Source organism: Schistocerca americana, chromosome 5, assembly GCF_021461395.2.
Source record: "Schistocerca americana isolate TAMUIC-IGC-003095 chromosome 5, iqSchAmer2.1, whole genome shotgun sequence".
NCBI lineage: Eukaryota > Metazoa > Arthropoda > Insecta > Orthoptera > Acrididae > Schistocerca > Schistocerca americana.
Window position 1 is genome coordinate 31,509,149 of NC_060123.1, and position 72,089 is coordinate 31,581,237.

Consider the following 72,089-nt stretch of genomic DNA (forward strand, 5'->3'; position numbering starts at 1 on the left):
GTGTGTGGCGGATGGCACTTTACGTGCCACTGTCATTACCTCCCTTTCCTGTTCCAGTCGCGTACGGTTCGTGGGAAAAACGACTGCCGGAAAGCCTCCGTGCGCGCTCGAATTTTTCTAATTTTACATTCGTGATCTCCTCGGGAGGTATAAGTAGGGGGAAGCAATATATTCGATACCTCATCGAGAAAAGCACCCTCTCGAAACCTGGACAGCAAGCTACACCGCACATGTTTAGTGGAGGCAAGACTGTAACTCCCCTGACGCCATGAAGTCACCAGGTTCTTTTAGCGAGAGGTAAAATCATATATTTCATGGACACCACTGTCTGGGAAGCTTAACAACCTTCTTCCAGAAATTGGAAATTGTCCGCCTGGTAAGATTAGATATCTCCGTAAATGAGGAACTGTGGTCCCATCCAGGTAGACGTTTTTTGCCGAAACATGCCCGTGCTTACTGTGAGAACGACGTCTCCCTAGTCTTTTCCAGAAAACAGAGATTTTGAGTTGGTTATTGGCTCCTCTCAGTGTATGCACAGCATAGGCTTGCTGTCCCAGCGTTGGAACCCTATTGCTGTGTCTGTATTGGCACCCAGAACGGTCAAGAGGGGAGATTCAATGAGTAGAGGATAGTTCAATTGGTTTGTACAACGTGGAGACGGTTTTGTTTTCGCTGATTCGGCTCCTGTGCCGTGCGTTGTTGGAAAGTGGTTTTATTCTTTGCCTTCTACACCTTCTGGCCCTCCCCTGGTGGAGACGTTCAGGTGTTTTCCCCAGTGGGTGAGACTTGCGGTCTATAACTTGTGGTGGACTAAGAGCCAGTGGCGGTTTCCAACTGTACTCGCAGTGGAACTGCATATAATCTCGGACATATAGTGTGCCATGAGGGTGAACTTCTTCGTTCTGAGTCGGCCGTCTGACGTTTGACAATTCCAGCACTCACTGAGCCGCCTATGAGTCAAATTGGTTTGGCCAGACCAGTGAACGGGTGCACCTCACACTGTAATCTGTGAGCGTTTGAGGCTCTGATAGGGACGTTTCCCGCGCTCTACTACTGAGAACGCCAGTCCGCATACTTTACAAATTTTTGTGGTCCTGTCAGAAAATTACAGCAGCCGCAGCACGCCTCTCTTCGTCCACATCGCGCTGTTTTCTGCTGCCGCCTGAATCAAGGCGAAAGGATAAAGCATTGCTGCACCGGTGTAGGGTTGTTAAATAATATTCACAGCTGCCAGTTCTCCGGTGAACTATAGCTTGTGGTGCACCTGGTCGTAGTTATTTCTATTTGAATGGAATTGTGCCTCACCGTGGATTCATGTAAACAATGTCAGATTGCGTTGTTGTTGTTGTTGTTGTTGTGGTCTTCAGTCCAGAGACTGGTTTGATGCAACTGTCCATGCTAATCTATCCTGTTCAAGGTTCTTCATCTCCCAGTACCTACTGCAACCTACATCATTCTGAATCTGTTTAGTGTATTCATCTCTTGGTCTCCCTCTACGATTTTTACCCTCCACGCTGCCCTCCAATACTAAGTTGGTAGTCCCTTGATGTCTCAGAACTTGTCCTACCAACCGATCCCTTCTTCTAGTCAAGTTGTGCCACAAACGTCTCTTCTCCCCAATCCTATTCAATACCTCCTCATTAGTTACGTGATCTACCCATCTAATCTACAGATTTTTCTGTAGCACCACATTTCGAAAGCTTCTATTCTCTTCTTGTCTAAACTATTTATCGTCCACATTTCACTTCCATACATGGCTACACTCCATACAAATACTTTCACAAACGACTTCCTGACACTTAAATCTATACTCGATGTTAACAAATTTCTCTTCTTCAGACACGCTTTCCTTGCCATTGCCAGTCTACATTTGGTATCCTCTCTACTTCGACCATCATCAGTTATTTTGCTCCCCAAACAGCAAAACTCCTTTACTACTTTAAGTGTCTCATTTCCTAACCTAATACCTTCAGCATCACCCGATTTAATTCGACTACATCCCATTATCCTCGTTTTGCTTTTGTTGATGTTCATCTTATATCCTCCTTTCAAGACACTGTCCATTCCGTTCAACTGCTCTTCCACGTCCTTTACTGTCTCTGACAGAATTACAATGTCATCGGCGAACCTCAAAGGTTTTACTTCTTCTCCATGGATTTTAATTCCTACTCCGAATTTTTCTTTTGTTTCCTTTACTGCTTGCTCAGTATACAGACTGAATAACATCGGGGATAGGCTACAACCCTGTCTCATTCCCTTCCCAACCACTGCTTCCCTTTCATACCCCTCTACTCTTATAACTGCCGTCTGCTTTCTGTACAAATTGTAAATAGACTTTCGCTCCCTGTATTTTACCCCTGCCACCTTCACATTTTGAAAGAGAGTATTCCAGTCAACACTGTCAAAAGCTTTCTCTAAATCAACAAATGCTAGAAATGTAGGTTTGCCTTTCCTTAATCTATTTTCTAAGATAAGTCGTAGGGTCAGTATTGCCTCGCGTTCCTAGATTTCTACGGAATCCAAACTGATCTTCCCCGAGGTCGGCTTCTACCAGTTTTTTCATTCGTCTGTGAAGAATTCGCATGAGTATTTTGCAGCCGTGGCTCATTAAACTGATAGTTCGGTAATTTTCACATCTGTCAGCACCTGTTTTATTTGGAACTGGAATTATTATTTTCTTCTTGAAGTCTGAGGGTATTTCGCCTGCCTCATACATCTTCGTCACCAGATGGTAGAGTTTTGTCAGGACTGGCTGTCCCAAGGCTATCAGCAGTTCTAATGGGATGTTGTCTACTGCCGGAGCCTTGTTTTGACTTAGGTCTTTCTGTGCTCTGTCAAACTCTTCACGCAGTAACATATCTCCCATTTCATCTTCATTTACATCCTCTTCCATTTCCATAATATTGTCCTCAAGAACATCGCCCTTGTATAACCCTCTATATACTCCTTCCACCTTTCTGCTTTCCCTTCTTTGCTTAGAACTGGATTTAAATCTGAGCTCTTGATATTCATACAAGTGGTTCTCTTTTCTCCAAAGGTCTCTTTAATTTTCCTGCAGGCAGTATCTATCTTACCCCTAGTGATATACGTCTCTACATCCTTACATTTGTCCTCTTAGCCATCCCTGCTTAGCCATTTTGCACTTCCTGTCGATCTCAATTTTGAGACCTTTGTATTCCTTTTTGCCTGCTTCATTTACTGCATTTTTATATTTTCTCCTTTCATCAGTTAAATTCAGTATCTCTTCTGTTACCCAAGAATTTCTTTTAGCCCTCGTCTTTTTACCTACTTGATCCTCCGCTACCTTCACTACTTCATCTCTCAAAGCTACCCATTCTTCTTCTACTGCATTTCTTTCCCCCATTCTTGTTTGTCGTTCCCTAATGCTCTCCCTGAAACTCTCTACAACCTATGGTTCTGTCAGTTTATCCAGATCCCATCTCCTTAAATTCCCACCTTTTTGCAGTTATTGCTGTTTTAATGTGCAGTTCTTACCCAATAGATTGTGGGCACAGTCCACATCTGCCCCTGGAAATATCTTACAACTTAAAACCTGGTTCCTATATCTCTGTCTTACCATTATGTAATCTATCTGAAACCTGCCAGTATCTCCAGGCTCCTTCCATGTATACAGCCTTCTTTCATGATTCTTGAACCAAGTGATTATGTTATGTGCAAAATTCTACCAGGCAGCTTCCTCTTTCATTCGTTAGCCCCATTCCATATTCACCTACTACGTTTTCTTCTCTTTCTTTTCCTACTACAGTATTCCAGTCACCCATGACTATTAAATTTTCGTCTCCCTTACTATCTGGATAATTTCTTCATTTGAACCATTTTTGAATATTTCAACAGTGAGTCCAACTAGCCGCAGACTGCACACAGCACAATCAGTGATTTCCACACATAGCGCTATGTGGCGTTACCAACATCAAAAAACCTGAACAGCCTTCTTACAATGTTACACATAATTATTATATAGTTTATTTTATGAATATGAAAATCCAACTAAATGAAGTTGACATTTGACTCAAGCAATTTTTTTTTCTTTTACCAATTGTAGGTATCAAGATCAACTCTAGAACCATTTAAATTTTAAATGCCGGAACTAACCGCAGGAAAACATTTGGTAATTTTTTTTCCTGCTGAACACACCCACTATGGCATAAATCTTTATCTGTTTACTGTCAGCACCCTGAAAGCGTGCTCTCCACTCGCTCTATGGCGGCTTCCGCGCGAAACATAAAGACGTAATCGATCTGATGATTTGTTTCGTAAGAGGAACAACATTCCTATTAAAGAGTAGCAACGGCGGCAATCAATTTGAATCTTATTGTCGTGAAATTACGTTAAACATTTAACATTTTAGGAGACCAATGAAAAGAGTGGTCGCTGCAGGACTCCCCGTCGACTTCCATTTGAAACTTTGGGTGAATACCCATCGTAACGCATGCGCTCTAGAATGCCTTGAGTTTCGTGTTCATTTCGTTTCATTCTTCGAAAAAGTCAATTAGAACTACTACGTTTTTAATGCAATTTCTCTTTGATTTTTATAGTGGTGCGTTAAGTCAGTTTAAACAGTGGCTCCAGTATCATGTATCTAACAAGAGACCAAAAAGTAAGTACCTACATTTCTAATTAAGGTATTATTATCTGTAAATCCGCCAGTACACATTACCAGAAGCAGAAACGCATGTACACTTAAAAAGTAAACAATACTATCCACGTCCCATAAGTTTGTAAACATAATTGCAAACCCATAGTACGTGGGTGGTATTCTTGCTGGTGAGAATCGACATGGGCACTATGGAAAAAGAATGTGAACTAACTGTGAGACGGGAAGTTTGGCGCGCTAATAATAAATAGATTCTTTCTCTGTTAATATATTATGATATCTATACTTCTATAGATGATTTTAATGTGCTGTAAAGAAAATACACACCCTTAAGTGAGCTTTGGTCACTGATTACCTAGTACACAATACGTCAACTAAGCCTGGCACGCCAGTACTAAATGTAATTGCACATAGCTATCGATAAGTTTACAATGTTTGGAAGTAAGTGCATCTTTCACAGCATCATAACAGTTGTTTTAGTTGTCTGGCTGCAGCACTTTGAGTATATTACGATGGAGTATGACTTTTGTTTTATGTATGTGACATATATGACGAGCACGATATGTGATACATGACATAGCAAATGTAAGTAATGTTACTGCACCATACATCTGATTAAGTTAATGTGAGTTATGGAATGCTTTACTTATGCGTGATGATCTATGCAGGTATGTGACGCTCATCCACGTTGGTATATTTCAGGTGGTTGATAATTGCTCACACCTGAAACAGCACCATTTTAATAAAGCACAATAGAGCGTACAAAGGACAATACTTTCTTTTACTGACCAGAAAAATTTGGTACCAAAGGGGAACATGATTGTTAAAATCTTAGAGGAAGGCCAAGAGATGAAGACAGTGTAAGGTGTCCGGATTTTATGGACCTTACATGAGCTTGATCCATAATGACAGTGCAATACAGTATGACATCCTCAGGAAATTTATATTATATAAATATAATATATATTATATATATATTATATATATTATATATTATATATATTATATATATTATATGTTATTATATATATATTATATAAATTTATATTATATTAAAAAAAGCAATTGAAGTAATCTCATGTACCGAAAACTAAGAAAACATTATCTACCAATATAAGGCAGGGGCATCCATAATTAAGTTAAAGTGAAACGCATTTTGGAGATGAACCGAGCAGGTGGTTAATGGCATTGGAAAACCCCACTTAACAAGACAACGGCGAACTTCAGCACAGAAAGAGATAAGGCTAGAACAATACATTATTCCTTTTAATGTAAATACGACCAGGACCGTGGGTAAACGGCTAGACAGCTTTAACGGGGCTAGGCAGTGACGTGGCAAGAAAAATAAAATTCACCTCTAATGAGACAGTGATTGGCTGAAGTCATACTCGGCGACGTACACGTGGCACGGTGGGGAGATCCCCATTATATAAAAGCATTTTGAGAACAAAAATTTCAAGAAATCTCTCTCATCTCACGTCGGACTGCACAACTCTGTGGAAAATAGCGAGGGCGGTGAGAGCTTTGCTTCTGCGAAGTGTGGCCAATATGTTTCACGTATTGTGGCGACAGATAGCAAATAGGTAGTTAATTATTCCTGTGGAAATTTTTTTGGGCAAAGAAATTGTGCACATCGCTCCAACCTTTAGCGAGTGTGCAATAGCCATTATTTCGACTGGGGAAACATTAATGTTCTACGGAGTGCAGGAAAGTTGAGACTGAGTAAATTCAGTCAAGGCCACATTGGGGAATTAGTGTTTCAGGTCTAGCACGGAGACAATGCCGTTGCAGATCCTGCTTGGTAAAGTACCATCAATCATTAGGCCACAGTAAATGTTGAATTGAGATTTTGCTCACTCCAGCTTGTGTATGCTTTCACCATTGGACATGAAAAGCTATGATACTAACCTACCCTCACATTGAGTACATGAGAGTTTTTCACTGTTTTAAAAAGTAAAACTATTCTCCGCTAACTCAGTGCATTGACCAGCTATTCTATCATAGACGTAAGTTAGCTGATGAAGATTTTTAACCATTCTTTACTGTGTGAAATTTTCATATGTAGAGATAACGAATTTAATAATCGCCATTTCCATATGTCCAAGAGCTAAATATTTTGTTATTGATTGTTGGAAGTAACCGAACATGAATGTTGTGTATCACTTGACCCCTGAAAGTACAGTGATAAATTATATGTAGAATGAAAAAGGGAATAACTGTCTTCTCTTTCTAGAATAGATCCCAACCTTTCTCTTTTATTAATTTATGCATCCTAGTTACGTGACAGCAGCATTTCTAATCGCACTAATACTAGCTGCCTTACAGGGCCAGGTTCATATTTATATAGACTGTCTGTATAACACTCCAGGCTTGAGAAGACAGTTCAGATGTTTTGCCCATTTGCGCAACTCACAATTGGCAACAGTAAACAGATTCGGAAAGATGTAAGTCGCAGTAGGTATTCGGAGATTAAGAGGCTTGCAGAGGATAGAGTAGCATGGTGATCTGCATCAACGAGTCATTGGATTGAAGGCTACAACAACAACATAAAAAAGGCTAAATATTATGGAATAATTTTTGACAGTACTCCCAATGCACCCATAACTGGCCAATAGAAGACTACATTGTGGAAGTTTGAGAAAGCTTCTTATATTTTTATAAGTCAGGAAAGACTGCAGAGAATATGTCAAAAGATAATCGACAGCAACTGGAAGAAGGTAGACTGGATATTGCGTTGTGCAGGGCTCAAGGTTATGACAAAGTTGTCTCAATGTCAGGTGCACATGGAGGAGTAAAACGAAAAATTCGAGCAGTCAGTCCAAAAGTTCTGTTAAGTTCTTGGGCTAATCATTCAGTAAATCTTTGTTAAATTCATACATTCTCATGTATTCCCTCTAGCGTCACCTGATTTGGAAATGTAGAAAAGCTATATTCATTCTCGTCCTCTGCATATTGGTGGGAATTCTTTCTAGTAAAAAAAAAAAAAAAAAAACAAAAAAAAACAGAGTACTTCGGAAGTGATACTCGCTGGAACGCTAATTACGACTCAATTAAAGTCACAAAATAAATCATCGAAATAGTTATGAGCACTATGGAACATCGATCCAAGACACACCATGAAACTATATCGGCAGCAAACTTGCTTCTTTCCGCGATATGTACTTTACGTTTTCGACACGCATCAACTTTTGGCACACAATACTGGAGCAAATAAATTTACTCCAACAACATCTACAGTCCCCTAAAATGCCTTTGGATAAGGAACTCGTCCAATTGAAATACTTGAGTGATTTTTTAGTGACGGAACGAACTACAATTATAGAAAATGCTGTTACTCTTGGCACTAAAAATGCAGTGATATTGATATTAAAATTAAGCGAGGAGGAAGAAGGAGGGTTAATAAAACAACGGCGAATGAAATAGCTGCATGACGCCAAATTACCTTTTGAAGAAGAAGTTCGTGGATTGATGGTTGAATACTGAATATACAGACCGACTTATACAAGAACCGATTTGCATAAGACCGATTTATACAAGAAATGTCGCAACGATACACGGCCATGAAGGAAATCATCAAAATTTTCCACATTGTTGAAACAAAATTTATACCTGAAGTTCCAAAAGACGCTCTTACTGTAGCACTGGAGAATCTGGTACAAATTTACGATTAGTTTGATAAGGATTAACTGCTGCAAGAAAAAAAGAGGTATCGTAAGTATCTCATGCAGCCGATACAAGTGTGTACGTTGCTGCTAAATGGATAGCCCAAGAGATCCTTCCATTTATAATTAAATGGGACTTAAATGAAACATTGTCCTGTATGTCACTCATAATTTAATAATTCTTGACTATTTCTGTCTCAATCGCACCATACGAAAGAAGTTCTTCTAAACTGAAACTGATAAAAAATTATTTTCGCTCTTCGATGAATGAAGAACGTCTAGACAATATGTTGAGTTTATCAACTGAAATAAGAATTTCATATGAAACATATTTGAAACATGTTACTGAGAATTTCAGTAAAATGAAGACTCGCAAACATATAATATAATAATTAATGTTGTGAAAATAACTGATATCGTGTAATTGTATAAGTTTTGTTTCTGGATATATAAAATGAAAGGCAATTTTCTTATTCTAATCTTTATTATTTCTTGTACTCTAGCTGGTGATTGCTATGCTAAATGCTGATTCATAATACAACTACTAGAGTGTAGAGTACACACATTAAAAATACTCGATATTTTTGTCAGTTGTTTCATATATTTTAGTTATTTCTTACAAAAAGTTTCATGTACATATACATTAGTGTCCAAGCAGACCGGGAACCTCGTTTAGTTTCATCGCCCTGGGTCACCGTCCGGTTTAGCCAGCCACTGCTCACGACTATGAATGAGGATTTTTTCACGTGCTGTGTAAGATCTCACTGTTGTGTTCCTAGAAACAACACAGCAGACAAGATACGTAAAGTAGACACAACATCGAAAGTCTATGTATTGGAATACCCCAGAAGATCCTCAAACTAGTAGGAAGAGAGAAATTGAAAGCAGAATGCCACGAGTAATCCAGATACAAACGCAGAAATTATGCCAAAATAAATCTGGTACTGGTGATTCAGTTCTGATCTCAAAAATATGATACTCTGAAATGTAACACACCTCTTCCTCGACAACAGCTGCTACAAGAAACACGTCACATTAGCTTGGTGTCACTGTCATTGTGTGAATGTAGTAAATAACATAATGGCGTTCGTATCTTAGGGTATCTGAACAGTCGACTGCTGCAACATCTTCTCTACTGATTTCTGTAACCGTGCCAGTATGGCTAAAAAGTCATCTTTTAATGTGAGGATACTCCTTTTTATTTTTTATCTCGACTTTGATAAATGTTATAGAAAATGTGTGTGTGTGTGCGTGCGCGCGCGTGTGTGTGTGTATCACAGACGGTTTGGTAGCTGTAAATTACGTTTACTAGTTTTCAGGTATACCTAGGCCCCTGTATTGAACCACTGAAAGCAACAGTCGTTTGGAGAAAAAACAGTAAGGCGTCGCAGGCACCGTGGGAAGTGAAAGCGGAGTGCTAAGCTTGTGAGATAGCGTATATAGCAGCAGCCCCACCTACCTTGTACAAGCACGTCGCGACCTCTGTCACCTTGGAAAAACTTGCTCTGTGGTATACGACACTAAATGTGCTATTATTCCTCCTGTTTTGTATCAGTAACTATGGAATTAGGCTTGCTTATGTATATGCGCATTTTCGGAAAGTTTTAGCGAGCCTATCTCGTGATGATTATTTGATAAGAGAATTGTTTAAAAAAATGCTGTTAATGACATAGAGCGTATTCTAGGCAAATACAAAAGCAATAAAGATGACATTAGGCAAAGCTAGCAGCATACAGAATTCAAGTTGTCAACTGGACTACACAGATAGAATTTTCTTCTTCTTTGGCTTGCGCCATAGTCCCGCAGTTTACTAGTTTTCAGGTATACCTGAATCGGATTTGGCATGGTTAATTTAAAGTGGTGATCGGATGCCCTTCCTGCCACTACCCCATACCCCCCAGGATGGAATCAGTGTACCCCAGCTGTCTGCGTCTAGCATAAACCGTGAAAGACTGCGAATGTGTTTCAAATGTCTGCAAATCGTGTAACTGAGCGGGATGTGGGGACCAGTCTGGTATTCACCTAGTGGGGTGTGGAAAACCGTCTAAAAACCACATCCAGGCTGGCCAGCACGCCGGCACACGTCGTTAATCCGCCAGGCAGATTCGATCACGCCTACTCGAGTCCAGGAAGCATGGCATTAGCACTCTCGGCTAACCTGGCGGGTACTACACAGATAGAATATTTGCCGAAAAATCGTAGATAAGACATAACAAGTAAATAAAGAAGTCGTGAAACTGGTGAAACCTGCTATCCCACTTATCTCTTCTCAATAAAAACTTGGTATCTAATAAATCTTTGACTACTGCACATATTGCAAAACCCCATGTTTTTAAGTGAATTTAGTTGAATAAGGATTATTCGAGAAACAAACACACACTCAGTGCTGAATGTATGTAAGGGATTTTTTAATGCTGTAAATTATTTTCGCCCTAACAGTGGATCTTAATGTGGGTAACTGACATAATATTTATCACTGAAAAGTAATAAATGTGATAATAAATCAAGATTTTAAATGCACTCTATAGTTTATCACAAAAAAAAATTGGAGTAATAAGTCATTCAATGCGGATATAAAATTATCAATGTCACAATGACATAGTTTCAGCTGGCAAAGTTACTCGATGGGGTGAAATTGCTTAATAATTTCACATATGACTCTGTGCAATGTATCGCAACATGGCTGTATGACAATTACGATGATTGATTGCCAGAATTAAGAACTGAACCCCAAAGATCTCAGGATGCACTGACGATTATGAGACAGTGAAACTTGTCATGAATATGAACTAAAAGCTCTTGCTTGACCTGATATGCCAGAGCTGCAATTGATGCTCACCATAATCTTTGGTGTAATAAGAACAGAGTAGAGACACCATGCATCGCTGCCATGAAGTTCGATAGTATGATCTGTTGTCCGAGGACTTTAATCCAGAATGAAATTTTCACTCTGCAGCGGAGTGTGCGCTGATAAGAAACTTCGTGGTAGATTAAAATTGTGTGCCAGACCGAGACTAGAACTCGGGAATTTCGCCTTTCGCGGGCAAGCGCTCTACCATCTGAGCTACCCAAGCACGACTCCCGCCCCGTCCTCACAGCTTTAGTTCTGCCAGTACCTCGTCTCCTACTTTCCAAACTTCACAAAAGCTCTCCTGCGAACCTTGCAGAACTAGCACTCCTGGAAAAAAGGATATTACTGAGACATGGCTTAGCCACAGCCTGGGAGATTTTTCCAGAATAAGATGTTCACTCTGTAGTGGAGTGTGCGCTGATATGAAACTTCCTGGCAGATTAAAACTGTGTGCTGGACCGAGATTCGAACTCGGGACCTTTGCCTTTTGCAGGCAAGTACTTGGGTAGCCCAGATGGTAGGGCACTTGGCTTTGAAAGGCAACATGTCCTGAGTTCGAGTCGACGACTTTAATGTCAAATCCCAGAGGCCTCCTCCAGTTGAGAGCACACCCTGTAGAGCAACAATCTGTTCACCTCCAGGTCCGTGACTCCTCTCAAAAGTTACTACAGCTCGCCAATGATGTAATAGTTTCTTTAACAAAATAGAGGGTTATTCGGAAAGTAAGGAACGATCGGTCGCGAAATGGAAAATATAGTGAAAATCTGATGAAGCTTTGCATAGATGCGTTGAGCTCTAGTAGACCCATTGATAGCATCACTTCGCTCTTTTCAGTTCTGAGCTCACATTGAGAACGTAAAGATGGCTAGAAATTAGTATCTCCCACCGAGTATGAGGGGCTGGCGAAAGATTTCGCCTGAAGCTATGCAATCCACATAGCATAAGTGCCATGCGGTTCATTCTACACGACAATTCTTGACCGCACTCTTTAGGGGCAATGAAGATATTCCTGCAGCGTTTTCGATAAGTGTTTGATCACCCACAATACAGCCCATAATTGGCCACCCCTGAGGTTCATCTCTGCTCAGATGAACTGCTGGCTATGAAGACAATATTTTGACACAGACAACGAGCTGCTGTCCAGAGTAGAAATTTGTCGAAAAGCTATGGCGTCTATCTTCTATAACGAGGGAATTGAAAAGTTAGTACAAAGCTACGACAGATGTCTAAGTCTGAGGGGCGACTGTGTAAAGAAGTAGCTGGAAGGTGTAGCTAACCGTTGCAAATAAAACAATTTAGATTTTCACTGGGGTTTCCATACGCGACCTATCTTTCCGTACTTTCCAAATAGCCCTCATATATTCCCATGAAAAGGCAGAATGTTAACAAGCATATGAACTAAATTACCCCCTCCTCTCTAAAAACACATTCCGCTAAGTGTCACATCCTCCTGGCGTCCTTTCTACCACTCAAATCGGTGCACCTAAGAAATGTTAAAAATCTGTCCTGAGGGCTAGTTACCGACTGTGCTGCCACTTCTGAACTTCTTGTAAGTCTGAGCTGCTTCGCCATGTATTTTGGACAGCCAGGAGATATTTTTCTGCTGAACTATTCCTGATAACATCATCCTTGAACCTACCACCTGCTGCCACATTCGCATCCTCCAGAGCAGATGCTTTTTTGGTCTCCCCTACAGTTCTATGAAAGCCTGTATTCCCACAGCTTCCTGGGTTTCGTTTCACTGAGCCTTGCTCTGCGTCAACTGTGTCCCAATCACAGCACGTACAAAGCTCTCCCATAAAAGCAAATTCATGCGTCTAAAACCATGTTAGGTCACAGAATGTTAAAAATAAGAAATAAATTCAGCTCATATAATCATTATAATTCATTAATGCTGTCAAATCAACTGAAATACCCTCTAGTCTCATTATTAATGATGCATAAATGAGAAGTGGTAAGCTAAAGGGTTTATTGTTTTTCAGTAGAAATATCTTCAGTGCATCTTAGCCTTTCCATTAACCACTACCTCTGTCATACTTACTATTTTGGCATTGAACATCTCTCCAATCTGATATAGGTTTTTCACCAACAGCGTAACAATCATGAGTCTTTTATCTCTATACTCCTAGGCATATCAAAAGCCTTCAGTGCTGAATGGTGTTCGAGTTTCCCCAACGAACACATCTGCAGTCACTGTCAGAGCTACAGCGTTCTTCCTTTCACGTATTTCACACATATTACACCATTACATCACGCCACCCCCTACAATACATCATCTACATGATAACAAAAAATTCGAGCTACTTCTTCAACCAGCTCATACTTGAGTAATTAAGGCCTTCTCAAAAGATGTCGATGCAAATCTCAAGCACTAATTACAAACCAAACCACCTGTCTCATTTCTCCCACCGAGTATGAGGGGCTGGCGAAAGATTTCGCCTGAAGCTATGCAATCCACATAGCATAAGTGCCATGCGGTTCATTCTACACGACAATTCTTGGCCGCACTCTTTAGGGGCAATGAAGATATTCCTGCAGCGTTTTCGATAAGTGTTTGATCACACACAATACAGCCCATAATTGGCCACCCCTGAGGTTCATCTCTGCTCAGATGAACTGCTGGCTATGAAGACAATATTTTGACACAGACAACGAGCTGCTGTCCAGAGTAGAAATCGTCATAGATTGTTTACTTACGCCATCATTTTGGTTACGCTTATGTTCTCATGGTTCTTCACCCATAAATATTCAAATGAAAGCCAGTAAAACTTAAAACTATCAAAACCACTGAACACCAAGTTGGGGACGACATAGCTCTCTTACCCAGTTTATTTATTAATTCTTAATGGGAGCCATTCTTACATTTGGTAGCATCATATTGAACTCGTACATAACCAGACTCATATTACGAGGACATGCGGAAACGTAATGCCTCTGCATTTTTATACTGTTCTCAATATTGACTGAAGTATTATATATCATAAATATTACTCGGTCAACTCACCCACGTCGCTAACACAGGTTTCAACCCTCTGGCCCTACAGGGCTCCAAATTGTCAACGAAGTCAAACATTCTTCAGTGACGGTATTAACAAACTGGTCATTCCATGGGAGAAATCTGTTCGTCACCGTGGTGACTATATTGAGAAAATACAGAAATGAAGAACGAAGATGTATAATGTTAATAAAGTTTATTTTATTTAAAGAGCTTTAAGAGTTGTCACATAAAAAATTCGGAGCTATTACTTTTCAGCACGCTCTCGTACATGAAGAAAAACTGCTAGGTTGTATGTCGAGATGACTTGTATCTGTTAATACGTATGACAGTAGCAGAATTTTCTCTATAAAACAACTCCATCCACCGGTTTAAAAAATTATCTCGCCTGTCGGATACCACTTTCGTATCAATCAGTGCAATTATTTGTTTTTCAAAAAGTTAGCTGATGACGTGCAGTTTCTTTTGTCCTAATCGTCGGTAATCCATGAAAGCGTCTTTGACAAACCAGTCATTAATGGGAAAAATGCACAGCATTCATTATAAAAAATTTTATTTGTGTCTGCTCAGTCCTGTGTTCTCGATCTGCTGGTAACATCGATAGGATACAGTCTGGTATGAACTGTTATTTCTGGACAGTAGTTTGTGGCGCGGCAAAGCACTGAGTTTTTTTTCCGTGATTAAATATCTTTGGCCACAAGTCTTTTGAGCCGTGAAAGTACCAAGACATGTATTTTCAAATTATTGTGACGCTATCAATTTACGAAGCTCCTCCTCCTCTTCGTGTGTGGTATAAACTACCTCTCTATAATCCTGTAATTTTCTGGTAATTTGCCATCGTCTTTCGACGAAACGTGCTTCGGTAAACGGCACGGACTCTCAGCTGAGTTAACCTTTGGCCTATTACCCTCACTGACTCATCGCAGCCTTATACATAACTATAGGCAGCGTCTCAAATAAGAAAGCGGAATCAGTTAAGGAGGGTTTATGCCACCACCTAATTACTGAAAGCGTAAGTTCATAAGTAGCTCACTAGTAAGTACATGAAGTTTAACCAAAAGGTGGGACCTCCGCTTTCAAGCACTGTTTTTCTCGCACCTCACATTGAACCAGATCGTACTAAATGACGGAAAAGGGCACCATTTTGGGGAATAAAATCACAGCTGGGATTCCGTCGATTTCTGTGATAACTTCTTTCAGCTACAATAAAATAGTAAAATATTGCGCATAAATCAGCGACGTACATTAAATATAACAAACTGAAAGGGGAGTGTACGACTCATAGTTTAAAATAAGAATAGACAATGAAGAAAAGGTGCCAAAATAAAACATACGAAAATCTTATTCTCAAAGGAGAAGATGTTTATGGGATATTTGTTAACGAATCATGGAGACACATGTTGATCAAAAAAATTGTAGGCGTTCACATAATTGCAAAATGTGGGACACATTATGTATTGAAGATGCTGCTGTTAGCAAGTGCACAGCGGTGTACACAGTTACCGAATGGAAATTACCCGGAACATAGCATTCGGCGACGTTAAAGTTTCGTGACTTTTTAAGAAGATATTAGAAATTAAAAATATCGTTAGTTTAAAAAATAAGGTAGAGGAATACTGCAATAACATACTGACAGACATTGCAAATTGGGGGACATAGTGGGTATTAAGGAATTGTGGTGTCTAGGAATGAACGTTATTCATACAGTCGAAGCACAGACACATAGGGAGCAGATTAACACATTAGCACACACCAAGGGACCTTTCTTCTTTAGAAGAAGCGCAGTGTATGAGACACAATTATTTCTAACAACAACATTAAAGTTACTGAACTACTAAACTGCAAAGCTGTATTTTATTGAACAGACGACATTTAAACCACAAAAATATTAAATAGGAAGCTTCCGAGATGTTATCGAGACAAATTAAAAGTGAAATGGCGCAATAAATTACGGAATGTTATAGGACGTAAGTGAGGTAAAAGAACATACAAAAACAGTTGACAGCTGAAGTTAACATATTGGTGGTATTTATAGTAAGTCTCACTGGACAAAGAAAATGGTAATATAAGGACTAGACGGTGAGAACTGTGACATAGGACAATGCTAGGAATATGTAACTAAATTATCGCCGTGCTGGTTTTACAGACAAACAAAGATAAAAGTACTTTTACAGTGTTGGATGAAGCGAAGGACGTCATCAAGGCAATGGAAACACTATTGGTGAAAATCCCTGAAAATAAACACAAATACAAAAAAAGGGAACAAAGCGTAATCTGTCAATTAGTCGATAATATACGTTTCGTAAAGTATGTATCTTCTTCTGTTAGTGGATGTTAGCGTTCCTTCAGTGCCAAGTAGGTAAATAGTAAGAACTAAACAAAATCCACAAAGATAAAAAAGGATAGGATTATTGGTTTCAAAGAACCATCTTGACATTTGGCTGAAACAACTTACATTACCACAAGAAATCTTACAAGGGAACATTCCCAAGTCTCAATAAATGATTTTTATGACACTTGGCAGGAGTGCAGAGACAGCAAAATAATGCCATATGTATTTTTTTGTTTCCACACAGTTTCATTTTTAAGGGCTAAAACACATAATGAAAGATGATCTGGCATATTAGGTTTGAAATCAATATCTTCGAAACAATGATATATAAAAATGTTTAGCATATAAAAGTTGATATGTAATTAACATTCTTGAAAACCTTATAACTGAATTTTGTAATAATTTGAAGTTTTGCAAAACACCCCAGTTGATTTTGAAAGATAAAAACATTTGTTACAAGGTAAATTAAAGAAGCTTTTAAGCATACATCAATGCATAATAAACCTGGTTTCTGAAATACCATTTTTGGAAAATAAGCTGTACACAATCTTTTGTCAGAGAATTTTTAACATACCTAATTAAATTATCCAAACATTCATTATTAGTCTAGTTATCTATTTTATTTATATTTGTTTTGTTTTTGAATTTATTATTTCACATTTTACGTTCTTTTTTGTTCTTCAGTTTACCATTTCACATACATGTATTTTATTAATTGAAAATAATAATTAATAATAATAATAATAATAATAATATAATAATAATAATAAGAAGAAAATAATTATTATGATTCAAAATCGTTACAAATGCTTAAAACATAACGTTTCCTTACACCATGCACATACAATGAACATAATTTATTCACGTAATATCTGAGACAGAGCACGCAACATTGAACAAAACTCACTAGGGCTTCAAATTGTCGCAGGTGACTCTAAATATCTCAGTTTGTATCAGGCATATTTCATTACATTGGTAAGCTTTGGCGAAGAGAATTCGTTATGTACTAGTGACTGCAGCTTGATTGTATTGTTCCACAAGTGGAAATTGACATCATAATCATTCAGCAGAACTAGATCTGAAAATCTTCTCACAAAGTTCTTCCAATATCAAAAGCCATATACATCTCACTACTGTACCTGTGCCGTCGAGCCCTTTGGGATCATCAGATGAACAAATTCCTTGTCCTCAAGTATGATGCTCCATAAGGCTCTTTCACACTGACAGCCCCAAGAATCTAACAATAATATTAAGTTTTCTCCCTCACTGGGAAAGAAAACATGTTTCAAATACCTTTTCACCTGATCAGACGTTTGCTTACCAGGTTTCGATACTGTCATAAGGATATTTTGTGCTACAAAAAGAGATTGTCGAATCCTCGGTCCTAACTCACCATTATTTTCTTTTAAAACAATGAAAATGCGCTTCATTAGTGTGAGAAAACCGTTTTAACATCAAACCCGCAGACAAGGAACTTGTTCATCTGATAATGGTCAAGCAAAAACAAAACAAAAAAATGAATGTAAAACCTAAAATAACAATTTAAAATGTAAAACAAATATAAATGAAATAAATAACTAGACTAATAATGAAAGTTTAGATATTTCTGTTAGGTATGCTGAAAATGCTCTGACAGCACATTGTGGATAGATTACTGTATTTTCCAAAAATGGTATTTCAGAAACCAGGTTTACTACACATGGATGTATGTAGCTTGAAAGCTTCTTTCATTTATGTTGTAACAAAAGTTTTCATTTTTCAAAATTAATTAATGGAGGAGGGTATTTAGCAAAACTTTATGTTATTACAAAATTCGATTAGACATTTTCAAGAACGTTAATTACATAAAACATTTATATGAGGAACATTTTTATTATATCATCGTTTCGAAGATATTGTCAGCTAACAAAATATGGCAAATTACCTTTCAGGCTGTGTTTCACCCCTTAAAAGTGAAATCAGACACAAAAAAAAAAAACGAATACGTTTGTATTATTTTGTCCCCTGTACACCCCTGCCAAGTGTCATCAAAGTCTTTTATTGATACTTGGGAATGTTCCCTTGTTAGTTAGGAAAGTAGATGGAGGCTTTAGAGGCTTTCTCAAAAGACTTATTGCTTTTATCAACTACTAAAATCGTCGGTCGATGAAAGCTGCATTACAACCACAAGTGCTTCATCATTCGCACTGACTATGAACCAGATAGAGCACCATGTTAATATAAGAGATATATTGTATCCTCTATCGCTACACTCTTTTGCTGAATATCGGATTCAAACTTAATACGACTCTGCAGGATGTTTATAAATGAATATTGCGGTTTTAACACTTTATAATATTTATTACATTAAGCTTACAGTTATAAATGATATGTAAAATGAAAGAGCAACTCAAAACGTTTTACCAAGAATCTCATAAATGTTCAATGTGAGCACCATTTGTCACATGGCACACATCAAGTCTATAGCCCAAGCGTTGGGTAGGCCGCAAGGCGCCCATTGACAGGGCTTACTTTGCATGGCCTCCAGTTCATCCGACCTATGGCCATGCGATTTTTTCCTTTGCGGCTTCATCAAGGATCGTGTGTACGTGCCTCCGCTACCAGCAGACCTCCGTGAATTAAGAAACCAGATTGAAGCAGCTGTTGCTACAATCACTGAAGACACACTTATCAACGTTTGGGAGGAACTCGGCTATGGACTTGATGTGTGCCGTGTGACAAATGGTGCTCACATTGAACATTTATAAGGTTCTTGGTAAAACTGTTTGAGTTGCTCTTTCATTTGACATATCATTTATAACTGTAAGTTTAATGTAATAAATATTGTTGTTGTTGTTGTCGTGAGACTGGTTTGATGCAGCTCTCCATGCTACTCTATCCTGTACAAGGTTCTTCATCTCTCCGTACCTACCGCAGCCTACATCCTTCTGAATCTGCTTAGTGTATTCATCTCTTGATCTCCCTCTACGGTTTTACCCTCCACCCTACCCTCCAATACTAAATTGGTGATCCCTTGATGCCTCAGAACATGTCCTACCAACCGATCCCTTCTTCTAGTCAAGTTGTGCCACTAACTCCTCTTCTCCCCAATTCTATTCAATACCTCCTCATTAGTTACGTGATCTACCCATCTAATTTTCAGCATTCTTCTGTAGCACCACATTTTGAAAGCTTCTATTCTCTTCTTGTCCAAACTATTTATCGTCCATGTTTCACTTCCATACATGGCTACACTCCATACAATTACTTTCAGATACGACTTCCTGACACTTAAATCGATACTCGATGTTAACAAATTTCTCTTCTTCAGAAACGCTTTCCTTCCCATTGCTAGTCTACATTTTATATCCTCTACTTCGACCATCATCAGTTATTTTGCTCCCCAAATAGCAAAACTCATTTACTACTTCAAGCGTCTCATTTCCTCATCTAATACCCTCAGCATCACCCGATTTTACTCGACTACATTCAATTATCTTCATTTTGGTGTTGTTAATGTTCATCTTACATCCTCCTTTCCAGACACTGTCCATTCCGTTCAGCTGCTCTTCCAAGTCGTTTGCTGTCTCTGAAAGAATTACAATGTCATCGGCGAACCTCAAAGTTTTTATTTCTTCTCCATGGGTTTTAATATCTATTCCGAATGTTTCTTTTGTTTCCTTTACTGTTTGCTCAATATACAGATTGAATAACATCGGGGAGAGTCTACAACCCTGTCTCACTCCCTTCCCAACCACTGCTTCCCTTTCATACGCCTCCACTCTTATAACTGCCATCTGATTTCTGTACAAAGTGTAAACAGCCTTTCGCTCCCTGTATTTTACCCCTGCCATCTTCAGAATTGGAAAGAGAGTATTCCAGTCAACATTGTCAAAAGCTTTCTCTATGTCTACAAATGCTAGAAACGTAGGTTTACCTTTCATTAATCTTTCTTCTAAGATAAGTCTTAGGGTCAGTATTGCCTCACGTGTTCCAACATTTCTGCGGAATCCAAACTATCTTCCCCGAGATCGGCTTCTACTAGTTTTTCCATTCGTCTGTACAGAATTCGTGTTAGTATTTTGGAGCCGTGGCTTATTAAACTGATAGTGCGGTATTATTCACATCTGTCAACACCTGCTTTCTTTGGGATTGGAATCATTATATTCTTCTTGAAGTCTGAGGGCATTTCGCCTGTCTGATACATCGTGCTCACCAGATGGTAGGGTTTTGTCAGGGCTGGCTCTCTCAAGGCTATCAGTAGTTCTAATGGAGTGTTGTCTACTCCCGGGGCCTTGTTTCGGCTTGGTATGTAGTTTAAATTCCAAGAAAACCCAATACCTAGCAGAATAGGAACCTAAACGGGGTCCATCTGTTTGGCGAGGCGTCGAGGCAACAGCCGTAGCACAGTGTAGGCCTGGACTGCCGGAGTATGGTGCCGGATGCTCTTATGCAGCCCAAGGGCGCCTTAACATGCCTGCCGACAGTGGCTCTGCTATGGCGTCCGACAACGTGATTTGAGCGGCATCGGCGTGTAGCTGTTTCGCAAGGGTATGTCGGCCGATGTCACTGTGATACCGTGCAGGGAACTAAAGCCCGTTCAACACGAGCGACTTTCTGGTTAAAATTGGCTACTCGTTGTGCGTGCGCCTTTTGTGCTTGCGCATAAATTAACAGCCTACCACGACGCGAGTGTGTCTATTATGTCAGTGATCTGTGGAGCATGCTGAGAGTGGAGTTATAAATTCTGAGTATGCTGCACACTGCGCATGTGTAGACACAGGGGACTATAGTGGCAACAGATAAGATCGGAAGTTAACGTCTTCTGACCGAGTTCACGTCTATTATAAAATTAGATTTTATGTTCTCGTGTCTACTTAGTGTTTATTGTGTTACTTGCTTTGTTTCCGCGACAACTAAGGATAACTGTATTTTTTTTCCTACTAGTATTGACCTACAAGAGACAAAGTACCTGAAAGAAGAAACGTCTTATGTTTCACAGAGAAAAAGCCTACCCTATGTACAAATAAAACGTAAGTAGATAAATGTGCTTTAATGAAAACTATTTCAACAGTGACAATATTAGAATTATTGGAAGAGAAAAACTATTTTCGACAATCATTCATCTAAACCCACAATAAACAGCCACATTGCGTCATATCTGGAGATCTTTAAGGGCAACAACTTAGGGAGGTGTAGCTGTGTTCCATGCGTCCAAATGCAGCGTTGAGGCACTTTGTCACCGAAAAGTACGTCTACGTCTCCGTGATTACTCTGCTACTCAGAATAAAGGTGCCTGGCAGAGGGTTCAATAAACCGCCTTCAAGCTGTCTCTCTACCGTTCCACTCTCGAACGCGGGAAAAACGAGCACTTAAACTTTTCTGTGCGAGCCCTGATTTCTCTTATTTTATCGTGATGATCATTTCTCCCTATTTACGTGGGTGCCAACAGAATGTTTTCGCAATCAGAGGAGAAAACTGGTGTTTGAAAATTCATGAGAAGATCCCGTCGCAGCGAAAACGCCTTTGTTTTAATGATTGCCACTCCAATTCACGTATCATGTCTGTGGCTATATCTCCCCTATTTCGCGGTAATACAAAGCGAACTGCACTTCTTTGAACGTTTTCGATGCAATCCGTCAGTCCCACCTGATGCGGATCCCACACCGCATAACAGTACTCCAGAATAGGGCGGACAAGCGTGGTGCAAGCAGTCTCTGTGGTAGACCTGTTGCATCTTTTAAGTGTTCTGCCAATGAACCGCAGTCTTTGGTTTCCTGTGCCCACAACACTATCGATGGGATCGTTCCAGTTTAGGTTATTTGTAATTGTAATCCCTAAGAACTTAGTTCAATTTACATCCTTCAGGTTTGTGTGACTTACCGCGCAATCGAAATTTAGTGGATTTCTTTTAGTACACATGTGAATAACTTCACATTTTTCTTTAGTCAGGGTCAACTGCCACTTTTCACACCACACAGATACCTTATCTAAATCATTTTGCAATTCGTTTTGGTCATCTTATGACTTTACAACGCGGTAAACGACAGCATCATCTGCAAACCGTCTGGGAGGGCTACTCACATTGTCCCCTATGTCGTTAATATAGATCAGGAACAATAGAGGGCCAATAACCTTTCCTTGGGGAACTTCAGAAACTACTTTTGTTTTACTCTATGACTTTCCGTCTATTACTACGATCTGTGATCTTTCTTACAGAAAATCACGAATCCAGTCGCACAACTGAGTCGATATTCCGTAGGCACACAGTTTGGTTAGAAGACGCTTGTGAGGAACGGTGTCGAAAGCCTTCTGGAAATCTAAAAATATGGAATCAATTTGACATCCCCTGTCGATGGCAATCATTACTTCATGAGTACAAAGAACTAGTTGTGTTTCACAAGAACGATATTTTATGAATCCGTGCTACGTGTCAATAAATCGTTTTCTTCGAGGTAATTTATAATCTTCGAACACAGTATGTGTTCCAAAACCTTACTCCAAATCGACGTAAGTAATCACGGGCCTTTAATTCAGTGGATTACTCCTATTCATCTTTTTGGGTATTGGTGTGATTTCAGCAATTTCCAGTCTTTATGTGAGCATCTTTCAGTAAGCGAGCGGTTGAATATAACTGCTAAATATGGAGCTATTGCATCAGTATACTCTGAATGGAACCTCACTGGTACACAATCTGGACCGGAGGGCTTGTCTTTATTAAGTGATTTAAGCTGCTTTGCTTCACCAAGGATATCTACTTCCATGTTTCTCATTTTGTAAGTTGTTCTTGATTGGAATTCAGGAATATTTAGTTTGTGTTCTTTGGCGAAGGAATTTTGGAAAACCGCGTTTAATAACTGTGCTTTATTGGCAGTGTTATCAGTGACTTCACCACTGTTATCGCGCAGTGAAGGTATTGATTGCGTCTTGTCACTGGTGTGCTTTATGTATGACTAGAATCTCTTTAGGTTTTCTGCCACATTCCGAGACAGAGTTTCGTTATGCAGATTATTATAAGTATGTCGCATCGAAGTACGCGCTATATTTCGAACGTCTGCAAAACTTTGCCAATATTGGGGATTTTGCATTATTTTAAATTTGGCATGCTTTTTTCGTTGCTTCTGCATCAGCGATCTGACCCGTTTTGTGAACCATGGGGATCAGTACCACCAGTTACTAATATATATGGTATATTTGTCTCAATTGCCGTCGATACTATCTCTTTGAAATCATTCCACATATTTTCTACGCTTACGGAAGGAGTGGAGACTGTGTCTTAAAAAGGCGATAAGAGCATTTTTATCAGCTTTTTTTAAATAGATGATCTTTGCGTTTCTTTTTGATGTTTGAGGGCGTTACGGTATTCGGCCTAGCAGTAACTGCCTTGTGGTCGCTAATCCCTGTAAGCGTCATGATATTCCTTATTTGTCCAGGATTATTTGCTGCTAAGAGGTCAAGTATGGTTTCGCTACCATTTACGCTTCAAGTGGGCTCATGTACTAATTGTGCAAATTATTTTTTCTGAGGAAGCATTCAGTGCAATTTCGGATGACGTTTTATGCCTGCCGCCGGCTTTAAACGTACAATTTTTCCAGCATATCGACGGTTTCCATTAGAACTACTGACAGCCTTGGGAGAGCCAGTCAGGACAAAACTCTACCATCTGGTGAGCAAGATGTATGAAACAGGCGAAATACCCTCAGACTTCAAGAAGAATATAATAATTCCAATCCCATAGAAAGCAGGTGTTGACAGAAGCGAAAATTACCGAACTATCAGTTTAATAAGTCACGACTGCAAAATACTAACGCGAATTCTTTACAGACGAATGGAAAAACTTGTAGAAACCGACCTAGGGGAAGATCATTTTGGATTCCGTAGCAATATTGGAACACGTGAGGCATTACTGACCCTACGACGTATCTTAGAAGCTAGATTAAGGAAAGGCAAACCTACGTTTCTAGCATTTGTAGACTTAGAGAAAGCTTTTGACAATGTTGACTGGAATACTCTCTTTCAAATTCTAAAGGTGGCAGGGGTAAAATACAGGGAGCGGAAGGCTATTTACAATTTGTACAGAAACCAGATGGCAGTTATAAGAGTCGAGGGGCATGAAAGGAAAGCAGTGGTTGGGAAGGGAGAGAGACGGGGTTGTAGCCTCTCCTCGATGTTATTCAATCTGTATATTGAGCAAACAGTGAAGGAAACGAAAGAAAAATTCGGAGTAGGTATTAAAATCCATGGAGAAGAAATAAAAACTTTGAGTTTCGCCGATGACATTGTAATTATGTCAGAGACAGCAAAGGACTTGGAAGAGCAGTTGAACGAAATGGATAGTGTCTTGAAAGGAGGATATAAGATGAACATCAACAAAAGCAAAACGAGGATAATGGAATGTAGTCGAATTAATTCGGGTGATGCTGAGGGAATTAGATTAGGAAATGAGGCACTTAAAGTAGTAAAGGAGTTTTGCTATTTGGGGAGCAAAATAACTGATGATGGTCGAAGTAGAGAGGATATAAAATGTAGACTGGCAATGGCAAGGAAAGCGTTTCTGAAGAAGAGAAATTTGTTAACATCGAGTATAGATTTAAGTGTCAGGAAGTCGTTTCTGAAAGTATTTGTATGGAGTGTAGCCATGTATGAAAGTGAAACAAGGACGATAAATAGTTTGGACATGAAGAGAATAGAAGCTTTTGAATTGTGGTGCTACAGAAGAATGCTGAAGATTAGATGGGTAGATCACATAGCTAATGAGGAGGTATTGAATAGGATTGGGGAGAAGAGAAGTTTGTGGCACAACTTGACTAGAAGAAGGGATCGGTTGGTAGGACAAGTTCTGAGGCATCAAGGGATCACCAATTTAGTATTGGAGGGCAGCGTGGATGGTAAAAATAGTAGAGAGAGGCCAAGAGATGAATACACTAAACAGATTCAGAAGGATGTAGGTTGCATTAAGTACTGGGACATTTAGAAGCTTGCACAGGATAGAGTAGCATGGAGAGCTGCATCAAACCAGTCTCAGGACTGAAGACCACAACAACAACAACATCGACGGTAGATTGAAATCACCACCGACTATAATTATATGAGTGCGATACCTACTTGGGATGAGACTCAAGTTTTCTTTGAACTGTTCAGGAACTATAATTGCTGAGTCTGGGGGTCGGTAAAACGATCCAATTAATAGTTTAGTCCGGTTGTCAATTATAACCTCTCCTCACACTATTTCGCTGGAACTATCTACTTCAATTTCTCTAAAAGGTAAACTACTTGTGACAGCAGTAAATACTCCTTCACCAACTGTATTTAATATATCCTTTCTGAACACTGTTGGGTCGTTTGAAAAAATTGCTGATGAATATATTTCTGGCTTTAGCGTGCTTTCCGTACCTATAACTGTTTGAGCTTGTTATATAGGTATGTTGTTGTACCACTGTCGTGGCGCTCCAGCTTGATAGAAAATAAAGTTTTAGAATGAATTAGAGTCCTTTCGAAGTTGCAGAAAAAGCTATTTCGTTCCCTAGTCCCAAACAGAACGAGCGGTACATCTTTCGATAAGAAATGGCACACAACACGTTCAATTTACGTGATTCATTAACGTGCTTAACGATCTCCTGAGTAATACAGAGTACCCACGTGGGCACGTTATGCCAGTTAAGTCTTCTGACTGAAGATCACAACAACACAAGTATACAGGGTGGTCCATTGATCGTGACCGGGCCAAATGTCTCACGAAATAAGCGTCAAACGAAAAAACTACAAAGAACGAAACTTGTCTAGCTAGAAGGGGGAAACCAGATGGCGCTATGGTTGGCACGCTAGATGGCGCTGCCATGGGTCAAACGGATATCAAACTGCGTTTTTTTAAAAATAGGAACCACTATTTTTTATTACATATTCGTGTAGTACGTAAAGAAATATGAATGTTTTAGTTGGACCAGTTTTTTCCCTTTGTGATAGATGGCGCTGTAAAAATCACAAATATATTGCTCACAATTTTAAACGAACAGCTGGTAACAGGTAGGTTTTTTAAATTTGAACATTTTATTTCGGTTATTCCAATGTGATATATGTAGCTTTGTGAACTTATCACTTCTGAGAACGCGTGCTGTTACAGCGTGATTACCTATAAATACCATATTAATGCAATAAATGCTCAAAATGATGTCCGTCAACCCCAGTGCATTTGGCAATACGTGTAACGACATTCCTCTCAACAGCGAGTAGTTCGCCTTCCGTAATGTTCGCACACGCATTGACAATGCGCTGACGCATGTTGTCAGGCAATGTCGGTGGATCACGATAGTAAATATCCTTCAACTTCCCCCACAGAAAGGAATCTGGGGACGTAAGATCCGATGAATGTGCGGGCCTTGGTATGGTGCTTCGACGACCAATCCACCTGTCATGAAATATGCTATTCAATACCGCTTCGACCGCACGCGAGCTATGTACCGGACATCCATCATGTTGGAAATACATCGCCATTCTGTCAAAGAGTGAAACATCGTGTAGTGACATCGGTGTAACATTACGTAGGAAATCAGCAAAGATTGCACCATTTAGATTGCCATCGATAAAATGGGGCCCAATTATCTTTCCTCACATAATGCCGCACCATACATTAAACCACCAAGGTCGCTGATGTTCCACTTGTCGCAGCCATCGTGGATTTTCCGTTCCCCAATAGTGCATATTATGCTGGATTACGTTACCGTTGTTGGTGAATGACGCTTCGTCGTTAAATTGAACGCGTGTAAAAAATGTGTCATCGTCTCGTAATTTCTCTTGTGGCCAGTGGCAGAACTGTACACGACGTTGAAAGTCGTCGCCATACAATTCCTGGTGCATAGAAATAAGGTACGGGTGCAATCGATGTTGATGTAGCATTCTCAACACCGACGTTGTTGAGATTCCAGATTCTAGCGCAATTTGTCTGCAACTGATGTGCGGATTAGCCGCGACAGCAGCTAAAACATCAACTTGGGCATCATCATTTGTTGCACGTTTGAGCAATGGCAGCGCCATGTAGCGGGCGAACCATAGCGCCATCTGGTTTCCCCCTTAAAGCTAGACGAGTTTCGTTCTTTGTACTTTTTTCGTTTGATGCTGATGAGGAATATCTCCACCGTGCTGATTGTACGCTTCTCCTGTGAGATGCCTCTTAGTAACGTTTAGAACTGGTACTTAATTCTGTGTGCAGCGCATGATGCGGTTTCGGCTGTCCTGCGGGTAGCTGTCACAGACAGGCGCCACGGGCAGCCACCGGCGCACAGCGTGGGCTGGCGTAATCTGTTTGCGGGCTGGCGTGGGTGGAGTGGGGGTATTACGTGCTGTTTGGACCGCCGGCCGCGTGTGCTTTAGTGCGGGGGTGTGCGCGCCCCTAGAATCGCAATGCCCCGTGCACCGCGGCTGCGACTGCCGGAATGGGTGGGAGTCGGGGGGGGGGGGGGGTGAGGGGGGGGCAGGGGGGGGGGGGGGAGTAGGCGACGCAGGGGCGCGGCCGTGGCGTGTGATTGATTTAAACTACCTCTCATATCCTGCCCGTATTTATTCCTGATGGGCTGCTGCCCGATGCATGCAGCTCTGTCGATGCCCTAACATTACTGATGGAAGTGACGCATCTTCCCTTTAGCTACGCACTTCCCTGTGAAAGACGTGCGCTTCGTTCACCATTCAGTGACGTATTTCATATTTCTAATCCCAGCATTCTGGTATCCGGCAAAATAATAATTCAGGTAATAGTAATAATTTCTATGGGTTGCCTGACTTATTTGACGATTTTTACAGTTTGTCTCACACTGATCTGTGAGAGCAGCTTGGCGCCAGGAATTTTCTTTATTTATGGGCGAGGGCAGCAGTCTTCCTAGCAGCCATGATGGCTTCCCGTTTCCCATCCTTTTTCCGATCGCCAGGGTAGCACGTGGTGGCGTTTGAACATTCAGTAGTGGCCAAAGTTTCTCCTGTTCTCAGTTGGCCAACCTGCCTTGCCAACCTTGTAAACGCTATTTCTGCTCAATTTTAACGTCGCGAGGTCGCCTCCCTGTGAAATTCCGGCACTATGATTGGCCAGTTCAGGTGCGCGCCCGTTTTTAGCGGGCGGGCGCCAACCGCCCTCCGCGGGTGGATTGTGGACAAAGGGGCAGTAGTCTGTTCTAGTGTGACCGTGCCGGAGACCGGAGGTGCCGCTTCCAGGAGATGAAGTTCGGTAAGCATGAGCGCCGACGTGCACTGTAGATTCGCGCCCTGCGGCCCAGAGGGAACCTTATAGGTCATTGTGAATAGTTTCGGGTCTTGCAGGTTTTATTGCTTTAGTACGGGAGGCTACCGAGCGATTCACGCACAGTTGCATCTTCGTAGTCTTGGCTAATTCCTGGTGGTGGTCGTTGCACGCCTGAAACCCCTTCCTTTACTAAATGGGATTCTGTTTGATAATACGGCGATCGTTACTAAAATTCCTTTCCTCCTGCTATCGTGCCGTGTTATGAACGTACGTTAGTTCAGGCTGCTGAACTCGAATCTTTCTTCACCCCACCCCCATTTGGTTGTATTATTGTTCGATTCCCAACTGTTTAATAAATGAGTCCGTAAATCTTTTATTCTCTCTCTCTTTCCTTACGTGAACTCACTTCTAGTGTAACAGAATAATGCGGAACTATAACGGTTGCTGTAAGGTCGTGGAGGTCTCGCGCCACTAACGATAGTATAGAGATTCCATATCGCGCGCCTGGCACGACCATTGCACGCATGGCACCGATAACAGTAGTAATCGTGTTCAACCACTCCCCAGTGATAAACTGGGAAGTATTCACGGCTCAGTGTGAGTACGTGAGCACTAAATCCAATTGATGTGGTGGAAGTAGTGGCCTCTGTTTTGCCTTGTTGTTTTAGACAAAAAATATAAAAAATCACAGCCCCTACAGCAAAAAAAAAGAGCCACCGCTTTTACCAGTTTTGATTAATATGGCATTTATTAACATCTCAATTTTTTTTCTGAATCAGTCACGTGAGTAGCTGTGCTACAGCGGTGATTGTACTGTGAAGTAAAGTGAAGATACACTGGCGAGAAAGAAATGGCAGCGCCAAGAACGAAAGTTGGCAGGCGTGTTTCTACGAGGGGGAGTTGGAAAATAAGTTTCCCCTGACGACTGTGGTCAGTTTTATGTGAAAGAAAAAAAAAAGAGAATGAGATATTAAAGATAAGACATATATTTTTCTTCTACATAATTTTCAAGTACACTGAGACATTTGTCATACCGCTTTATAAGCTTCAAGAAGTCTTCCAGGAAAAAATCAGTACGTTACATCCGGAAGATGCGTTGAACGGCTTGTTTGACGCCTGCACTGCTGCCAAAGCGCCTCCCGCTGAGAGTCTTCTTCAAAGTAGGAAACAGATGGAAGTCACTTGGTGGGAGATCCGGACTGTAAGGCGGATGGTGTAGGCGCTCCCAACCAAGGGCTGCAATATGGTTTTGCGTTGCCGTCGCCATGTGTGGTCTCACAGATGGTAGAGTTTTGTCAGGACTGGCGCTCCCAAGGGCGTCAGTAGTTCCATTGGAATGTTGTCTACTCCCGGGGCCTTGTTTCGACTCAGGTCTTTCAGTACTCTGTCAAACTCTTCACGCAGTATCATATCTCCCATTTCATCTTCATCTACATCCTCTTCCATTTCCATAATATTGTCCTCAAGTACATCGCCCCTGTATAGATCCTCTATATACTCTTTCCACCTTTCTGCTTTCCCTTCTTTGCTTAGAACTGGGTTTCCATCTGAGCTCTTGATATTCATACAAGTGGCTTTCTTTTCTCCAAAGATCTCTTTAATTTTCCTGTAGGCAGTGTCCATCTTACCCGTAGTGAGATAAGCCTCTACATTTTTACATTTGTCTTTTAGCCATCCCTTTTTAGCCATTTTGCACTTCCTGTCGATCTCATTTTTGAGGCGTTTGTATTCCTTTTGCTTGCTTCATTTACTGCGTTTTTATATTTTCTCCTTTCATCAATTAAATTCAATATTTCTTCTGTTGCCCAAGGATTTCTACTAGCCCTCGTCTTTTTATCTACTTGATCCTCTGCTGCCTTCACTACTTCATCCCTTAGAGCTACCCATTCTTCTTCTACTGTATTTCTTTCCCCCATTCCTGTCAATTGTTCCCTTATGCTCTTCCTGAAACTCTGACAACCTCTGTTTTAGTCAGTTTATCCAGGTCCCATCTTCTTGAATTCCCACCTTTTTGCAGTTTTTTCAGTTTTAATCTACAGTTCATAACCAATAGATTGTGGCCAGAGACCACATCTGCCCCTGGAAATGTCTTACAATTTAAAACCTGGTTCCTAAATCTCTGTCTTACCATTATATAATCTATCTGATACCTTCTAATATCTCCAGGATGCTTCCATGTATACAACCTTCTTTTATGATTCTTGAATCAAGTGGTAGCTAAGATTAAGTTATGCTCTGTGCAGAATTCTACCAGACGGCTTCTTCTTTCATTTCTTACCCCCAATCCATATTCACCTACTATGTTTCCTTCTATCCCTTTTCCTACTCTCGAATTCCAGTCACCCATGACTATTAGATTTTCGTCTCCCTTCACTACCTCAATAATTTCTTTTATCTCATCATACATTTCATCAATTTCTTCATCACCTGCAGAGCTAATTTGCATATAAACTTGTACTATTGTGGTAGGCATGGGCTTCGTGTCTATCTTGGCCACAATAGTGCGTTCACTATGCTGTTTGTAGTAGCTTACCTGCATTCGTATTTTCCTATTCATTATTAAACCTACTCCTGTGTTACCCCTATTTGACTTTGTATTTATAACCCTGTATTCACCTGACCAAAAGTCTTGTTCCTCCTGCCACCAAACTTCACTAATTCGCACTATATCTAACTTTAACCTATCCATTTCCCTTTTTAAATTTTCTAACCTACCTACCCGATTAAGGGATCTGACATTCCACGCTCCGATCGGTAGAACGCCAGTTTTCTTTCTCCTGATAACGACGTCCTCTTGAGTAGTCCCCGCCCGGAGATCCGAATGGGGGACTCTTTTACCTCCGGAATATTTTACCCAAGAGGACGCCATGATCATGTAACCATACAGTAAAGTTGAGTGGTACTCTGTCTCATCTATTTTGCAATAATACAAAACCAGCTGCCCTTCTTTGTACTTTTTTGATGTCATTTGTCAGTCCCATCTGACGCGGATCCCACATCGCACAGCAATACTCCATAAGAGGTGGACAAGCGTAGTAGTAGCAGTCTCTCTCGTAGACCTGCTGCATTTTCTAAGTGTTCTGCCAATAAATCGCAGTCTTTCGTTTGCTTTCCCCACAACATTATCTATGTGATCATTCCAATTTAAGTCATTCGTAAGTGTAATCCCCAAGTACTTACTTGCATTTACTACCTTTAGATTTCTGGGATTTATCGTGTAAACGAAATTTAACGAATTTCTTTTAGTACTCATGTGGATCACTTCACACTTTTCGTTATTTCGAGTCGAGCGCCACTTTTCTAACCATACAGATATCTTATCTAAATCATTTTGCAATTGGTTTTTTTAATCTGATGGCTTTGCAAATGGGTAAATGACAATATCACTTGCAAATAATCTAAGAGGGTTGCTGATATTGTCTCCTATGCCGTTTACGTAGATCAGAAATAGCAAAGGGCCAGTAACACTTCCTTGGGGACACCAGATATTACTTACGTTTTACTCGATGATTTTCCGTCAGTTACTATGAACTGTGACCTTTCTGACAGGAACTCACGAATCCAGTCGCAAAGCTGAGGCGATACTCCAAAGGCATGCAATTTTATTAGAAGTGTCTTATGATGAACGATGTCAAATGCCTTCTGGAAATCTAAAACTATTGAATCAATTTGACATCCTCTGTCGGTACCTTTTACTACTTCGTCAGAATAAATAGCTAACTGTGTTTCACGAGAACGATTATTTTCTGAATCCGTGCTGATTATTTGTCAATAAATTGTTTTCTTCGAACACGATATATGTTACAAACTCCTACTGCAAATCGACGTTAGTGATTTGGGTCTGTAATTACTCCTATTTACTTTCTTGGGTATTGGCGTGACTTGTGCAACTTTCCAGCTACGGATCTTTCGACGAGCGAGTGGTTGTATATGATTGCCAAGTAAGGAGCTATTGCATCAGCATACTCAGAAAGGAACCTGACTGGTGTAAAAACTGGACAGCAGTCCTTGCCATTATAAGATGATTTAAGCTGCTTCGCTATACCGAGGATATCTACTTGTAAGTTGCTCATGTTGGCAGATGTTCTTGATCCGAATTCTGGAACATTCACTTCGTGTTGTTTGGTGAAGGAGTTCTGGGAAACCGCATTTAGTAACTCTGCTTTAGTGCCACTATCAACAGTGACATCACCACCGTTATGGTGCAATGAAAGTATTGATCGCGTCTTGCCATAGACGTACTTTACACATGATCAGAATCTCCTTGGGTTTCCTGCAAGATTTCGTTGTGGAAACTGTTAAAACGATCTCGCACTGAAGTTTGCCCTAAAGTTCGAGCCTGTGTAAAACTTCGTCGCCTTGGGGATTTTGCATTGTTTTAAATTTGGCATGCCTTATTCCTCTGCAACAGTGTTTCGACTCGTTTTGTGTAGCATGGTGAATCAGTACCATCCATTATCAATTTATTTGGTATATAGCTTGTATGTTAATTTTTTCTCTCCCTTCGCCCCCTCTCTTTGTCTGTCTCTCTCTCTCTCTCTCTCTTTCTCTCTCTTTCTCTCTCCATCCTAGCGTTAATCCTGTCGTACATAGTTCGAAATATTCAGGATTTTGTATCTGTCATTGTTTTTGATGGTTTTTTTAGTTTTTATTTTAACTTTATGCCCTTCTTGTCTGCTTAGGAAAAGAAAAACCACACACACTTGCTCACACAAGCAAGTCACCTCATACCCCCAAGGCCGCTATCTCTCGCGGTGACGTGTGCAAGAGGTTTGTTTGCTTCTGTAAATCTGCGTTCTTTTCCTTTCTGAAGTAGGCTTTGGCCAAACGCTCAATGTATCACACACTTTTCGTTGTGCCTTTCTGCAGCTCAGCGTATAATCTTTATAGTGAGCAGCAATTTATCCTCTTCATACTATTGTTAATCTGTGATTTTGTCTCATTAACGAGATAAGATAACTTCTTGCATTTTCTCCACGCATTTTTCTACATACTTTGGCACCTTCCCACAGTGTTAGCGTAATTTTGTGTTAATTAAATCCAGTTTTTTTAGAAAACTTTGCTCTCTGCTAACTACATGTGTACTGTGTCCAATATCTCGAGTAAATAAAAAACCTGTTCCAGTCAGACTTGATTTAAATTACAAGACCCTTTAAATTGATCTATAACTTTTCCGTGGTTAGATTACCCCCTAATAATAAATATAACTTGTTGCCCACCTAATCACGTTGACCTCCTGTGATCGTGTTGTCGTTGTTCACACTTGTCTTATTATTCAGTGAACGCAACGAGAATGGCCCTAGCTCGTCTCGGTTGATTAAAAGTCTGTTTATTGACTAGAGGGAGCTGTGACTGTTTATCCTAGGATTATAAGTTTGTTGTGTGTTGTTTCATGGCCGGTCGGCGTGGCCGAGCGGTTCTAGGCGCTTCAGTCTGGAACCGCGCGACCGTTACGGTCGCAGGTTCGAATCCTGCTTCGGTCATCGATGTGTGTGATGTGCTTAGTTTAGTTAGGTTTAAGTAGTTCAAAGTTCTAGGGGACTGATGACCTCAGATGTTAAGTCCCATAGTGCTCAGAGCCATTTTTGTTGTTTGATGCCTGTTTCCTAACGACTCGGACGTAATAAGCAACAACATTTTACAGCAACGTGATTCCATAAAGCAGGTTAAGGTTTGAAAACATACGCAGATAGCTTACGCACTTTCATAGTAATCGCAACCGCCTTAAGCATCATAATTTAACAGCAGAAAATAATAGCCATTTTTGACAGTTTAGTTGTTGCTACTTCATTACAAATCATTAAGTGCTGTTAACACAACAAGGACAGAGTAAAATGTCAGTCCATCCGATGTTTCCTACAAAATGGTGCTGTAATAGATATATCACAAAGGGTTTTCTGCAGAAGATACTTCAGTATAAAGAAGAATGGCCGCGACTCTAGTGGTAGTGGCTTTGACTTCTGAGACCGAGGTCCTAAGCTCCATGGCTCAAGCACAGCCACCACTACGATTTTAAACAAAAATCATCTGCTATGTAGGTAGAGGGCCCTCGATGAAAGGAATAACCCTCATTCTGTTAACCACCTTATCAAAAGATGATAGAGGAATGGATACAAGTTCAGAGCACACACCTGCCATAGTAACCAAGACATATCTGGTCTTTTTCGAAACTGAAAGTTATTCGAAGTGGCCATTAACAATTCCCATGTTTCATAAAGAATCACGAACTGGTTTTAAAGCAGAGAAATTAAATAAAAGAATAATAAGAGCCATTGGAATAGAGATTTTAGTGTCCAAGCTTTTAGCATTTGAGTCATGAGTATTTGAGCCCCTAAGTTCATGCGCCACTGAGTGAAATACTTAACTTTGTTGGAAGCCGGGATAGTTAAAAGTAAATTTCGGGTGGTTTAATTTTGTTGTCAAAAACAGGAAAACTGTCAGAACTGAGTTAGCGCTAACATCCAGCGAACATCTCCATCGATAAAGTTTCAGAACTTCAGTTGTTGCCGAAGTTGCTATTCAGACACCACGTTGCAACTTGAATTACAATTATAGACCCTGTCTGGTTATTTATTATCGGGGTTAAGTATGATGATTCATAGTACTGACTCATATCAAAGAAAATATGTTAATAAAAACCTAGTCGAGGAAAAATAATAGGGTCCTACGATTACGAACAGAGTATCACGAGAAGTGAACCGTGTATTGGATTATTTCTGAACAATAATAATAATAGTTTATTCGATGTTAATATAAAAGGGAATAGTTTTCAAAGGACAAAACATCGTGCTGTGTTAAATGAACTCTGTGACCTTTGAAGGAATTAATTCGGTGTACATGTGCTGCGCACATCAAAGATATGAATTCATTTTGAAACGCGAATCGGCCGCCTAGTAACTCTCAATGAGCATCTTTGGCGGCAGCCGCTAAACAACGCAGCTAGCCGATGGTAATATTTGTAATTTGAATCTAAACTTATTAATCTACAAATACTGACTACAATAACAGATTCTGTTGCGTCGCCTCGCTTGCATGTATCTCGACGAGGTGAAGATAACTGGCTGCGCATAGAAAAAGGACATTACAGTTTCACTGATGGTGGATGTATCATTAGGCAGTAATACGAATCGTCACACCATTCATGTGGGAAAGTGCCCTAAAGGTGAAAGAATCAGCATCAGGTACATAACTATGTTATAGCTTGGAACAGTTCCTCATATTTTGCAAAAACTTACTTTTAAGGAGTAATTTTTCTAATTTCAGAAAAAGACTGCATCACACATAAATTACAGAAGCTGCAACATTGTGTCGAACAAAACAGTGACCCGTATATACAGTAAGTTTCCTTTAATTTACGTCTATGGTCACAAACTTTTGGTTAGCGGATTACCGGTTTCGGTCTATAATGACCATCATCAGACCTGTTTTATAAAAATAAGGTCCTAATGTACTGCAGCCATAGTGGTATCGTCAAATGTATTTGTATATGTATTTGTGTGACGATGCTTGTGCTGATTTTGCATTTAACATTTGACGATGCCACTATGGCTGCAGTACATTAGGACTTTGTTTTTATAAAACAGATATGATGATGGTCATTATAGAACGAAACCGGTGATCTGTTAACAAAAAGTGTGTGACCATGGACGTAAATTAAAGGAAACTTAAAGCATAAATTGCATGTTAAAATGGAAAAAGAAGGTTTAATAAACTTCTATGATAGGGGTGGGTAGAGGTGAAAGTCTGAGAAGTGTTCCATTGTACAATACTCTCCCCTAATGAAACGTTAGGTGTTGGTTTTTTATTTGTCTTCTTTCCAAAAGTATATCCTACAACCGAATATAGGCCCTAATTTGAGGAGTAAATTTTTGAGAATACACCTTCTGTGCACATCATTGTGTGGAACTGGACAATGGACTATGGCAAAACTGAAGAAAAGAAGTGAATCGAGAGGTTGGAGATGTTGTTGTACGGAAGGATGTCGAAATTGAGTGTACTGATAATAAATTACTAGATTTATGTAGAATCAGAGAGTATAGTTACGGGTGGAAACACTAACTGGAAAGCCGACCGGAGTGGCCGAGCGGTTCTAGGCGCTTCAGTCTGGAACCGCGCGACCGCTACGGTCGCAGGTTCGAACCCGGCCTCGGGCATGGATGTGTGTGACGTCCTTAGGTTAGTTAGGTTTAAGTAGTTCTAAGTTCTAGGGGACTGATGACCTCAGATGTTGAGTCCCATAGTGCTCAGAGCCATTTTGAACCACTAACTGGAAGACGGGACTGGATGCAGGACACACATTAATACACCAGAGAATATCCTCCATAGTACCACAGGGACCCACAGATCGGAAAAAACTGTCGGAGAAGACAGAGACTGAGAGATACAGAACAAATAAATGATGACGCTTGGTGTAAATCCTACTCTTCCAGAGTATTCGGACTGCAGTGTGAGGAATGAAATACTTGTATAAGGAGCTGCTTAGCTACTTCATGCACGAAGTGTGCCGGCCTCAGTAATCCAGTCGTCTGCCATGTATGGTGAGAGAAAGTATAGAGCGAGTTCTGTAGCCAGCTCCTTAGGAGTAGTAAGCCAAGGTTCTCGGAAGAATGTTACGACCTTCTCGAGACCAGAAAGCCGCGTGCAGCCACGTCGCGAAATGAAGACCAAGCTTATGTTACGCACCTGTTCACCTGTCACTCAGCGCTCGGCTTCCATATTTCTTGTACAGGACGCTCCATAAGACACACACATACAAACACACACATACACACGCGCTCGCGCACGTGCCCGTGCATCCTGCCGAGCACCGCAATGGTTCACTTTGAGCATTGAGGATGCTGTTCAGGTAACAGTGCCGTCCTGATGCAGAACTGCCTCGGAGCTTTATATGCTACGTGACTGTGGTAAATAGCATCGGTGGTTGGCTATCGTGAGAGGGATCTAGTGAATCGGAAATTTAAGGACATTTTACTTACACAACAACTGAGCAACGAAATACTCATCTTTTGTACCCGCAGCATATCTGTAGTTGAGCGTATCTATTACATCAAGATCCTGTTTAATTTGAGGATAAATGCAAAGGTGTTTTGCGAAATTTATAATTTTTTATTTTAAATAAAAATGCCTGTTTCGTAATCTATTATTTATTCCGTTTTCTCACATATTTAGAGAAATTTTCAATTATTAATCCTTACATCTTCTTGCTCTAGATGAAGTTTACACTGTTGGCTTATATAACTGTTTTGCAGTGAAATCTACATGAGGTCTTGCGGACCACGGACTTTCAGTATTGTAAGAAAATGAAATGCTTACAGCCGCCCTTATGATCTTATTTATTATGTAGCTACCAGTTTCAGTGCTTCAATGCGCCATTTCCAGTCCGTAGTAGACGTTCAAGGGGTCAACACGATCCATACATGAACATCATCAGTAGCCAACGTAACTGGTTTACGCAGAGTACCTGTTAACTTTGGTGTCAGCACTCCATGACCATGGAGACCTCTCCTTAATAAATAAACAACAGCCAACTCACCATGAGTCCTCCTTAGGAACTATTAAGTACCAACAAGGACCTCAGCAATGTACAATACAATATTTGAATGTGAGATTGATATATGAAATTCAAATATTCTAACTAAAATTCTACTATTATTGCAGAAAAAATGTTTTTCTTTTCTTATATTAAATTTTGCTAAATTTCTTTTTAAAGTCATATTTTGCCGAACTACGTTTCAGTGGCTCATATCATTTTCTATATTTTGAATTTAAGTATAAGAATTAGAGACTTTTTAGTTTAATGGTTTCTCGCTAAGAAAATGATTACTACATTCCTTTCAATTAATCAATGGCAAAAATAACAATATTTCTGAAAAAAATATGAACTACAAAATTTTTAGTTTAATGGTTTCTCGCTAAGAAATGGATTACTACAGTCCTTTCAATTAATGAATGGTAAAAATAATAATATTTCTGAATAACGTAAGCTGCACTTATTTATTGAAGACGTTTTTATTTACTTTTTACTTTTCTGGACAAAGGTAGCTCACAGTACAGGTTTACGGTTTGTATATAGATCACATTTTTACTGTTTATAGCCTCTCACATAAGTTAGCAGAATATCGACATTTTATAGTAATCTATCCGATCCACTGCGTCGTATGATTCTTTAGTAAACTACCTGATCTAGTGTGTCACGCCTTAGGCTATGTGTATAGGCTATAGCTGAAACAACCGGTTTTCGGTCCGGTTTTTTTTAAAATCATTGTGACCGGACTATTAAAACCGCTCAAAAAACCGCTGTGAAATAACCGATTTTCTGCTTTTTATTCCTATTGTTTCCTATAATGAATGCAGAAATCAAATTTCAAGATATGCAGAATCAAAATATTAAATTAAATAGCCAAATAAAAGGAAACGTAGTCCGTTCACCGTTCGCTGCATTTCTCGAAAAGTGATAAGTGGGCTGAGTACCACAAAAACTCACCAGCATCCTCATATTGATTCTAATCTTTTGCAACTATGCTCAGAAATCTAATTGTAGTCGAGGATCATACCTCTATTTGGACGTTACGAACAGGCAGTGCTAAAAGATGAAAAGTACGGTTGAAAAATTGTCCGTCAAGATTACAAGCAGATATAGGCATGTCATGCAGACAAAGACAGCAGATTAACGGCTTTCTACTTTTATTGTAAACTATGACTGGACTATTAAGTTTTACGCTTTCTCCTTATACTATAATTCGAGTTGATTGTGGCTCCTCTCGTTTCAAATCTTTTAAAGTAAATGAAGTATTGCACTTGACTGACACCGCACTTCGTAAAATACCCCCAGACTAGGACAACTTATGTCAGGCGACAGTGAGAAATCACTAAATAGACGAGATGGGGCAAGTGTCGCAACTTGTATGTACGTGCGTACTATCTAATGGGACACGTCACAAGGTAACAAGCACATCATTGTCTCAGCGGTGACGTACCAATTATTATTCCACGTTTCTGCCGGCATTGCTACTAGAAAAGCACTGATCGCTTTTCCCTATTTTCGACAATAATGCAATATTTCAAAGCAATGCAAATTACATGAATAAAAATGACTAACTATCTAAAAAAGGCTTACTTAGAAATTTTAGCGCTTTTCTGTAGCTAATTGATATTTCGGCTTTTTACCCAGTTATTAGTAAATATCGATTATTCAGAATGAAACAGCGGTATCGGTTTTAACCGTATGTTTTTCCCATCCCTGCCATAGACACAAGACAATATTTTAATATCATAGGTTTACGAAATTTTCACTTACTGAAAACTTATGCAGAGTAGTTCCCTGTGGTTGCTGGGATAGTGTGGCGTAACAAGCGCTGTGACATTTGAGAGGTACAGAGGCGAGCGAGTGTTCCGGGACTTACCCCAGTTCACTGCTACTACTGCCACGTCATCAAAACGCGCCTATGCATAGTATACAAAGCATTGCGCCATAATCGAATAATTAATCTGAAAATTAAATTAGCTTTTCCAAACACTGTCAATATATGCTTCAGTATATTAATGTCAAAACTGCCAAATCTCATAGTAATCAGATGAATATGTTTCCCGAAATACATAGTTTTAAATAAAAAACTAGTGGTGCTAAATAATAAAACTAGAAAGCCAAAAACTGTTGAGAATGTGCAAATGTGTGTCACAATCAACAGTTACAAGTCTCAACTTGCGCGGAGCAGTATTTTGGTCAAAATCGGTGTTTTTACGAAAAATTGAAGGCGCTAAATATCAGACTCACTAATAGAAAAATTCGTAGAAGCTTCAGTTTGATATGAAAACAATAAGCTACCTCTAATAAATTTCAAGTAATTTACGGAAAACTACATCTGGAGAAAAAATGTCCTTATTTGTGATGGATTAAGTATCATTTATATTAATGATAGGAAGTTCTGATTACAACACTGGATTACATCCAGTATATACTAAAGTTATAACGAGTTTCAAGAACTTTGTGTAAATAACAATTAATATCAGGTCTCTTAAAGATGTAGTTTAGAGACCTTGTTCTATAGTCGGTTCCGTTCTAAAAATTCTAGAGGGCGTAGTTTAAATGCAGAAGAACTAAAATTTATCTGTGATTAAAGTCAACTTAAGTCCATTGTTATAAAAATTACGAAGATTCTAAACTGACAGACACCAGAGTTACTAAATAGTATGTGTCCGAGAAAGCAGCCATTTAGGTGCTGCTGCCTGGGCATACAGCAGATGACGACAAATGTTCCCTTCGGCGGTCCGCTGTTCCCATATATAGATACGGCCTGAGACGCAGTGGGTCGCACTTCGCACCCCGCAAACAACAGTCAAACGCCGGCTTACACGCTGCTGCGGATGACGTCACGGCCAGAGACCTGCCAAATGCATGTTTTCAGTACAAACAGGAAGTGAAGTCGCGAGGGCTGTACAGCGTCCTGGATCGCTTAGATTTCGCGGAAGAAACTGTCTACGTACCACTCGCAATGTTAACAAAACCGCATGGCAAGTGGTGATATTATTTTCCACGTTTGTGGCCAGCAATTAACTTTGATTATGAGAAGTCAGAGCGAAAGACCATTTAATGAGAACTAACCGTAGAGGTCGCCTCTGAAATGCTACTAGTGCTGTTTATGATACGAATATTATTATGTTGATTGTCAGGGATATTATTATGTTTTGTGTGTGAAATTTTTCTGAATATAATTGAATCAGTTAGAATTAAAAACATTTATTTATAGTCATGGTTCCTGATGCCGCTAAGTAAATGGAGAGTAGAAACATTTCTTGCAGTTAGCACAAGAAGAATGTGGACTTGCAGACTGGAAACTATGGTCAGTATGTTCTCCATCGCTTTCTGGCTGACCGCAAAAATAGTTTTAAGGCTCTTGTAAAAAAGTCAGAGAGCAAAATATATTCTCATTCTATTATTTAACACGCCGCTCCACCATAAGTGTATTTATTGCTAAAAACAATCAAAGATTTTACAAGAATAAATAATGCAGACTGCAGCATTGACAATGTTCATTTCCGATTTTTAGTTACTAAATAATTATTATCTCTTGTTCTGTAGATCCCTCGACTGATTTCTTACAAGCCAGAGCTCTGTCCTTCGCTAAGTCACGACTTTATTTCCCACAAGTTTTTATTCGCCATCGCCATAACTGGTCGTATAATGCGACGTCCTACTGATATTACATGACAGTGAATATACAAACTTCCACGTCTGATACTAACAATAAACTTGTAGAAGAGTACCAAGTTCATCAGCATAGGAGGGAAACTTACTTATTAAATCTGTGTTGGTAGCAAAACTATATTAACATTCTGTGTCTGGAGTTGCGTTGGCGTTTCCAAACTGATTATACATTTTAAGTGAATGAATATCAGGTAATAGATGTTTTTTGGACAGCCCACTGACTCTATGATTGGTGCTCTGGAATTGGTTGTCTTCACCCCTTAGGTTCATACTTACTACGTCAGAATTCCGTTCGGCTTTTTCATAGTTAGCAATAAAGAATACTGCTGTCACATTCTTCTCTGGATCTGTACAAACCAACATTTCAGTAAAACATTGCACCGTAAGTAAATAAGAATATACCTTTTTCAATGTTTACGTTACAGCTGCTGAAAGGAAAACATTTCCCAAAAGTATAATAACACTGTAATTATTCACTTTCACAAGAAAGATACAGACAGGAAAAGATAGCCTCTTCTCCAAAATTTGCACCGTATCCACTGAAATTATAACCAACCACATAGAAAAAGTTAGATAACAACTAGACAAAGGATTGTGTTCATATCCATTGTTGTTACAAATTGATAATAGGCGATAAGCTGCCCAAAGAGAATCACCTTCGATTCACTGAGCAGAGTTTGTCCACCATCAAGTTTCCGTTGTAAGGTATCACTTCGTGCTGGGCAAGTGTAAGTCCTACAGATCTGTGATAGTAAGCCAAGGCTCTGTTGATTCTCATTGCCTCTTTTCGACGGGAAAGGCAAACAAGTACCTCGTTAACTGGAGAACGAGCAGAAACGCTTCTTGTGAACAGTTTCTCGGTAGCCAAGCAGCTGTTGTTTTGTCCTTTTCTCTAACGGGCACTCTACTTTTTCAAAGCCACAACGCCAACACCTCGACACAATACAAAATCCTATGGTATCAAATAAAAAGACTTCTGTATTTTTTAAATAGACATTCATTACTAACAATAAACTGTGAGAGAGAAGTTAAACAAAACATTTAAATGATGCTTGAATTTTAGTCATCAGCTTCGGAAGTATGCGAGGAGAGCTTCCAAGCGTAAGAGTCTACATACAGGATTTAGGTAAAATAATGTGAACACCTGTACTTAATTGGGAATGGTTTATTAATAAGGGGTTGGACCCCCATTTGCCCGTAATATAGCTACGATTCTTCTTGGAATGCTGCCATATAATGATTGAATAGTCTCCAGTGAAATGTTATGCCACTCTTCGATCGGAGTCTTTTCTAATTCCTGTAGTGACGAGAGAGGTGGAAATCTGCTCCAGAGTTTGCGCCCCAGTACCGCCCACAAGTGTTCGATGATGTTCAAGTTGCCGGCCGCTGTGACCGCACGGTTCTAGGCGCTTCAGCCCGGAACCGCGTGACTGCTACGGTCGCAGGTTCGAATTCTGCCTCGGGCATGGGTGTGTGTGATGTCCTTAGGTTAGTTAGATTTAAGTAGTTCTAAGTTCTAGGGGACTGATGATCTCAGATGTTAAGTCCCATAGTGCTCAGAGCCATTTGAACCACTTGATGTTCAAATCCGGGAACTGTGCTGGCCAGGGAAGACGCTGCAGTTCAGCTGCATGCTCCTCGTACCACGATTGTATTTTCCTGGCTGTGTGAATGGGTGCATTAACGTCCTGAAATAAGCCACCATTGTTGGGAAACAACATTTGAATCACGGGATGCACCTGATCACCTAAAACGTTCTCATAATCGTTGGCTGTAACACGACCTTTGAGAGTAATGATAGGACCAGCAGAATACCATAATATGGCTGATCACACCATCACACTTCCATATCCATGCTTAACGGTTGGAATCAAGCAGTCAGGATAGTAGGGTTCTTTTGGCGTTCTTCAGACGTAAGCTCGGCCCGACGTTGGAAATAACGGAGAAGTTGTCGGTTCATATGACGTGTTTCTACTGATCGGCCGTCCAGGTTTTTGAGCTCCTGAGGCCATGTTTTACTCTTCTTTGCGTTGTTTGTCATCACTAACGGTTTTGGTATAGCAACTCGTCCACGAATATTCGCTTTATCGAGTTCCTGGCAGACATTGTCGATAGATACGGGGTCTCGAAGATGGATATTGAGCTCTGCAGTCACTTTACCCGCCGTAGTTGTGTGTTGTATTGACGCAAGTCTACTAGCGCACGACGATCTACATCTACATATATAATCCGCTAGCCACCAAGCGGTGTGTGGCGGAGGGCGCAATTCGTGCCAAAGTCATATTCCCTCCTCTGTTCCACTCGCGGATCGCACGAGGGAAAAACGACTGTCTGAGTGCCTCAGTACGAGCTCTAATTTCCCCTATCTTTGAGTGGCGCGATTTGGAAGTTGGTGGTAATAATATATGCTCTACATCCTTGGCGAAGATCGGATTTCGGAATTCAGTGAGCAGCCCCTTCCGTTTAGCGCGTCGTCTATCTGCAAGTGTATCCCACTTCAAACTTTCTATGAGATTTGTAATCTCTATCATTTAGTTTTGATTTGCGCTCACTATTACGTATACTGTATGACGTCTTTCTATGTTTTGTGTAGGCTGTCATGACTGTTGAAAAAGATGCTCTTGAAACGTTCAGTAAGTTGGCTGTCTTGGTTACTGATGCTCCAGCTAATCGTGCCCCCACAAACTCCTCTCTTTGGAACTCTGTTAGGTATTTCATTGCACGTCGACCTCGGGCTCTGAATGCAAAATCTTCAAATGTGTGTGAAATCTTATGGGACTTAAATGCTAAGGTCATCTTTCCCAAAGCTTAAACACAACTTAACCTAAATTATCCTAAGGACAAACGCACACAGCCATGCCCGAGGGAGGACTCGAACCTCCGCCGGGACCAGCCGTACAGCCCATGACTGCAGCGCCTAGACCGCTTGGCTAATCCCGCGCGGGCTCTGAATGTAATTACGAAGTGTGCACTACCCGTAAACAACCTGCACTGATACCTAGTCTCTACCGTACACGCACAGTCCATCGCAACACGTGCCTTACCTGCGATGTTGACCGTCAAACACAACCATCCCATTATTACCACAGTTCGCATTATTTTGCCTATGCGCTGTAGATTGAACCGTTTCCTTCAGACACTTGTTATTGTTCTCAGACTTCTGATACACAATGACAAGCTTCTTGCCATTAAATATCAGCTCCATTCTGAACTGACTGGCGTGTTTTCGAAACACTGGATTCTGGAGAAGATGAACCGAGTTTTCATGGGGAGAGACTCATTGATGTACTTTTCAGCATACTATGCGCGAATCGCTAATTTCAGATCTACATAAAAGTTGTTGGTTCAGTAAAAAAATCATTGACTTGTCTCTACGTTTTAAGTATATCTTATATTGAGAGTGAATTACGATGTACCTACGAATCTCTCCAATATTTTTGGTGAAAGACACTCCATGTACTGTTAGATGCAGGTGGTTGGCGAATTGCAATTCACTGACGCTATTATCTGTTCGCTAAACAATATTGGCAGAGTGTAGTTTCACAACAATTAATGGAGAAGCAAGGCTACACAGGAAAATAGCTGTGTGTCAGTTCTGAACCTAGGTCTATATTCACAGGATGCTAATGTAACGAAAAAAGAGAATACATTTCGTGAGAAAACGAGTCGTTTTCAGATCAGGATACTGGGAAGTGATGAGACGTCGACTCCTTCAGTATGTCGTAGCTCCACGCTAAGAGATAGGTACCTCGAAAGACACCTTAGAAACAAGCAAATCACTCGTCTCCAGACGTTAAAGGTTTTTTATTTGTTAGATTGCTCGTGGCTTCAGTAATCGTCTACCGCTAAAAATCTGACAAAACGATAATTTGAACACCATATCGACAACAATTGGAAGACAGCTTTGCAAAATTAAAATTGGAATAGGTTGCTCTTTTAAGCTCCACAAATGGAACTTTCGTTTCTAGTTTCGAATACTGTGTTACTGATAGAATTCTTGAAACGTGATATACACTCTAAAACACAAAAAAGACCCACCAAGAATGAATTATCTGAATGGGACGGAAATCGATAAATGTAATCTACACGTGCAGACAAACAAATTATTACAGTTTCAGAAAAATTGAACAATTTAATCAAGAGAAGGAGCTTCACGAATTCAGTAAGTCAATAAAGCGTTAGTCCACCTCTGCTCCTCATGTAAAAAAATTATTCGTCTTGGGACTGATTGACAGAATTCTTGGATGTCTTCTTGAGGCTACCATACCAAATTCCGCCAAATTGGCACGTTACTGACTTGCTCTATTTGTGAAGCTCTTTCTCTTGAATAATTGATTTAATTTTTCTCAAACTGAAATAATTTTTTGTCTGTACATCTACATCACATGTTCCGATTTCCGTCCCATTCGGATAATTCCTTCGTGGTGCGAGTAAAGTGCTGGGTCAAACGGGAGATCTGCTCATCTTCCACACGTGGTTGAAGTCCTTCCTGCAGGGCTACTGAATTATCAGATAGGTTCATGGCGCATGTGCAGACAACATTCCATAAAGTTACACAAAGTATTTATTTAAAAAATTAAGCACGTAGATGGTGCCGTCTGTCAAAATAAAGTACACAGTTTCCATTAATCGGTTTTAAATCAGAAAATGACAGATATTCAAAACTTAATGTACTGAATAGAGGTTTATTTACTAAAATCTTATGCCAGATAGGAACAGTAATGAAATCTGTCTACAGGCGTTTCTTACTCGTACTGTTTTCTACAGATAGTAAGTGATACGCGAACAACATTTGGTGAAATTGCTTCGGCCATTCCAAAATTATGCTTTACATTTCGCCCCCCTTTTTCACCTCTACCCAACGCCAGTACCCCATAGCCAATCCTGTAGGTCAGTTATGATCAGGACCGTCACCAATTTGATACTAATATTTTTTCTAGTATTTTTATATGTCACTCTCTCTCCATGCCTGCGCACACTTCCAGGGATAAAATCCCTCCGGTCGGACAAGATACAGTTAAAAAGCGGAATCGTAAGTAATACAGGTCATTTATGACTACCACTCCACCTTCACACCTAGCTACATATTATCCGCGAAGTATCTTTGTGTTGATGGCACAGATATATAACTACGTTTGGTAGCATTTTCTCCAACGTATTCAAGAGTTATCCTTACATGTCCTTCCCCTACCCAACTTCCAGCACGATTCCTAGAAGTGCTTTGAGTGTGCTTGTCCATCAGACCTTTTTTTTTTCAACACCAGGTTACATAGGTGTCATACCCGCCGAAATTGCCACAAGCATTAACGTTAAATCCTGTGACAAGTTCAACAGCCCCAACGGTGCACTAAAACTTATGAAAATTATTTATGAAAAACGAGAATACTACTGAAGGAATGAACGTCCATGTAACAAGAAATACCTGACAAAACGCCATTTAAGGTACAAGAGGATTCCCAGGAGCCAGAACGATCGCCTGGGAAGTAATAACTTACGAGAAAATTAAGAAAAAATTAAAAATCAAACCTCGGTTCACCTTCTTCAGAATCCAGTTTTTCGGAAACAGACCAGACAGTTCAAAATGGGGCTGATATTTAATTGCAAGAAGCTTGTCACTGTGTGTCAAAAAATGGTTCAAATGGCTCTAAGCACTATGGGACTTAACATCTGAGGTCATCAGTCCCCTAGACTCAGAACTACTTAAACCTAACTAACCTAAGGACATCATACACATCCATGCCCGAGGGAGGATTCGAACCTACGACCGTAGCAGCAGCGCGGTTCCGGGCTGAAGCACCTAGAACCGCTCGGCCACAGCGGCCAGCAAGTAAAATGTCAGCTAGACTCTTTACGAGTACTGTCACCAGCAAAGAATATTTTCAGAAAGTTATTGTGGAACAATAGGTACGCTAAGGTGGATAGAAAGAAAAAGAGTGTTGGTAGACTCACTGTCTTTCGTTCACATCGGTAATACTTGATCTTCGCCTGAACTTCCCTGGTTGCACCTTCTTCATTTAGTTTCAGACACAATGAATACTTTTGCAAATGCACCACCTTGATAACCGACTGGTAATAGGAGCGTCTCAGGTGCCCTTCAGTGCAGCCCGAGAGAGAGTTGTGTCGCGGTATGGATTGTACAGCTCGCCTTGCGGCCCCGCGTCTCACGCCTCCAGAGGGGACTTGTTATCCTTCGTGTTGCGTGCTGACCAGGAAAGGAGCCGGTAACTGCCGCCTCAGGATGGCCGGGGGCGCGACGCGACAGCTGTTCCTGGAGCCTCCAGCAGCCGGTGTACGCGCCGAGGAAAAGCTCCGCTTGTAAGGTCCCCACTAACACACTTGTTGCGTGCTGCAATCCAAAGTTCTAAAAACAGCATGATAAGTTGTGGTGCTCGTATAAATCATACACAGCGTTAACCAGACCGCCACAGACAAACTTTCAAAGGTTGTTCAGGAGGACTTTTGAGTATTTTGGTATACGGAACGTATGAGTTCAGGCGGCTCATTACAGCGTCATTGCGTTTCACTTGGTTTCTTGTCGCGGTTACTTTATGTACCTGTACTGCATTGAAAATAGGTATAAAAATAGGTATAAAGAACTTTATATAAAAGTGAAAAGTTTTAAAGGAGGGACATACCATCAACACAGATTCATAAAAGATGCCAATGGAAGAATGTTAACAGAAGATATAAAAATTGGAGGAAGATGGATGGAGTACTTCAGAGGATTACTAAACTCTGATGAACCAACCGAACTACTGGAGTTTGATGAACCAGTAACAGTAGACCCAGAATAGCCTCCACCCACCATTGAGATAAGGAACCAGATTAAAAACCTTAAGAATGGTAAAAGTCCAGGTGAGGACGGTATTCCTGCTGAACTTCTCAAGGCTGGAGACGAAATCCTCTGTTTCAAAATCCACAAGCTAATCGAGCAAATTTGGGTAAAACATGAAATACCAGAGGAATGGAAGGTAGCTGTGTTATGCCCCATATATAAAAAGAAAGACAAATCCGTATGTGACAACTACAGGGGCATAGCGCTACTCAACACCTGTTATAAGATCTTCTCCAACTGCCTATTAGAACGAATAAAAGCTATAGCAACAGACATAATTGGAGAATACCAAGGAGGTTTCCAGGCAGGGCGATCTACCACGGACCAGATTTTTGTCCTAAAACAGGTCTGTGAAAAAATGTACGAATACGGACGAGAGATACATCTCCTGTTTGTAGACTTCAAGAAGGCTTACGACAGTATACATAGACCTAGCCTGATTAGAACTATGACAGAGTTTGGTATACCAAAGAAGTTGGTCAAACTGGTAGAGGTATGCCTAAATGACACAAAACTTAAGGTTAAGGTAGGCAATCAAATGACAGAAAGCTTCCAAGTTGTAACAGGATTACGCCAAGGAGATGGGCTATCACCTGTCCTCTTCAACCTGGCACTTGAGAAGGTAATGTGGGATTTCAACAAAGAAAACATCAAGGGCATTCAAATTGGTAATTAACACATTACATATCTGGCCTATGCAGACGACATTGCACTATTAGCATGCACACAAGAAGATCTGAAGAGAAGTATCCAGACCTCAGAGTTATCGGCAGCTAGGATCGGTCTACAAATTAGCTCTGAAAAGACAAGAGTATATGACCGTAGGAAGAAAGATCCAGAACTCTCAAGATTTAATTGTGAACAACACCAGGTATAAACATGTGAAACAGTTCAAATACCTTGGATCATTTTTTACAGAAGTAACATCAACTGAAGCAGAGATAAAAGCACGACTGCAGGCGGGAAACAGATACTATCACTCTCTAGACCCTATATTAAAATGCAGAAGTGTCTCGCAACAACTAAAGCTACGGTTGTATAAGACATTAATAATGCCAGTAGTACTTTATGGTTCTCAAACCTGGAGCACTCGAAAACAAGACCTTAAGCGACTGCTAACATTTGAAAGGAAAGTCCTCAGGAAAATATTTGGACCAGTCAGAGATCAGACTACTGGAGAATGGAGAAGACGCCATAACACTGAATTAGAAGAGCTGTACAAGGAGCCTAACATCTTGGGAGTGATGAGAAGCAAAAGACTGCAATGGGCTGGACATGTTGTTAGAATGGAGGCAACACAATGGCCCAAAATCACAATGGACTGGATCCCGTCAGGCAGCAGACCAGTGGGAAGACCTAGAAAGAGGTGGATCGATGCAGTGAGAGAAGACCTGTTGCAGCTGGGAGTCACGGAAAACTGGAGACAGGTAGCAGAAGACAGAGACGGATGGACAGCTCCAACTGCGGTGGCGCGCGGTCCTCTGGGCCTGATCGCGTGATGATGATGATGATGATGATGTACTGCATTGAAAATATTGCACAACAGTGAAAAGGTCGACGATATGCGCTGTATGCCTTGTTTCTATCCGCTCATGGTATACGCTGTTGGCAAACAATAATGCCCTCTTTAACTCGTTGCCCACAAAATTTTCATTCAGTACTGCTCGGTTCTGTCTAGGGTTCTGTTCTCTGGAATTGTTAGTTGTGCGTCAACAGTGCTGCACAGCAGTACAATGAGGTGATAAAAGTCATGGGATGTCTCCTAATGGCAGACCGCTGTGGCCGAGCGGTTCTAGGCGCTTCAGTCCGGAACCGCGCTGCTGCTACGGTCGCAGGTTCGAATCCTGCCTCGGGCATACGTCAAGTCCCATAGTTTCCAGAATGAGATTTTCACTCTGCAGCGGAGTGTGTGCTAATATGAAACTTCCTGTGTGCCGGACCGAGACTTTCAAGTCCCACAGTGCTTGGAGCCATTGTTTTGTCTCTTAATACCTTCTCGAACCTCCTTTTGCCCTCCATAGTGCAGCAGCTTGACATGGCATGAACTGAACAAGTCTTTCGAAACCCCCTGCAGAGACGGCTGCCTCTATAGCCGTCAATAATTGCGAAAGTGTTGCAGTGCAAGATTTTGTGCACGAAATGACCTATCGATTATGTCCCACAAATGTTCTCTAGAATTCATATCGCGTGACTTGGATAGCCATATTATTCGCTCGAATTGTCCAGCATGTTCTTCAAACCAATTGCTAACTATGGCCCGGTGACTTGGCGCGTTACCAGCCATAAAAATTCCATCGTTCTTTCATCTCCAAATACCTGAACGTAACCATTTCTAATCAATTATCGATTCAGTTGGAACAGAGGACCCAGCCCATTCCACGTAAAAACAGCCCACACCACTATGGAGACACCATAAACTGGCATTGTGCGTTGTTGACAACTTGTGTCCATGGTTTCGTAGGAGTTGCGCCACTCTCGAATCCTACCATTAGCTCTTACCAACCGAAATCGAGACTCATCTGACCAATCCACGGTTTTCCAGTCGTCTAAGATCAAACTGATATGGCCACTGCGAGCTAACATCCCACAGATGTTCGGGCTCCCTTGTGGTTCCTCTTCGTCGAAATGTCTTGGTACAAACTCGTATAGGGGTTCAACTGCACTTGTCACACTACACGCTCTAAATTAGACACTTGTGACCCTTTGGTTAAATTGTCTGGCTGACGGCAAGTTCGTGAAATAGAAAATTAACATAACATAAAATAACAGTAACAATAATGTCGGGAACCAAATTAACGACCCATAAATGATGTAGGCCACACAGTTGTAATTTGGTTAGAATAATGTTTATTCAGAAAGAAAACTAATAGCGAAAGTGGTCGTATTTAGAGTTACTGTTACACTCGAGCGCATATCCATTTGACACAGTTCCATCATTCACAATCTCATCGCGAAATACAAGTTATCTACGCGAAAAGTTAAAGTTCACACCAGGTGCGCGGCTGCTCACCGCTCAGAGACTAAGTCCCGCGATGCCACACAACGCGAAATTTTCTAAGTCGTTTCACTTCCTAGCTGCCTAAGGACCGACTGTCCGCTTTCGCGTCTCCACCCGAATTGTACCCTTTGGCGTCTCCGGCCGCGTTTACTGCACACCGAATATCCTCCCTCAACTGACGAAGGCAGTTCCCTTTCCTGAAACAGTCCATCTGATTGGCTACAGCTTATTGTACATTATATTTACATTTTAACATATTTAAATAACCAAAGTTTTACCATTTATACGTTCTAAATAAAGTAACAATAATATCCATTACATAATAAACGCTAAATTTTTTTACATGAAACCAATACAATTTCCTTCTTAGCTTTGAATGCCACGGCCAGTAGCCTTGAACTAATGTGCTTTCTGACAAATAAATAAAGAGCAAAAGTTACTATTACGCAGTAAACTTTACGACAAATATTCTGTTACCTTATGATTCAATAAGGTGTCATGCTGTCATCGTTCAAAGTGTTTTGTGTGAAGGAAATGATGACCTGATGCCTAACTGAAAATACTGATAATTTAAATTTACTACATATTTTAAACAAATAAAATTACAGAGTTGATATTTACAACATTTCTCATTTTAAAGATGCGCCTCTATATGAAATGTCGACAGTTAAGATCGACCTAAGCGTTCAGTTTTTAGCATTCAGGTCTTTGTTACAAAACTTTAACAGTAAATCCTAAACTATTATAGATGTGATCAATATTCAGCTTTTATTGGGATCACCGTGAAAGTTTATCAAGGTTGGTAGATTAAAATTGCTGTGGGTTCATTCCCTACATTACTACAGAATTGAATATTTTTCATAAATATTTCCCTTTGTGGCCGATCTTAGGACCACCATATTTAACACTTCTACGTCTCCCTGGCCACAAACGGCTTCTACTGGGTTTTCCTATGATGCAGGTCCTCGTCTGTCTCCTCGCACACTACAGACAATAGACGTGTGTGAGTTTCCCCATCTCGTGGTGAATCTGCGACCTTTGTGGCACCCGGTCCTGGACGACAGGGTTCGTTTCACAATTCCTGAAGACTGCCTCCTTCGGCCATATACTTAAGAGAGCGATATGCTCGTTAACTCACATCACGAGTCCAGGAGAAACGTTGCAGGCGATGTCATGCTGTTAGCAAAGCCACTCGCGTATATCGCCTGCTGCCACAGCCCATTAACGCCAAATTCCGCCGCACTATTCTGACGGATACGTTCGTCATACGTCCCACGTTGATTTCTGCGGTTATTTCACGCAGTGTTTCTTGCACGTTAACAGTGACAACTCTATGCAAACGACGCTGCTCACAGTCGTTAAGTGAAGGCCCGCCGGCCACTGCCTCGTCTGTGGTGGGAGGTAATGCCTGAAATACGGTATTCTCGGCACACTCTTGACACTGTGAATCTCGGAATATTAATTTCCCTAACGATTTCCGAAATGGAATGTCCTATGTGTCTAGCTCCAACTACCATTCCGCTTTCAAAGTCTGTTAATTCCCGTCGTGAAGGCCGATAATCACGTTGGCAACCTTTTCACATGAATCACCTGAGTACAGGTGATAGCTCCATCAATGTACTGCCCTTTTATACCTTGTGTATGCGGCACTACGGCCATCTGTATATATGCATATCGCTACCCCATGACTTTCGCCACGTCATTGTACGAAAGATAGGTCTACTCACAAAGAGTTGGCTTCGACTTTGGCGTCTGAGGAATGTTGCACTACTCTCTGTTTTGTGTTTTACGTTTTGGTTGTTGCAGATTACAGGCATTATCACTGCCATGACGGTATTTTCACAGAAACAACAGTGACTACTGTATCAATCCAAATAAATCATAAATAAATTGTTGCTCCATTACGAGCCGCCAGAGAGAAGGGATCCCTTACACCAAAATACTCAGCAAGTATCCTTGAACAACCTCTGACAGATTGTCGATGTAGTTCTGGTTCAGCCTATGGACTGAAAAGCACTTACAAGTGCTAAGCAATTCTGAGCCTTAAAATTTATCCAACACTGCAATGAAAAATCTGAACAATTGAAGATCCCCAGTGCTGCACATTTGAAATCACAGAAAAGCGAATATATATGACACGCAACTGAAAAGCCTCCCTAACAGAACCTAACTGCATAATACACCGGAAGCACTAGCAAACTACGCTGACAAGACTCCAAAGCAGCTCAAAGGTCACAATTCTCTGACGAAAACGTAATCCACTGTACTCGGATTAATTTCTGCCACTTGTGACTATTGAAAGAGTAGAGGTTTGTAGCCACTCCTAAACATGAATGAGAAAGAGTTGAGTAGTCTGAACTCCTCAAACGCTGATTTTAGTCATGTAGCAATCTGACTGCTCTCACATAGATTTTTGTTTCGAGCTCTGGCCGGGAAACGGTACAGCTCGAATGGTCTCCACTTAACATCGTAAAATATTCCTTGAAACTTTCTTCGAATGTCAAAACAGTAAAATCTGAAGGCGACATGCATTTTCAGTTTTTCATGGCGTAATATGCTACATTTCGGGCATGAAGTTGTGCAGTTTCCTACTCGTATTTTGACGTCATAAGATACCAAGGCACATTTAGAAAATCCTTATCCCTTATTAGCCATAATGTTGACACTGCATTGTTTCATGATGTACTCACGACATATTACTTTCTATTTAATGATGAAGTTTTATCAATGGATTAAAGGACTGGATAAAGGGATCTGAAACGTCCCCTTCGATAATTAAGAATGACTGTGCTGATAAACCCCTTACGTTATTTGATTTTCAAACAGATGAGCAAAACTGAACGTACTCAGACAGTTCTCTCTTTACTTATTCTGATCAACACTAAACTGACACACAATATTTTTATCGCAACGCAGTCTGACTTTCAATAATCCCTACAAAAGAATAGGCCTGAATAACTATAACTTATACCTTTCATGAATCACTTACCTCACAAAAATCTTCGTTATTCGAACTACTGCAATACAGCGAGCGCCAATACTGCCAGCTAAAAGATTCTAACTACTGAAGGCACTAACTACTGATAGGCGTAGTTAGCACGCTCATAGTAACCTCTCAAAACTCTGGCACCTCTTTCCCCACAACACAACGCTACGCGCTGTTCACATTCAACTGCCCGACACTAAACTAGCGAATATTTCAACAATGAGTCCAACCTGGCACAGACTGCACACAGCGCAGTCAGCGATTTTCATATATAGCGCTACGTGACGTCACCAACATTAAAACCTAAACAGCCTACATACAGAGTCCGCTGTCCCTTCTGGTGTTTATCAGTGGGACACTTCGAAAATAAGGCACTGGACTTGGCAAGATTTAAACCAATGTGTTCTGAAGGTACATGGACGACACATTTGTGGTACACCCACAAGAGAAGGATGGGTTTCTTCGGTTTTTGGACCATCTGAATTCCATCCACGCAAGAATTCATCTCACCATGGAAATAGAAAAATATGGCTACTACCCGTTTCTGTACGTTCTCGCTCGTTGTATAGTTGATTGTTTAGTAGGACACGCACTATATCGCAAACCCATGCAGCACTCGGAACTATAGTTACATGCCAGCGGTTGCGATCACCCACCACAAACCACTGATGTCCTTAAATGTTTAGTGCATAGGGCACCAAGCGTCTCAGACAAGGACTCCCTGTAGAATTAACACAAACGCCTGAAAACCATCTACAAAGCGCATGGATATTCCCACCAACAGAGCCGTAAGGCGTTTTGAACCAAGAACGCAGGTTCGCGATAAGGAAGACGAGGATGATACTTTTAAAACAACTGCGGCTCTGCCTTACGTGGGTGTTCTTTTCGAGAAGAAAGGCCTATCTTCGAGCAGCACCTTGGCAAAGTGATCTATACTGTCGAGCCTGCAACCCTGCTCCTGCAGATTTGTAGCTTCGAAAGAGGGTTGTGTACTAGATTCCTTCTGGGAGTTGTTGCGGGCGGTTAGTGTGTGTATGAAATCTTATGGAACTTAACTGCTAAGGTCATCAGTCCCTAAGTTTAGACACTATTTAACCTAAATTGTCCTAAGGACAAACACACACACCCACGCCCGAGGGAGGACTCGAACCTCCGCCGAGACCAGCCGCACAGTCCATGGCTACAGCGGGCGGTTCGTACACTGGCGAAGGATAACGAGGTACTAGGTAGATGCATCTATCGACAACGGTACATCTCCAGAATGAGATTTTCACTCTGCAGCGGAATGTGCGCTGATATGAAACTTCCTGGCAGATTAAAACTGTGTGCCGGACCGAGACTCGAACTCGGGACCATTGCGCAGGAGAGCTTCTGTAAAGTTTGGAAAGTAGGAGACGAGATACTGGCAAAGCTGTGAGGACGGGGCGTGAGTCGTGCGTGGGTAGCTCAGTTGGTAGAGCACCTGCCCGCGAAAGGTAAAGGTCCCGAGTTCGAGTCTCTGTCGGGCACACAGTTTTAATCTGTCAGGAAGTTTCAACGGTACATCTAATTGCTTCTGTCAGACAAGTCAGCAGTAGCAGAAAATTGCATAAATATGGGCCTCTCGATAGACTTCAGCTTCCATCTTATCGTTTTGGCTTCCAGTGCTAAAGGAAGCGCGAGGATTCGCTTAGTGGAACATCCAATTAAATCACGATAGTGGTTCTAATTTGGAGAAGGTGTAGAATCCGGCTCTTGCTGTAATTAAATCGCAGAGAAGTCGACACAGATACACCGAGAAAGGACTCGACCGTTTGACCGCTTTCTCCACGCTCCACAGCGGACGCGAATATGAGAGGTGTACCTCTCTGGCGCCGAGCAGCATCTGTGGAGTGCTCAGGCATGCGCAGTGAAGCTGAGGTGGATATATGAGGTCGCTCTTACCACAGTGGCGTCAGTCACTTGTCGCACTTCGAGAATGTCCGGAAGATACACGACCGAAATATCAGCGGAAGAATTTGTATATTCATGCCATCATGTTCTCAGTTTCATTGCTAATTAACGGTGCTAATTCAAAATATGAAAATCACACTAATCAGTTACTTAAGTTTCTACAGAAGAATTAGAATTATTTACACATTTCCACTTTAACAAGCTTCACCATGTTTATGTTTCTAATTAGCTATTATATCCTCAATGGAATAGAAAACTTCTGCTGAACGCTAACACACGTCACATTAAAACTCGCCTACTTTCGGAAATTACCTACCAATAAAAACTACGCACCCTCTACGGAGAACGCAAGCCCATTTACCCGCTAGCTCTTAGAGCTGCAAACATAATTGTGTCATTATAGATCACAACCACTTGAGAAAATTAAAAAAAAATCAAGAGCAATCGCTACGTTCCTTTTGCAATAGCACATCCAGAAATCACCTTCGACATTCCGAAAGGGCTCAGCATCGACTCCACCGTTTCTATGAGTCAGAAACAACTTCATAAAATGAATGAATATTAGGCTTTCTTCGAAACAGTGGCCGAATGCGGAAGGGAACGAGAGGACTGTGCGAGTTGGATGTTCCGTCAATAAGAGGTTCAAATAAAACGGAAGATTATTTCCACCAGACAAGGATGAGGGAGAGAATTGGCTACAGATATTTTTGAATGAACCAGCTTAGCATGATTTAAGGATTCGGTGGAAACCTAAATCAAGATGTCTTGACAGAAATTTGAGCTGTATTGCTATAGATTCCAGTGAGTTAACAATTGTGACACCTGAAGCGGTGACAGCGAAGTTCTAGTACTTTGTATCGAAGTATCCGGACACCTATTGGTGGACATTAATATGGGGCCTGAACTCTGCTCGGAACACTTTCATTGAAGTGTATGAATGACTGTGGAGGAATGGGAGTCCACTCTTCCTCAAGAGCCGAAACTAGAGGAGTTAGTGAAGTTGGACGGTGGAATCTGGAGCGAAGTCGAAATTCTGACTCATCCCAAAGGCGTTCCATGGGGTTTAGGTCGGGACTCTGGATAGGCCATTTCATTTCTTATTGTCCACAAACCATTGTCTCACAGATGCTGCTTTGACAGAGTGCATGGTCAGGCTGATACAAACTGCCATCGGTTCCGAACTTTGCCTCTGCTGTACACAGTACACAATGCTGTAAAAAGTATTCATATCCTTCCGCATTTAGCGTTTCCTTAAGCGGAATATGGAGTCCACACTCTAACCACGAAAAACATCTCCATGCCGTGATAGTACTTCCTACATACTTCTCTGTTGGCACTACACATGATGGCAGGTTACGTTCTCTTGACATCGCCAAACCCAAATCCTTCCATCGGTTTCCCACGGGTAGCGCGTGATTCATCACTCTATATCACTCGTTTTCAGTCATCCACTGCCCACTGTCGTCGCTCTTTACACCACGTTAAGCGTTGCTTAGCACTGACTAGAGAAACGTGTGGTTTATGAGGGCTGCTCGATCATTGTAATCCGCTCTTCTCAACTCCCTACGCGCACGCACTGTGCTAGCCGGATTGCTGGCAGCCCCACAGAACTCATCAGTGACTCCTCCCACTCATTTCACGCCACTTCTTCCAACCACCGCCCGCAGTGTTCGACAGTCCCTGTCTCTCAGAACATCAGGTCCATCAGCTCTTGGTTTAGATCTGATAGTACCTTACCATTTCCGCTTCACAATCACAACACCGGCAGTCGACCTAGCCAACTTCATAAGGTTGAAAGGTTCCTGATGGATTTGTTACTCGGGAGACATCCACGTTTGAAGTCACCGATCTCTCCGGAGCGAGTCATTGCCCTGTTACTGCTTGTGTACTGGCAACACAATTCTCCCCGCCTCTTTTATTAGTAGTATGTTCGCCCCTCGTGGCAGCTACTAGTCATTTCCGCATTAAATAGGGGCAGCCGGATACTTTTGCTCGGATTATGTATATTTGCTGATCTGAATGATATTTTATGCCAGACAAATGCATAATCTCATTTGAAACTTCGTAGCAGACTGAAACTCTGTGCTGGTCAGGACTCCGACCCAGAAACTTACATTCCACAGGCACTGTTCTTACAGACTGACCTATCCATGCATGACTCATGACCCACCCTCGCAGCTTTTTCTCCAGGAGTTAGGAGACAGGTACTGGCAGAAGTAATTGTGTAAGTTTTGCCTGGATAGCGCAGTTAACAAGTACAGCGCCTGTGAGAGGTTCCGGGTTCGAGTCCTGTACAGCACAGAATTTTAATCTGCCATGAAGTTTCATACTATTGGCGATCCACTTCAGAGGGGAAGATCCAGTCTCAGGTCTCACGTACTGTCCACGTACTGGTACACTGTCAGCAGCTCATGCAAAATTTTACACAACCTATCAGTCCAGCTACTGTTTTAGCGAACAGTGGCGTGTTTCCTACGTTCAAAGAGGTGTCGGTACATTGTGTCGCTCAGTTACGATGTATTCAAATAGTTCAAATGGCTCTGAGGACTATGGGACTTACCATCTGAGGTCATCACTCCCCTAGACTTAGAACTACTTAACCCTAACTAACCCAAGGACATCACACACATCCATGCCCGAGGCAGGATTCGAACCTGCGACCGTAGCAGCAGCGCGGTTCCGGAATGAAGCACCAAGAACCGCTCGGTCACAGCGGCCGACTACGATGTATCGCAAATAGAGGGAAGTCGTATCCTCCATCAATTAATAAGAAGGACTTTTTTCAGTTTTGGTCAAGAAGTGATTAGTTGCAGCCAAAGATGAAGCCAAACTAGCTAAAACCAAAGGAAAATAAATAATAATAAATTAACAATCACGCTGATACCTTATAAAATCAAGTATATTAAAATTGCCAGTTAAAATAATTAAAGATAAGACTTCATTGTTGCACATTGTGTCCATCTCTCGCTCTTTTCTTGCATTCACCAAAGAATTAATTTATTACAAGCACAACTGCCGAAAGTTGCTGGTCTGGATCTACGTTTTGTGGGTGTTTTCTTTCGCCTCTCCCTGTTTTTGTTATTTTTGCGATGTATTAACTGAAAGTGAGGAAGTAGGTATCCAGTAACTAAGCTAGTTATCATGTGAAGATATCGGAGTGCATGGGAAGCCGAGACAAAACTTTCTGGTAAGTTCCTGAATTACGTCAATTGTTAGGTACTTTATTTGATGAAAATTAATGTTTAGATCTTGTCTAAAGTAGAGCTTAGCAGGAAATAAACGATTTTCGTTTTGTTTTTAGAATGAATGCAATTATGGTCGAGTCACTATGTACGAAATTATACTACTAAATACCTATTTATTGAGTGAGATAGGTGAGTATTTCGTGAAGGGATGAAATATTTAAGGGTGGATTTGGTTTCAGATTTGAGTTTTTATTGATGTTGAGTTTGCCTTGTAGGTTTTCGGTTTGGTTTGTATACCAGTGCCTACGTTTTGAGTTTCTATTCGTTATAGTGGAGTAATTTCATCGCATCACTAAAGCGCCCTTAGATGACAGAACCGGATGACGCTGACCGACGGACAAAACCACGCACTGTGTACCGACCGAAGAAATATACAGACATCTCTTTCACTCTCGTTGATCGAAAAAGAGGGACATTGTGCGGTCCTTGATTTAGTTTGTGGGCCGCACTTCGGCATTGTCTATGGACCCATTTCATTATTTGGTGTGGTCATTAAATAAAAATTGCCAGTTTTTGGGGAATTATTGTAAAGTCAGTTTAGATATTTGTTTCGGAGTATCTCACATGTACAAAAGGCAACGGAATCAAAGCGTTTCACAAATTGTGGGAATGCCTGCTAGGAGCCCTTGAAACAGATTCGCCTAAGCACGCTAGCGCGAAGCATTTACAGGCCCTCAGATTTTCGCGGGTTGGTTCCAGCAACTTTGAATTAACAACTTTTAATGGTGCAAATATACTTACACGAAGAAAAATAGCAGAGCTGAAAGTGGCGGCATTCATTGCAGAGCATTGTTCGGTAACAGCAGTAGACCATCTAGGAGATATGTTGACAGTTTTGAATAAGTTATTTATTGCACTTAGTGGAGTGAAGCTGAATCACGCTAAACGTGCAGGGCTGATTAGTAACGTGATTTCACCACATCTGAAGACATTGGCGATAGTCCTTATTCGATGATAACAGCTTAGAGTACTTCTATTGAAACCAAGAAAATATTGTGATTATAATACGTTATTTTAGTCACAATAAATAAAGATAATCTCGTTTATTGATTATGGAAATATAAGGTGGTGATGCAGACTCTTTAACTAATGCGTTTCTAAGGCCTTGATTTAAATAAGTTGGTAAGTATAGGTGTGGACGGAACTAATGCTATGATAGGAGAACATCATTCATTCTGTTCAGTTTTGAAAGAATATCTGTCTCATCTTGCTATTGTTCATAACTGGTTTTCGTGCACTACCAAGCAGCAGACTGAATAGTCCCCGCTACATGAAATATTGGTCGGTTCAAATGGCTCTGAGCACTATGCGACTTAACTTCTGAGGTCATCAGTCGCCTAGAACTTAGAACTAATTAAACCTAACTATCCTAAGGACATCACACACATCCATGCCCGAGGCAGGATTCGAACCTGCGACCGTAGCGGTCACGCGGTTCCAGACTGAAGCGCCTTTAACCGCACGGCCACACCGGCCGGCGAAATATTGGTCGGAAACGACTCGCTTATTATAGAGAAGTTGCCAGGTCGGCGTTGACTGGGTCGCGCAGGAGCCATTACCAAAATTTTAGACCAGTGGGGTGCTTTAGAGCTTCACTTTAAACTGGATATGAACAAAGAAAATGCTATGCTACTGGGCAATGACACCTCATGTTTTATTCAAAACCCAATCAATTATCTTCTATTTCTGAAATATGCACTAACTACCGTCACTGATTGTATGAGTTACATGGTCTGTTGCTGAGCTGTCTGTCAGTTTTACGAGGGTAAGTCAATCATTATCGGCAAAGTAGTTATAAAATTTTATTGTAATCAAATAGGAAACTTACGAGAACATCATTTTTCGACCTACTCTCCTTACGTTTCAGTGCTCTTGGTCCATCGCTGTACAAGCTTCCTGATGCCCTCATAAAAGAAGGTTCTCCGTTGAGCTGCGAGCCAGGAATGGCCCGCTTCTTCACTGCTTCGTCCGAGGCAAATCGACGACCCCTTAATGCCTGTTTGAGTGGACCAAACATGTGATAGTCAGAAGGGGCAAGATCGGAACTATGCGGAGGATGATCCAGTACTTCAAATTTGAGTTTCTGGAGCGTTTCAGCAGTGTGGGCAGCAGTATGTGGACGGGCATTGTCGTGCAACAACACAACACCTTTTGACAGCAATCCTCGGCGTATGCTTCGAATTGCAGGCTTTAGCCTGGCAGTAAGCATCTCACTGTAGCGTACACTGTTTACTGTTGTGCCCCTTTCCCCATAATTTTCCAGTACTGGACCTTGTAAAAACAGCAAGCACCAGTTTTCCTGCTGACTGTTGGATCTTGAACGCTTTCCTGCACGGCGAATTTGGACGTTTCCATTCCATACTCTGCCGTTTACTCTCCGGCTCGTAATGATGGATCCATGTTACGTCACCAGTAACTACCATAGCGATCCACATGTTTTTTTGCAGATGTCCAAGCAAGTTTGTTTATGCAACAGTGTGAGTTGTTTTGGGACCCATCTTGCACAAACTGTATGAAACCCAAGTCTGTTGCGGATGATTTCGTAGGCAGAACCGTGACTAATTTGGAGGCGATGTGCCACTTCGTCAATAGCTAATCGTCTGTGTGAGAGAATCATTTCACGTGAACGCTCAATGGTTTCTTCATTTGTGGCGCTAAACTGTCGTCCGGCTCCTTCATCGTGCTGAACACTTGTACGACGATTTCAGAATTTTTCATTCCATTCGTAGACACTGTTGTGGGCAAAACGCTGTTCCCGTGCTGTACCGAAAGTCTTGGATGAATTTTGGCTCCTGATACGCCTTTCCACCACAAAAAAGGATCACTGAACGTTGCTCTTCTTTGGTGCAAATAGACAGCGGAGCAGCCATTAACAGCTCGGCAGCGATAACGAAACTAACCTAGCAGCTTGAAAATTGCAAAGATATAACAACAAATAAACAAAGCATGCGTCATCAACGTAAAACGACAGTACTACCAAAACAAACAAAAAATATAACTAAATTGCGGATAATAATTGACTTACCCTTGTAGTTCCCCCTAATCGATTAAACAATGTCAAGAGTCAAGACTCGACACGGTTCAGTTTCGAAGATTATGTGATCAATACTGAATTTGTCAACTTATGATTTAGTTTCAATGAAGGGACACGTGGTATTGACCAAAACAATATAAAGTTCATTAAATTTCTTCGTCAATTATTTCAACAAATGAAGAAGAGCATCCCGGAAAATCTAAAGCTCTTGGCCGGCCGGAGTGGCCGTGCGGTTAAAGGCGCTTCTGTCTGGAACCGCGTGACCACTACGGTCGCAGGTTCGAATACTACCTCGGGCATGGATGTGTGTTATGTCCTTAGGTTAGTTAGGTTTAAGTAGTTCTAAGTTCTAGGCGACTGATGACCTCAGAAGTTGAGTCGCATAGTGCTCAGAGCCATTTGAACCATCTAAAGCTCTTGGATCAAATTTCTTGTTACTCACCTGAATCGGCTGCTAGCCAAGTTTGACGTGATGTGGGGGGTATAATGGCCAATTTTAAGGAATTGCTTGATGCCGACAATGTTGACAGAGCTTCTGACGAATGGTGAGCTCTCTCGTTCCAGCAATGGAATAAAGTTAATTCTTGCAGCAAAGGTATTTAGGGCGACGTAGCGGCCTTTGCACATGCAGCTGGAGGCTGGGAGCCCTCGACTATCAGCAAGTTGGGGTGACGGGAGTTTTGAGCCTGCCTTTCTCTAATGCTAGGGTGGAGAGACCAATCTGCACAGTGAATGTGATAAAAAATAAATTCAGAATGCACACAAGCACAGCTGATCAAATAATTAAGAGAGCGGTACAGTTTAAGAAATGAAGGCTGTAAAAATTTCGAGCCAAGCACTAAAATGCTTACCAAATTTAAGTCGCACGATGTATATAAAATCATTATGACATCGAAGTCATAGCGCTTCTAGTATAATAAATACGATAATACCGACTTAATTCCTTTGTTATTTCAACATGAATGGTAACAAGCAGTGTTGGTTTTAGCGCGACAGTGAGTATGTGTTACATAATTTCATTCATTGTACCACATAACATAATATCTTTATGATAATAGATCAAACTGGTAATATTTATGGCACAGAAAATGTACATATTGTATTAATATATACTTGAGCAGTTAAAAAACATTTAAATTATGCAACCGTAATAATACTTTTGCCACTCACTACGTCACGTAATAGCTCTGTTATCTATTTCTAAAGTTGCTATACCATATAGTAGTAGATAAATAGAACGATCGAAAAAGCATGAAGAAAGCAAATGTGACGGCCCCAGAGCAATGCTTTTATTTTCTTCTTCTTCTTCTTCTTCTTTTCTGTCCATGTGATTTTCTTTACGAATTGTTAATTTATGTCCTATAATTTTTGGATATTTACGATAATTTTACATCCCTGAACACATAATTCCATCTTTTCAAGCTGTCAACATTGATAACAAATAATGGATTAAAAGAATGGGTAGGTTTAAGAAATTTGGGGAAAAGCAGGCGAAATGCTGTTAGTTTTGGGAATTTTTTTGCCTGCTGTGGAGGAATTTCGAAAACACAATCTGGAAACGGTGGTCGGCTATTTAAACATTTGCATTATCCTGATTCCAGTTCACACACTTTCAACATCTGGCATATACATAAAAACTATTAATTTTATACTATATAATTATGTCTATGATGCATCAGTTAGCTAAAAAATTTTCTCATCTTTTGAGGGCTGCACTTGGTTTACCACTAAGTTCATTCGTTTGCCCAATAATCAAAATGTTCAAATGTGTGTGAAATCTTATGGGACTTAACTGCTAAGATCATCAGTCCCTAAGCTTACACACTACTTAACCTAAATTATCCTAAGGACAAACACACACATCCATGCCCGAGGGAGGACTCGAACCACCGCCGGGACCAGCCGCACAGTCCATGACTGCAGCGCCCTAGACCGCTCGGCTAATACCGCGCGGCGCCCAATAATCTGAATCTTGTCAGTGTAAACTCTATTTTATGTTGTGTTGTTAATAAATGAAAACGAATAAAACTAGATACCTCTATACATACATATCTAAGTCTTCTATGTTATGTTGTGGCTATTGTCATCGTTTTATTAATTATTTTGGAGAAAATTCGCGTTTTTATGCACAGGATGCATAATCTGGTCTGTAATTTAAAATATAAAATGTTTGAAAAAAAATTATTGTTATGTTCTGATAGTCAGTGTGCTCTATTCGAGAACACTTAGTGTATGAAAATCGCACAAGGCGTTGTGGAGATATTAATTTTCAAAGTTTATGTCAGTCATAAAACCTTTGACATCGAATTACTAAAAAACTACTTTCTTGATCAGGTACGTGTTTTCACACACAAACTCGTCTTATTTTTCTCTTTGTGCCGATGTTACTGGTCTTTATGTAAGTGATGTGGATTAGTTTTGATTGAATATAGCTTTATTTAATGGCTATGCTGGTTATTCAGTTCATCCATGGCGATTACCCCTCCCATATTTTTCGCCAACGGCTACCACGCCCCAGATTTTCCCAGCCGCTGTGCGGAACGAACAGTTTATGGCCTCCCTCCCTACAGACATGGTATTTCTCATAGTCTCAGTGTCCGGAAATCATTCACGCCCAACGCTGCTGCCATCTGTTGGCGATGCTGTGACGCTTGCGTGGCGCCTCTGAGGTCATCCCTGAGTGGCCGCCGTCCCCCACCCCTCCCTCTTTAACTGTCAAAACACTTGATCGCCCGGCCACACTTGCTTCTCTTCTGTCACAACACAAACTGTGCGAGCATCTGCGTCTTCTCTTAAAGTTTGTGTTCACTGGCATAGGGGTGTACACCCACACACTCGTCAAGGAAAGAGTGCTGTGAATGTTGCTCTGCATGCTCCTTTAAGCTTGTAGCCATGTGATTACTGCTGAATGGCCCCTGGTCACGAATGTGTCACCTACCGCCACCTCAGAGAATGCCCCTTGTCCTTCCTGACTGTCCTTGCCAATGTCTACAACATCATCCTCTGTACTGTCTTGTACCCCGACCTGCGGAAGACTTCCCGCGGCCTCTTATTCCTCAAACCCAATAAACCCCCTTCTGTTGCCTCTTCCTGTTGTACCCTCTCCCTCACTTCCGTCTTCAGTAAGGCCTTCGAATCCATCCTCTCTTGTCATATCCATCACCACCTCAATCAACACCACCTCCTTCCATTTACCCAGTGTGGCTTCCGACCCTCCTTCTCTGCTGAAGACCAGCTCCTTAACCTCGTCCACCTTCTCTCCCTCCAACTTAACTCCCATCGTTCCGCCATTTTTGTATCCCTCGATCTACAAAACGCCTATGACTGCATATGGCATCCGGGTCTCCTTTTTAAACTCCAAACCTACGCCCTGCCTATCAATTTTGTCCATCTCGTCACTTCCTTCCTCTCACGCCATCCTTCCTATGCCACCCTCCATGACACCAACTCCCATATCTTTTATCCCACTGCTGGCGTGGTAACGCTATTACCAGATAACATTCATTGCAGTAAATCATGCAGGAATATAGCCAGATCGCCGCAGGATTGTGTCTTTGCCATGGCTCACAGCGCAGCTGCGCTGCTAGCCATGAGAACAGCCTCAAGTAACTAGTAAGAACATAAGTTCTTACCTCCAACGAATCTAAATAAACCATAGTAATTATCATCCAATTTTGCTTAAACTAGGTACACAATCTTTTATTACTAAGAAAGGATCCTGTAAAAATTTCAGACTTTCTATTTCTTATAGTTCCAAAGATTGAGAAAGTCATAAAACCGACACTTATGTTTCGAAACTCAGTAAGGAACATTATCAGTTTGTCTTTTATTATCATCTAAAGTCATAACAAAGTTTTCAATACATAAAATCACTTAATTGTAAGTTTTTCTTTTTGAAACTTTAATTACTCTGCATTTCATAGTGTAAAAGAATTATTCAAAATTATTATCCGCTTATTATTTTGGTATGTGTATACATGGGAATGAATCAGAGAGTGTCTGTGAGACATACGTAAAAACTTAATACTATTTTACATAAAAACTTATGAAACTGAATCGTGGGAAAATTGTGGTGCAACCACGAAGCTGATGATGTATGTCGATGTGTGCTTCCTTTTGTAAGAGAGCAGCCAGAACAGAAGTCGGAAGTGGAATAAGTTTCTAAATTAATTTAAAGATTATTTTACATTTCGATTTATTTTATTAAATATTATATTATAAATCTGCACTGGAATGACGTAAGTGATATTCAGGTCAATGATTGGCTCAGGCAAGTTTTTCCACGAGAATGATCTAGAAAGATCATTCTGATTGGTCATTCAAACCATTATCCAATCAGAATTAAGCTGCTCCAGCGAGCAAATGTTAGACAGGCATAGAGTGGGGTGGCATCGAGAGAGTCGCTCGCCAACCTTCGTGTGTGTAACATCATGCTAAATGTCGCCGAGAAAATAACTTGTAAAATGAAGACTTGTTGAGTTCATTGCTGATAGGAAGTGTCTTGACTTATGCGGTTTAAGTTAAGAACATGTTGAGGACAATTTGATTCATTAATTGATGTATTATGAGTGAGTGATATTTCGGTCTTAGTGAAATTCCGGATTGTATATTCCGCATACATTATGGAATACTTGGGCGATCACTTTTAACTTTGAGTACCACTGACGCGACCGATGTTTCATCTCACTATAGTAGTGGGTCAGTAACAGTCATATCGAACGTTAATCAGGTCAGACTGGTAGATATTCTGGCTGCTTTTTTCGTGTGAGAATATTTTGTACAGACTATGAGGTGGGAACAGTAGGGCAGTTAAAATAGTAAATTCGGACTTGATAGCAAATTTATGTGCTTCCTTAAGAATAAAAACCAGCTTACTAAAATTTCAGAAGGATTACTGCGGGTAAACTGCGATTTCCCACCACCCGAATTTTGTTAAAATGAACTTACAGGAACTGATTCGCAACTTGAGTTATGCAGCCTCTGAGTAGTAGGTATTAGGTTATGGTTTCATCAACGCTGCTTTACACTATCTAGGTAATAACTACTACTGCAGAGTGAAGGGACGTCGTAAGGAAACCGTACTGAGGTAGATGGACAATGAATGAATAAGAGATAGTGTACGATCGAGAAACGACAAGGACAAATCTACACCCCATCGTAGCGTCCCCCAGGGCTCCTTCCTCTCCCCTCTCCTCTATCTCCTGTACACTGCAGACATGCCCAAGCCACCCCCAGCTGTCCACCTCCTCCAATATGCTTATGACACCGCCTTCCTGGCTCTCTATCCTACCCTTCAACAGTCCCAATGCTCCCTCCAAACCCACCTTGACCAGTTCACCACTTGGTGTAACCAGTGGTTCCCTCGAATCAACCCCTCCAAAACCCAGTAAATAATTATAGGCTGCACTATCCACTCCTTCTGATTCAATGATTTCTACCTAACCATTTATGATTGTCCCATTCAGCTTACCCCCACCCTGACATACCTTGGCCCTACCCTCGACCGTCACCTCACCTGGGCCCCTCATCTCTTGACCATCCAGCAGAAAGCCCATTCCCACCTCTGCCTCCTGAAACTCCTGTCTGGCCAGACATGGGGATCACATCCTTCCACCATCCTCCACACCTACAAGTCCCTCATACATCCTGTCCTCTGCTATGCCAGCATTGCCTGGATCTTCACCTCCCCCCTCCCCACTTTTACAAGGCCCTCCAAATACTAGAATGCCACGCACTCTGCCTTGCCTTCTGTATCCGCCTTCCTTCCCTCACACGACCCCTGTGTGACCTCACCCCCTTCCCCCACCTCCTCCTTTCCTCCAACATCTCCACATGTCTGCAGGCTTGATCCCCCCATCCCCTGGTTTCCTCCTTCCTCTCCACCCCTGCCCCGCCCATTGCCGCGCCTCTCGCTGTATCTCTCCTACTCTCCACCTTCACACCCTCCATCTCCTTCATCAGGGCAATTTCCAGCACCTCTCCATTCCATATTTTGAACTTCGTCGTGACGTCTACCCTTCCTACCAACTGTAGCCTGGCCTTGTTCCCTTCCCCCTCCCCTGGGTCCCCCCTTTTCCTCTCCCCTCCTTCTCCCAGAGCGGATTTTCCTCTTCCCCCCCCCCCCCCTGAGTCTCTGCACCACCTCCTTGGCTGTTTTCCTCTCCCATCCCTTCGCTCCCCTGCCCCCTTCTGCACACGCCCCCCACTTCATCCCCTTTTCTCTCCCCTCCTTCTCTCTTCCTTTCCCTTCTCCCTCATCCCCCACCCCTCGCAGATCCTCCCAGGTTTTTATTCAAGTGCGCTGAATTAATGTTGTGTCCGGTGCCGTTCTACAGTGTCATCACTGGTGTGAGTTTAATTTTGTGCTTGACCTGTATATAGTCCATGATTGTTCCGTGCTACGCCATCTGTTAAGTGGCTGTTTTAATCGTTCTGTGACTTTTTATGTTCTGGCCGTACTCTTCCTGTTGCCTTTTAATCCTGAGAGTGTGTGTTTTTGTGTGTGTAGTACTTTTTTAGATTTTTACCTCCGATTTACAGTCGCCGCTTTTTGTATGCTTTCTTCTCTTGTGTTCCGCCTTTTTTGTCCTATCTTCCTCCATGTTTTCTTCTTTATATTGTTTTAAATGTCTTCCTGTCTACTTGTAATGTGTTTAGGCTATAGAGCAGCGCGTATACTGCTGCCAGCCTGCCCCAGATGGGGAGTTGGAAATACAGTGAAGAAAAAAAACTACTACTGAGTTCAGTACATGTATAAGATGTCCGCAGTTAATATTCCCGTTTCGAAATGCTGTATGAAGAGAATCACTGCTGAGAGTGATGTCAAATTTGAACAGCATGTTATTGAGGCTGGGGGGGGGGGGCGGTGTTCAAACAAATGTATATATAACGAAAATTTTACCAATAGATGGCGTTGTAAGCGTCTTCACGTCAGTGGCAAATAAAAAAAACTTTCACCCGTCTTATTTTCAGCTTTATTTTATTCGTGCAGTCAGTTTCAGCGCTACATTACGCCATCTTCAAGCGCCTGATCGACGTGTAGGAAGAATCGCATCTTTTGTACATTCGAAACAGAGGCCAGCATTCAGTAACCGGTATCCATAGATTTCTTTTTAACACAGCGACTCCTTCGATCATCACTTATCGACTTGTGGACAGTCGGCAAGTGATGATCGAAGGGACTGCTGCGTTAAGAAGAAATCTGCGGTTACCAGTAACTGAATTTTCGCCCCCCTTTCGACTGTATAAGAGATGGGATTCTTTCTACAAGTCGATCAGGAGGCCTGAAGATGGCATTATGTAATGCCAGAACTGGTTGCACGAATAAAATAAAACTGGAAATTAAGACAGCTGAAGATGTTTTGATTTCACATATACAGTGAATATTCGAGTTCGCACAACCATCTTGTATAAAGATGGGCTTACTGAAACGTAAGTGGGGTCGGCTACAAATGACAGATGAATCGCAATACGACGGCTATGGTTTGAACTGCACATTACACCATCAATACTATTCAGTGTGGATGAATTCACAAGTTCGGAAGTCAACAGTTGTGGCTGTTGTGTCGGCTGCTCTGGGAGTCACCACGGACACAAACAAAGAAGGAGAGAAGTTGTAATGGCCGGTGGCAGGAATCCTGACTATCTGTACAAAACACTTTCTGTTTAACAAAAAACTTTATTTCTAAAAAGAGAAGAAACTTAACTTTCGTTGATTCCTGAACTTCCTGTGCCTCCGACATACAAGTATTTTACTCTCTACTACCACTAGCAGAACGCAGGCTGAGCATCGCCTTCCTATTGTTGAGTACTGATGCTCTCGAAGACTGCAACCGAACTGGGCCGACCAGCAATGGGCGGCTAATTAAATAAGCGTTGAAAGGGGGAGCTGAACTCTGTCTTCCTCGACGTGTGGCGCTGACCTCTCTTCCCAGTAGCGCCGTTTGGGGACGCGGCACTGGTCGGTGCTTTAGGACTGCACAGTGGCACTGTCATTTAGGTGAGCCCATTCACCACAGCAACGTCGTACCACGTCGGATGGGAAAAATCGGTTTTCGGTTGTACTGAAGGCAAAAACCTATTGAAAAGCAAAGTGACATCGCTTTTTAACAATCCTGGGGCGAAAAACTGCATTAAAAGCTAAATAATATTGTTTTTTAATTGTCCTGGGGCTAAAAGGCGCATAAAATTCAAAATTATATCGGTTTCTAACTGTCTTGATACTGCCGCAACACGTGTACAATATGGCGTCTACCGTTTTCGGCCACAAGTTGAAACAGAGAAACAGTATGTTCGACAACGGAAGGAAGTGTCTCGGGAGTTACATTCAGAATGCGTTGTGCAACGCATGCTTTCAATTCAGCTACGTTCGTAATTGGAGCACTGAACACACATCTTTCAGATAACACCACAGCCAGAGGTCATAAGGTTTAAGATCAAGCGATATGGACGGCCAGGCTGTAGGGGAACGACGGCTGATAATTCTAGCATTTCCGAAATGTCTCTGCAGAGCAGAGCCTCTTCACTCACTGTGCAACGTGCAGAGGAGCGCTTGTAAGCTCCCCCTCACTTATCGACCTTAATGACAGTGAAAAATTAAACCGCGTGTACCTAATGGAAATTTGAGAAAAGCAATCGTCACCGAAGTTAATCTGTCGGTAAAGAGGGAGGAAAGCGTTACATCTAAATGAAAGGAAAAATGCAAATGAAATTGGAGGAACTTAATTTTGAGAAAAGGGTAAAATTAATATAGAAAGTAAATGTGCGGTCGTCACGTTAACAATTAATTGGCATTAATTAGATATTTGAGATTTGGGGAAAATTACGGTCGCCAGTCCTATGGACAACTACTATAATAACTGAAAAAGAAAGGTTATTGCACATATAATTAGCACTAAAAGCGTGGCAACTGAAGGTTGACACGTGTTGTGTGGAAACTGAAAGTTTGTCAGAAGTAATAATGTCGCTACACTCTGACTTAATTGAGCAAAATAATTAATAAAACCGGAAAATTGAAAGTTAATTTAGTGACGGAAATTAATAGTGAGATTTGTTTCTGAAGCACTACGAAATTTAGTAAAATACGGTTAGTCTTGGGCTACCTAAACAATCATTTCAAAAGCTACTTGAATCTACGCAATTTAGAAATAAGAGATTTAACTTTGAACTTGAATTAAACGATTCTGAACAATTAAC